This window comes from Erythrolamprus reginae, chromosome 3 (assembly GCF_031021105.1).
Source record: "Erythrolamprus reginae isolate rEryReg1 chromosome 3, rEryReg1.hap1, whole genome shotgun sequence".
Lineage (NCBI taxonomy): Eukaryota > Metazoa > Chordata > Lepidosauria > Squamata > Dipsadidae > Erythrolamprus > Erythrolamprus reginae.
This window is the reverse complement of record NC_091952.1, coordinates 193,423,529-193,495,617: the sequence shown is the minus strand read 5'-3', so window position 1 is coordinate 193,495,617 and position 72,089 is coordinate 193,423,529. Positions and strand designations below refer to the sequence as shown.

The 72,089-nt window shown below is 38.4% G+C and overlaps 2 long non-coding RNA genes across 2 annotated transcripts in view; both read right to left on the bottom strand.

Moving 5' to 3' along the window:
• Nucleotides 1-21,094: 21,094 nt before the first annotated feature.
• On the bottom strand, nt 21,095-52,228 carry LOC139165898 (uncharacterized). The gene is made up of 3 exons (XR_011558833.1): nt 52,145-52,228; nt 27,114-27,254; nt 21,095-21,172 (listed from the first exon to the last, which is right to left on the bottom strand). It is a non-coding gene; the product is annotated as an uncharacterized lncRNA (long non-coding RNA).
• Nucleotides 52,229-69,175: 16,947 nt separating this feature from the next.
• The window catches only part of LOC139165899 (uncharacterized), a 5,462-nt gene continuing 2,548 nt past the window's right edge, over nt 69,176-72,089 (bottom strand). The window contains exon 3 of the long non-coding RNA XR_011558834.1: nt 69,176-70,092. This is a non-coding gene — a long non-coding RNA (uncharacterized lncRNA). The remainder of the gene's footprint in view (nt 70,093-72,089) is intronic.

Here is a 72,089-nt window from a genome sequence, read left to right as displayed (position 1 = left end):
TACCTTCACCTGGTTCAGCAAGGAGTTACGCCCCATAGTTGCCAAGAAATGTTTGATATGTAAATTCTGCACCATTAGTTTGTTTGGCCTCTGCAGATCCTTTGGTTGCACTTATTATAACTTTTACATTTACATTATTTAAATGTATGTTAATTTAAATAAAGTGACCCAATTTAAATTCCAGCTCTTGTCTCCGCATCGTTATTCCACTTCCAGCGCAAATGACCATTGCTGTATCCCCATGGTCACATTATCAAAATTTGGATGCTTGGCAGCTGGTTTATATTTATGACAGTTGCAGTGTTCCAGGGGTCATGTGATCAACTTTTGTTACCTACTAATAAGCAAAGTCAATGGGGATGCCAGAGTCACTTAACAACTTGTTACTTACTTGTTACTAACTTCAGCCATTCACTTAACAACTATGGCAGGAACGTTGAACTAGAAATAACTTTAAGTAATGGTATTTTAATCTAAGTATAGTTTAACTCTAATCTTTATTTGTTCAACATGCAATCATCAAGTGCTGTCCTATTACTAAATCCCCAATGCAACCTGAGATTTAATTGTGAGCTCACGTGCACAGTTAAGGCTTCTATTAAAATTCTTGAGAACAGGAAGAAGTATAAGGTTAAATTAGAAACATAGAAACATAGAAGTCTGACAGCAGAAAAAGACCTCCTGGTCCATCTAGTCTGCCCTTATACTATTTTCTGTATTTTATCTTAGGATGGATATATGTTTATCCCAGGCATGTTTAAATTCAGTTACTGTGGATTTATCTACCACGTCTGCTGGAAGTTTGTTCCAAGGATCTACTACTCTTTCAGTAAAATAATATTTTCTCATGTTGCTTTTGATCTTTCCCCCAACTAACTTCAGATTGTGTCCCCTTGTTCTTGTGTTCACTTTCCTATTAAAAACACTTCCCTCCTGGACCTTATTTAACCCTTTAATATATTTAAATGTTTCGATCATGTCCCCCCTTTTCCTTCTGTCCTCCAGACTATACAGATTGAGTTCATTAAGTCTTTCCTGATACGTTTCATGCTTAAGACCTTCCACCATTCTTGTAGCCCATCTTTGGACCCGTTCAATTTTGTCAATATCTTTTTGTAGGTGAGGTCTCCAGAACTGAACACAGTATTCCAAATGTGGTCTCACCAGCATTCTATATAGCGGGATCATAATCTCCCTCTTCCTGCTTGTTATACCTCTAGCTATGCAGCCAAGCATCCTACTTGCTTTCCCTACCGCCTGACTGCACTGTTCACCCATTTTGAGACTGTCAGAAATCACTACCCCTAAATCCTTTTCTTCTGAAGTATTTGCTAACACAGAACTGCCAATACAATACTCAGATTGAGGATTCCTTTTCCCCAAGTGCATTATTTTACATTTGGAAACATTAAACTTCAGTTTCCATTGCTTTGACCATTTATCTATTAAAGCTAAATCATTTACCATATTACAGACTCCTCCAGGAATATCAACCCTATTGCACACTTTAGAGTCATCGGCAAATAGGCAAACCTTCCCTACCAAACCTTCCCCTATGTCACTCACAAACATATTAAAAAGAATAGGACCCAGAACAGACCCTTGTGGCACACCGCTTGTAACCTGACTCTGTTCAGAATACTCGCCGTTAACAATAACTCTCTGATGTCTACGCTTCAGCCAGTTGCAAATCCATTGAACTATCCAGGGATTAAGTCCAATCTTCACTAATTTATCTATCAGCTCTTTATGTGGAACCGTATCAAAGGCTTTGCTGAAGTCCAGGTAGGCAATATCCATGGCACCACCTTGATCCAACACCTTTGTGACATAGTCAAAGAAATCAATGAGATTAGTCTGACATGATTTGCCTTCAGTAAAGCCATGCTGATTTGGGTCCAATAAGTTATTGTTTTTTAGGTGCTGATTTATCCTCTTTTTGAGTAGAGTCTCCATCATTTTAACTACCACTGATGTCAAGCTAACTGGCCTGTAGTTACCAGCTTCTACTGCCCTTCTTGTGGATAGGCACAACACTGGCCATTCTCCAATCCTCAGGAACTTCTCCTGTTAACAAGGATTGGTTAAACAAATCAGTCAGGGGGGTAGCAATGACAGATCTGAGTTCTTTAAGAACTCTGTGATGGATGCCATCTGGACCCATTGCCTTATTTATCTTTAATCGTTCAAGTTCTTCTAAGACATCGGCTTCTAAGATCACTGGAGCCGAATCCGTACAGCTGGAAGCAATGCTATATCCCTCTATAGTATTATTTTGTAAGGTGTCTTTTGAGAAAACTGAACAGAAGTAGCTATTGAAATGGTCCCATTAATGCATGTATTATTCCCGGTACTAAGCTTCGTGATGCCGCAGTTTTTCTTCTTCTTTTCACTAATATGTCTGAAGAAGGTTTTATCCCCCTTCTTTACAGATTTGGCAATTTCTTCCTCTTTTGAGGCTTTAGCAGCATATATTATCTGTTTCGCCTCCTTCTGTCTCATTTTATACACCTCCCTATCAGCTATACTTCCAGACTCTTTATACCTCCTATAGGCAGCCTTTTTTTCATTGACTATAGCCCTTACATCATTGCTAAACCATAGCGGTTTCTTCTTCCTTTGACCTTTAGTTATTTGTCTTACATACAGTCCAGTGGCTTTTAAGATGGCCTTTTTTAATACAGTCCACTGGGTTCTCGCTCCTGCCATTTTATCCCTCCCCTTTAATTCATTATCTAAATATTCCCCCATTGCATTAAAATTTGTTTTTCTGAAATCCAATACTTTGGTTGCATTATAGGATTGCTCACAATGAGTTTTTACATCAAACCACAAACATAGATGGTCACTGCAGCCTAAATTTTCTCCCACCTTGACCTCTGAAACCCAATTCCCATTTGTAAAAACTAAATCTAGAATATTCTCCCCTCTAGTTGGTGCCTTAACCAGCTGTGCCAGAGCTGCTCCTGTAAAGGCCTCTACTATATTCTTACTTTTGCATGTAAGGGCACTGGGGATATTCCAGTCAACATCAGGCATGTTGAAATCACCCATAACCACAATATCTCCCTTTACTGCCATTTGGGTAATTTCATCCACCATCTTGTTGTCATATTCCTCAGATTGCCCTGGAGGCCTATAGATCACCCCAATTCTAATGACAGAACCTTCTTTATTTTGCATGCAAATCCAGAGAGTCTCCAGATCTTGACATGTATTTTGAATTAGTGTTGTTTTTAGACTTTTTTTAACATAAATGGCTACTCCACCTCCCCTTCTCTCTATTCTATCCTTCCTATACAGTGTATATCCTGGTATGGATATTTCCCATTCATTAGAATCCTTAAACCATGTCTCAGTTATGGCAACCAGATCCAAATTATCTCTAGATATTATGGCCATTAACTCACAGATCTTGTTGCTCAAGCTTCGAGCATTCGTGCACATTAACCGAAGAACATTATTTTCATTATTAGTTTGCCCCTTATCATCAACAACTACATCTATTTTATTTGCAGCTCCCTTTTCATAAGCTTCCAAAAACTGATTTATCCTCATTGGTCGGGGACAGAAATCACCCACATCAGTTACATCTCTATCCCCTTTACCTAGTTTAAATGCCTGTCCAAAAAAGTTCTGAATTCCTCACCGAGCACCTGGGTACCTCTGTATGATGGATGCAAACCATCCCTCTTAAACAACTCCATATTAGACCATCTACTGACATCATGACTTACATAGCCAAAACCTTCAGCTTTACACCACTGCATTAACCACACATTAAACTCTCTGATACACGTTGTTTTATCCTCTTGGCCACAAACCGGTAACACCTCTGAGAAAGTCACTGAATCAGTTATTTTACCCAGCTCCACACTTAGACATTGAAAATCTCTTTTTACTACATTAACATTTCTCTGGGACAAATCATTTGTGCCAAGATGCACCACCACATCAACGTTATTACCTTTACTCACAGCATTGACGATGTTTGTAATCCGCCTCCTGTCCCTGCTGGCAGTGGCCCCTGGGAGACACCTCATCTCCTTCACCACATCCTTACTCTGTCCCAAATCAACACCAAATTATGTTGAAACGTTTAATATTTCTGAAGCCTGCTGACCATTATAACATTTTTTTAGTTTTAAAATCCAGCTGCACATCTGTGGGAATTTTTAGCATAAATATTAAACAATGTCATCTTTATTATCCATGGAACTGCCTCTCCTACAAATTAATTTTAATTTTAAAACCTGAATGACAAATAAGGATTTTACAAAGCAAAGGATTATAATAGTTTAGATTAATAGAACAATTATTTTGAATGATTAGTAGAGGTCCTTATACTTGGCAACTTTAAGACTTGTGTACTTCAACTTCCAGAATTCCCATAGCTGCCTAGAGACTTCTGGGAGTTGAAATCCACAAGTCTTAAAGTTACCAGGTTTGAGGACCCCTGGATTAGTAGAACTCTTTTCTTTAGTATTGCATAATTTGTTTAATAGGAGATATCAGAAATAGGACTTCTGATCTTTTATTTAAAAAACAAAAGCATGCTGGCTAGCATTTACTGTAATTCTGATCTCCCTCTATATTAACCAAGGAAGAGGAAAATGTACTGTATGCTTGCACCCTCTAGAGCAAATTGGCTTCATGCATGTATACCTGTTAATAATAAAGGAATCTTAGATAGAAAAGGTTATTCTTTGATAACCTATAAAACAGCTGGTGGTGAAGATAAGTATGTATAAAGCTTGTTACTAGATATGGCAGATTATATCATTCCATATAACCTTTGAATGCTCTTAATAGCAGCTGGGGTAAGCAGCTTCATGCTATCAAAGGCTGCTATCAGTGATGTTATTACTTCTTATTATCTGTGAACTGCTGTCTGTGATATTATGAAATATGGCAAAACATTTTACATGGCCATCCACCTAAGAAATACAACATATACATTGTCCCAGAGCTGTTGTGGAAAAGAGACATCAAGATTCCCTCTTTTTCATTCTGAGGGCCAATTTTGAAACCTGATAAATGGGAAATATTTATGAGTGTGATAGTCGCTAATGATGAAACCCAGTTAACTGAAGATAGAAACACATGATCTACCTTTATGGTCCCAGTGTTATTTTGGCTTTATTGTACTATCAAAGAAAACAGAGTCATTTCCATTAGCTGGAATTCTCATTAGCTAGAATTCAATCTCTTCTCTGCATGCAGTATTGAATCCTCAAGGCACATATTGTATCACAGATCTTCTGATGTGAACTGTAACAATATTTTGTTTGTCTGAAGAGCTTATTGTTTTGTTTCTTTCATCTCTGTATTAATAATGCTTGATTGTAAATTTGGTAAAATTATTTGTACATTTCTTTCAACATAGCAAAATTTCTACATGCGAAAGAGAGAGTTAAAACATACCCTTGCAGATGAATAATTGAATCTTTAATAGATTTCTCTATACTTAACTGTTCATAAAAAATCCATTTAAAATATGTGATTACGTGATCAAGAATAAAATATTTAGTTTATTATCAGTCAGTATATTAAACTGCACATAGTCATAATAACCATATGAATGATTTAAAAAAAAAACACCTCTCTAAAATTGCTTTCAGTTGAAGGTTTGGTAAATGAAGTAATTTTTTTCTATAAACGAATCTGAAAAGTCAAACATTTACAGTACATATGACTTCAACTTGAACATTATTAAAGCACAATGGGAAGTTGTACCACTCTAAACTGATAGGTTATAGTGATATTTATACATCATGTTCCAAGAGGACCTTGACATCTAACAGGTTGTCTGCTGTCCATGACGTCTCCGCAGGTGGCTGGTAAGGTCTATACGGGCATGAAATGTTCTGCCACATATTTGGCAGAACATGTGTGGGCACCATTGTCACAGCATTTTCAGCTCTAGTTTTGTGGAGTGCTCTCTTCTGCTATAGTTGTTCTTCTGTCGTCAGATATCTGGCAGCCTTGGTGGATCAGTATGGACTGTGTTGATTGATCTTGTGCCAGGGTTTCCCAGGAGGTGGTGTTGATATCAAGGGACTTGAAGAAGGTTTTCAATATGTCTTTGTATCACTTCCTTTGTCCCCTGTGTGATCGCTTTCCTTTAGACAGCTCACCATAGAGGAACTGTTTTGGGATGCGATGGTCTGGCACCCTTGCAACATAACCTATCCAGCATGTCTGGGCTTTCATCAGTAGGGTGGGAATTGACGGCAGGCTTGCTCTATAGAGGACTTCTGTGTCTGGCACCTTATCCCGCCACCAAATTCTGCGGAGACAGGTCATGTGGAAGTGGTTCAATTGTCTACCATATTTCCTGTATACAGTCCAAGTCTCACTGGTATTCATCAGAGTAGCGCTAAACGAATTTGAAAAGTCAAACATTTACAAGACATCTGACTTCAACTTGAACATTATCAGAGCACAATGGGAGGTTGTATTTCTCTAAACTGATAAACTATACTACTGTAGAACACTACTATGTTAGAAAGAATTAGATAAAGTGCATAGGCCATTAAACTTATATATCTGACTCGATTAGAGAATAAAAATATAAATAATTGGCTATCTGACAGAAATAATACAATAGTTAATTTATAACTAACAGTGAATAATTAGAAGGGAGAATGTTTGAGAAATTGCAGGGTGCAATTCAGCTCAACCTACCAGTTTTCTAGAAGACCTCAGGACCAAACCCTCTGTTGATGTCATAGAAAAATATGTACACCTGCTTTTGGGTTTTTCTGATCTATTCCAAACTTCATTGCTTTATATTTTATTTTTAAAAAATTTAGCTGAAATTGCTGTTTTGCATGATTGAGTTGTTTTTTTCTTCATAATTTTATGAGGCATTTATGAGAATGGACTAATTTAACTTTTAGAGATGTCCTATTTCCATTCAAATCCTTCCATTGAAATATTTTAAAAAGGGGCTGAAATTAACTCTTAAAATGAGGGGTTGCAATAATTGAAAGACAGGAATAGTAAAGGATCAAAAATTGAATCATGTGCCTTTACATGTCTCCCATTGAAATCAACAGTTCACCCAGAATGCTAAACAAGAACAGATAGGTCAGTATCTATAGGAGAGCAATAGTGCTTTCTGAGCTTGGTTGTTTTCTTCCAGACATTTCATACCAAACTAAGTAACAGAGCACTGATGATGTTGCCTAGCTAGGCAAAGAAATCTCTTTAAGCAAACAACCATGCTCAGAGAGCACCCATGATCCCAAAATTCAACCTCGAATTAAAAATATTCTCTTCCATTGATGCAACAGAGATAATTCATCAGGATGAAGCCTATAGGTATTTGAACATTTTATAGTTGGATAACATCAAGCATGGACAAGTTATAATGTCATTAATAAAGAATACAACCAAAGAATGGATAAATTTCTAAAGACAAAATTGAACAAGGGAAACATGATCAAAGCCATCAATATCTGGACCATACTGTGATATTATAGATTATTGGCATTATTCATGGGGCACACAAGCCTGGTTAAACTTTCCAATTCAATCTGGAATGTTGGTTTAATTTAAAAATTCAATCAAATAGGCTTTGAACTGAATCTCTGCATCAAAAAAGTGATTCAATTCTACTACAGAATATGCTCCCATGTGAAAATACCAAGTTCAGTAGTGGCATTTCATCAAGGCTGGAGAAGATATAATGAAAATTTAGACAGCAATTTCAAATCAGTGTCTATTCAGTAGTAAACTAGAGGGATTGATGCTCTAATATAATAGATGACACTGGTATTATTCTTTTATTCTTAAATTGCCTTCTTACTATTATGTGCTTTAATAGAAATATTATTGATATAACCTTCTGTGGCAATATATTGGATTAGTATATTATTACTTCTATCAATGGTAGTATGCTTATAAACCTAATTCCAGTGGTAAATATATGAATATAATCTCTTATGAATAATTTTTAGAAGTATAATAGAACCAACTCCATTATAAACTACTAACGTAAGCCTTTGGCTCATTGCAGATGAATAGTTAATCCACTCTAAAATATTTTGCCTGAAAACCATCAAATTCCTTTTTATGGTAATATCAGCCTGATCAAGAAGTGTTTCAAGGCTGCTTGTTTTGTAAATGCTCAGCATAATAAAAAAAACACTTTTAAAAATAATAATAGCAAACTACAATTTTAAACTGCAATCATGGTACATGGAAAAAAATAGATTAGTTGTCAAAAGTCTACAGTGTGGGTGACATAAATAATCACTTATTTTTGGGTGACAGCACAAAAATTACATTGGGTAGTTTTGTTTATAAACCAAAGCTGCAGTCTTATAGATTCTTTGTATTTTTAAGCTGTTTCAGAACTCAGATGCTCATGAAAGAATTGAGATGGAAAAAATGTCCTCACGTTTTGGGATATCTCCTACTCATCCTGTCCATCCTTTGGCACCATAATGGAATACGTCTAATCTTGTTCTGCTCATATGCTTATGAATGCTGCAAACATTATGAGCCTTGACAAATTCATTTTTGAAAAATGTGGTGTTATAACACTTGAATAAAGCTCCTATTTATCTGAATCACACAGTGTTCAGCCACCATTCAGTAAGAACATAAGAACAATAGTTTTTTACTATACTTCTGCAGAAGCCATCAAAACTAGTCACCACTGTCAGTTCTTCCTTTCTATACTCTAGCTATGCATTATGTGACCTTACTGGATTGTAGTGTGGCAGTAAAGAACAAATCCAATTCAAATCCAATCCAACAATTCAAATAATGCCAAATAATGAATAATGCCAAATAAATAGTGAATAATGCCAAATATTCAAATCCAATCCAATCCAATTCAATTCATGTAATAGCTTTAGATGTAAAACTTCCATGTAAGTAGAATGGAGAATTGCAGTTCTTTCACAAGTAAACCCAAGACTCTGTGGCATAGAAGGTTTCTTCGTGATCTTAAGCTTAGCCTACCATGGTAATATTTCAGCTTGTATGAAAGCCTTTTCATACTAACTCTACAAAGTTCCCCAATGCAAGTAATTAAATTATATTTGTGAAAACCAGCTTTTCACTGTTGTTATCAGCACAACTGTACAGTAGGGAAAGACTCTTCACACCTTTTTGCGTGATAAATTTTAAATCAACGCTATCACTTCAACAGACTAAAAAAACAAGAGTTTCCAACTTTGGCAACTTTAAAAGTTGTGGACTTCCTCCAAGAATTCCCCAGCAAGCATGTCCGGCTGGGGAATTCAAGAAGCTGAAGTTCACAAGTCTTAATGTTGCCAAGTTTAGAAACCCTTTCTATAGAAGATCCATAATCTGATTTTCTGCCTCTTTAAATTTCTTCAAATGCAAGTCAAATAGATTGTGAAAATACTCAAATCAAGACCTGTTGGGGTGGGAATTAGCCCTTTTCCCATATGCTGTTTTCTTGATGGAAAATACTTCTGACCCATGCTGTAATGTCTCCCACTAGAGAAAACATAATGGGTAGTGCTTTCAGAGCTTCAATTCACACCATTATTCAATAACTGTGTAGGTCTTCAGAGACCAGCAAGCTGAAGTATTCTAATTGTGTTTAACACAAGCATTGGGGTAGATGAGCACTCGATATATAGCCTTTTATCCCACAGCTGGAATCTGAACCAGAGTTTTGCACTACTTCCTTTTTAATAAAGTTGCTTCTCAACTTTAACTAAAATGTTTAAGATAAGGGTTGGGGGAAGATTCTACCTACATTATTGAGAATTTAATTTAAGGTTGAAAGATGCAAAAGTGATATCAGAAAACATACCCTATAAAGGACCATCCTGGTTGTCACACAGAAGAATACTGCAGTTCTATGTATTTGAATGATATTTATTAACAAAAGACCAACAGCTCATTTATTAACAATTTAGTGGCAATCAAGTAGAAATGCAGAAAGACCATATGAGTGGTCTCCTGAGTCTCAGGAGAAAGCCGGCATAGAAATCAAATTAATAAATAACATAAATAAATAAATGTAACTTAAATCAGGGGTGAAATGCTCCAGTTTGGGCATGCCTGCCAGTCGTCGTAGAGCCAGTTGTGATAGCAACGTGAGACATTGTCTGCCCACCTACCCATTTGGGTTCTTTTACCCTCTGCATATGCGCAAAGTTTTCTGTGCAAGCACAGAGAGTAAAGACCCCAAATGGTGGAATCTGGGCAGGCAGATGATGCTTCGTGCTACCATCATGACCAGTTCTCCAATGATGAGCAGGCATGTCTGAACCGGGAGCATTTTACCCTGTATTGAATCCATCACCTCCCAAATTACCTCTGCTTTTGCTTGGCTGCAATTTGTTAGAAATTTATTTTATACTTCTCAGCTTGTATCATAGCTGATTAGACTCCATAAACACTGCAACTTTTGCATAGTTGCAATTAGCTATACCTTCAGGTTTACATGAACCATTAATGGACTATGTTTAAGTAAAAGCACGATTATTCATCACTTAGAAGGAGAAACCTGTTTCTATCTATGTGAAAAAAATATGCCATTTATCTTCTAATTAAAATATTTTAATTATACTTAAGAGTTTCTTCTGAATTACATAAAGGTTTGAGAAGGTCCACATAAACTGGCTTCCTCTCTCTGAAATTTGCCCAGCCAGGTTTCAGATATGGCATCAGCCTTGAACCAGGGAAGGGGGGGAGGAGTGGCTATTATAGCCAGCGAGAGCCTTTGCCTGCATAGACTCGTTGCTCCAGATATTGCGGGCTGTGAGTCCCTCCTAGTGACATTGGACTTAGGGGTTCAGGTGGGCTTGTTGCTCATGTACCTGCCTCCCAGCTGCATGTCAACAGCCCTGCCTGTGCTGCTCAAGGAGGTAGCCGGGCTGGCAGTAGGATTCCCCAGACTTATAGTTTTGGGGGACTTTAACCTGCCATCGCTCGGGGAAACCTCTGAGTTAGCACAGGAGTTCATGGCCACCATGAGAGCCATGGACCTGACTCAAGTAGTACAGGGTCCGATTCATGAGGGGGGGGGCATGCACCCGGCATGGTATTCCTCTATGGGCAATTGAGTAATCCGCCACCTGTTTACTAGATCCGTGTCCCTCCTGGCTGGTCTTGGCCAGCAGGGAGGTGACACGGAGCTGGGTCCAGGAGATTGTCAATGCTTTTTTGAGGAGGGGGTCCTTTCCGGATCCCTACAATGAGGCACTTGTGCGCCCCCTCCTCAAGAAGCCTTCCTTGGACCTAGCCATTTTTAACAACTATCGGCCAGTCTCCAACCTTCCCTTTATGGGGAAGGTTGTTGAGAAGGTGGTGACACTCCAACTCCAGCGGTCCTTGGAAGAAGCCGATTATCTAGGCCAGGGGTAGGGAACGTTGGCTCTTCTGTGACTTGTGGACTTCAACTCCCAGAATTCCTGAGCTAGCATGATTGGCTCAGGAATTCTGGGAGTTGAAGTCCACAAGTCATAGAAGAGCCAACGTTCCCTACCCCTGATCTAGGCCCTCAACAGTCAGGATTCAGGCCCGGCTACAGCACGGAAACTGCTTTGGTCACGTTGATGGATGATCTCTGGCAGGCCCGGGACAGGGGTTTATCCTCTGTCCTCATGCTTCTTGAACTCTCAGCGGCTTTCAATACCATTGACCATGGTATCCTTCTACGCTGGCTGGAGGGGTTGGGAGTGGGAGGCACTGTTCTTCAGTGGTTCTCCTCCTACCTCTCCAGTCGGTTGCAGTCAGTGTTAGTGGGGGGGCAGAGGTCAACTTCAAGGTTACTCCCTTGTGGGGTGCCTCAGGGGTCAGTCCTCTCCGCCCTGCTATTCAATATCTACATGAAACCGCTGGGTGAGATCATCCAGGGGCATGGGGTGAGTTATCATCAGTATGCTGATTATACCTAGCTGTACATCTCCACCCCATGTCCAGTCAATGAAGCAATGGAAGTGACGTGCCAGTGCCTGGAGGCTGTTGGGGTCTGGATGGGTGTCAACAGACTCAAACTCAACCCGGATAAGTGGCTGTAGGTTCTGCCTCCCAGGGACAATTCCATCCGTCCATCCATAACACTGGGGGGGAATTATTGACCCCTTCAGAGAGGGTCCACAACTTGGGCATCCTCCTCGATCCACAGCTCACATTAGACAACCATCTTTCAGCTGTGGCGAGGGGAACATTTGCCCAGGTTCACCTGGTACACCAGTTGCAGCCCTATCTGGACCAGGACTCACTGCTCACAGTCACTCATGCCCTCATCACCTCAAGGTTCAACTACTGTAATGCTCTCTACATTGGGCTACCTTTGAAAAGTGTTTGGAAACTTCAGATCGTGCAGAATGCAGCTGCGAGAGCAATCATGGGCTTCCCTAGGTATGCCCGTGTTACACCAACACTCCGCAGTCTGCATTGGTTGCCGATCAGTTTCCGGTCACAATTCAAAGTGGTGGCTATGAGCTATAAAGCTCTTCATGGCATTGGACCAGAATATCTCCGGGACTGCCTTCTGCCACACAAATCCCAGCGACCGGTTAGGTCCCACAGAGTTGGCCTTCTCTGGGTCCCATCGACTAAACAATGTCATTTGGCGGGACCCAGGGGAAGAGCCTTCTCTGTGGTGGCCCCGACCCTCTGGAACCAGCTCCCCCCTGGAGGTTAGAACTGCCCCCACCCTTCTTGCCTTTCGTAAACTTCTTAAAACCCTCCTCTGCCGTCAGGCATGGGAGAATTGAGACATCTCCCCCAGGCCTATACAGTTTATGCATGGTGTGTATGATTGATTTTAATAATGGGGTTTTTAGTGTTTTTTAAATGATTAGATTTGTTATACATTGTTTTATTGTTGCTGCGAGCCGCCCTGAGTCTACGGAGAGGGTTGGCATACAAATCTAATAAATAAATAAATAAATAAAAATTTTACTTTTATTAGTGATGAACATTCAAGCATAATTTTGTATTATACTATTTTTAACTCGGTTCTAGCAGATGAGAAGGCAATAGTTCTAAAACCTCTGTTTAAAAATCAGGTCATGCATCACAGTCACTTATTTTTGTACATCAGTGGGTATTTGGCCATTTATCATATATCCTTCCTCTTGGGGGATCACTAGATATCTAGGACAGCAAAAGTATTTCAATTTCTAAAAAGATAGTGAAGGGGTTTTTTTTCTATTTCAATTTTAAACTTTGGGCAAATCTAGCCATCGGCTGGACTAAAAAAAGGCTTTAAATGAGTTAACCCTAACGATCCTAATAGTTAAGATAACTGGAATAATATGATTTAAATTGAACTAGTCTAACAAAACTGAACTGGCAAATTTTGTTGTAATCTAAAGTGACCAGATTATTACCTCAGTAAATTGGGACACCATTGCCCGGGGGGGGGGGGGGGGAGAGACGGACGAAAGGCGGCATGAGCCCAAACTCCTGCTGGCCAATATTTTCACTTCCCTGTGATTGGTTCACTCCCAGGCCAGGCCAAGCCGGACCAGGCCAGGCCAGGCCTGGAAAAAGTAATTTGTTTAAAGCCTCATTGACAGATTCAAGTGTACCCATGGCAGTTACGATGCACCTTTCCACTTTGGATCCAAATATTGTTCACTAATAGGTACAGTTGCTTGCTATATTATTTTTTTAGGAAATACACACTATTCTCTACAACAAAATTAAGCTTATTCTGAAAGAGTGCACATTGCTATCTAAGGTTGTATCCATAAAAGACCATTAAGCCCAGATTTTAAAAGTAAATCTGCATGACTGAACAAAAATGAAATCTTTCTATAAATATCCAAGTTCAAGACTGCTTTTAAAAGTCTGAGCAATTATAAAAGTCTTATAAAGCCTACAGAAATCCTGAAACCTTGGATAGTTTTCAGGAAGAATAAAAAGAGAGCGAGAGAGGTTTTTTCCCTATATATTTATCAGGTTCAAAGGTCTTTTCAAATATCTATTTCAACTCTAATGTATTCTGTTTGTTCCTTCTGCTTCGCTGTTTTCTTTCTTTTCTCATTTCTTTCCCTAAAATATCATGTCAAGAAAATTAAAGGCCAGACTGAGTTACATTCTGAGGCCAATTTTCTGTGCAAAGCTTCTGCCTTCACTGATATATTGTGTTTTCATGTTGCCCCACAATTGTATGAGGCATTGAAACCTCAAGGAAAAATGATGAGATAAACATTACTGCAACAAGGAACAAAATATTACAAGGAAGGGATGTGGCCATACAACTGCAACTAAGTGTCAGCAACTGCCCTTGAGTTTTTCTGGATAACTTTTGTACGACTGACTGTTTCTTCAGAAAGAAATGGCTTGCAATTAAGTAGGTTCTATTTATGCGTCTGCATTTCATTTCATTCTTTCCCATGTTCTTTTATAGCCATGATGGTGAACCTATGGCATGCGTGCCCTGTCACTTGACAAGTGTGGCATCATGCGTTCCTATTATGGGTTAGGCGTGCATGCATGCACAAGGATCAGCTGGCCTTTGTGGGTATGGCAGTGTCAGAAACTGCCAGCTGGTCACTGTGAATGTGCACATCAGAAATCAGAAGTTCATTTTCCGGCCCGCACATGCTCCCTGGGCAGCTCCTCTTTGGAGTTGTGGCCCAGACGAGCGTGCATGCTCCCTTTTGGCACTTGGTGCCAAAAAGGTTCACCATCACTGTTCTATATTAGTGGGGCCATTCAAAATTCTGTGACATTTACCAAATATGGACATCATCTTCCTAATTGCCTGCTTTATCTCTGGGTGCCTCCAAGTAGCAGATAAATTTCCTTTCTTATTCTATTTTTACCAGACTTTTTGAATACAATAAAAGTCTTTCTTTTTCCCGCCTCTCTCTGAACGTTAGAAATGAAGAATACAGAGAATAAAAAGGGGAAAAAGAAAGAAAACATAGAATTATGACTCCTGCCCTTTTTCTTTTGACTAATTGTCATCTTATTCTTTCCCCATCCTCAATGACCATTTTTTAATTCCAAAATCCATACATTTATCAATTTTAGACTTTTCTTGTTTCAGTATAAAGTTCTTATAATGCTTCCAGGTTTATCATTTTGCCCTGACAAAATTGGTCAGCTTTGCCAGTTTCTATAAACTCTTGACAGTTTTATAATCTGAATTTCCCAATTCTCAGCAATTGTCACGCTGATGTGCACATTTCAAGTGTTAAAGTCCATCTCTCTGAAGAGCATTTTAGTTAGATAGTTAGGAAAGGTTGACATAAGGCCATGTATGTTCTCATTTATTTATCTATCTATCTATCTATCTATCTATCTATCTATCTATCTATCTATCTATCTATCTATCTATCTATCTATCTATATCTAGCTAGCTAGCTAGCTAGCTAGCTAGCTAGTTAGTTAGTTAGTTAGTTAGTTAGTTAGTTAGTTAGTTAGTTAGTTATTGTATTTGTATGCCGCCCCTCTCCGTGGACTCGGGGCGGCTCACTACAAACATAGAATACATAATAAAACAAGTATTAGATGAGGTCCCTCAAACTGCTCCCAAAATTACTGCCAGTTAGTATTTTTAATGTGACAGAAGAGGAATGTTATTAAATAGATGCAGGATTATTATATTAACTGAAATTATAATATTTAGGTTTTGTCCTATCCCTTAATTTAGCACTTCTGTTTTGGGAAATGAAAATCCTAATATACTATTCAAAGGACAAGTGAAGCCCTTTGACCCAAAATTGTTGTGCACTATTTTCTTATATACATATCTTTTTTAAAAAACAATGTCAAATTCCTCCATGCAGATCAATTACTCACCCAGAAAAATACTTACACATTTGAAAGAGTTCCATAATGGTTGGATAAATTTATTTCAGTCTCAACATGTTTCAGATTTGAAATACTTTGCGCAATAGCTCTCTTGTGTACACTTCTGCTAGCAAGCAGTCAAATGAACCAACAAAGGTCACCCAGCAAGCATTTAATTCAGAGAACATATATCTTCAATGGGATGCATAATGGCATGATAATGGTACTACCAACCTGGAATTGGACCAAATAGCGTATTTGCAAATAAGAACCAGAAATGAGTTATTATAAGGTCAACGTAGTTACACCTGTACAATCATTAAATCACATATTTGTAAATAGGATGACAGAGCTGCATAATTAGTTCCTTGATTGCCTGCTTATTGGAAGAGTTCATATATCATTCTGCATCAGAAGTCAGAAAATGTGCAAAATGTAATTATATTGTTAGATAATATTCCTTATTTGTAGCACCAGCCAGGGAATTTTTACATTTTACTAGACTGATGTTACCATAATAACCAGTAAGCACATCATTCTTGTTATGAATTCAGAAATGAGACTAGATTAAATAGAAGGATGTGTAAATCCTGCAGTGGAAGGAATTATGTACTAAGGGCTTGATGAAGGGGTAAACAAATATCTAAGATGCTTCCCATGTAGATTCAAATCAGAGGTGGAATTCATTTACTTTCCCTACTGGTTCACAAATGTGACCTTGTGCACGCATGCTGCCTTCCACACATGCGCTTTGCTCATATATGTGGCTTGCTCACATGTGCTCAAGTGGTCGGTTGCTTCTGGTTCAGACCGGTTCTTTAGAACTAGCTGTGGAAATTTAACACCACTCGCTGAACTGGCAGTGATGACCAGTGGCGCGTGCTCCCAAGCCGGTCCTCTGGTCGCTGCAGCTTACCAAAAAAATCCTCTACACATGTGCAGAGGGTCATTTCTGGGTGTTTTGTGGGATGTGACAGGTCGAACACTTCCATCAAGATGTGAACCGATAGGGAATGTAAGTGGAACCCACTCCTGATGGCTTCAATAAGTGCCTAAAAAGTGCCTAAACAGGGTGGGTGGGCAGGCCCATCTGCAGGTCGCCACTACCAGTTTGCCTGAACCAGCCCAAACTGGTTGAATTCCACTTCTGATTCAAATGTGCAGTGAGGATTGGGTAAAGAGACAAAATTGTTCTACGTAAGGGCAGGGCTTCAAGGATGGCTATTAATTCCTTGGCTTCCTGTTCTTTGGACATGTTAGATCAGACTATAGTGATGTTTGGTTTACTGCATTTCATTTAGAGATGTAACCAGGGGTGGGCTACTGCCAGGACAAGGGACAATGCAGTGGGGTAGCAAAAATGGAGCTCCACTTCAGAGCACCCAATTTGCACTGAGAGATGTTGAAAGAAAATGCAGGGCGTCCTGCATAAGCCACACCCACAGTATGGTGGTAAAAGTTTTGATAGCCCTTCACTGGATGTAACGCAATGTGGTCCTGTGTCTGGAGAGTTTTAGGAGACTGATAATGAAGTATAATGGGATGTGTGTGGGATGCTGCAACCAACCTTCATGACCAAGATTTGAGTTTGCCAGTACCATGTGGAGTGAAGTGGGATGACTGTTCCATTTATTAGATGTTAGGGGTACTTTAATCAGATGTGCAACATTTTGTAATCTGTACAGCCCTGCTGGACATGGCCACCAATAAATAGCATGTGATTTATTTCATAACAAAATTCATATTCTTGTCTATAGCTTGCATGAAACACTGCCCCCCCCTTTTTTACAGATCTGTTTTAGATAAACCTTTACATCAGTCCAGCCATTTTGACTGATACATTTGGTGGGGATTTTGGGGGAAATTATTGAATGGTCTGCATTACATACTGGAATCTCTGTGAGAACTTTGCTGTTAAGACGCCTAATTGGACTCGCCACCATGGCTCTGCAGGTACCGCTGTTTGAGCGGAATTATTCTTCTGCACCCATGCAGGTAGCAAAATTTTGCATGGAGATGCAGGTGCCCATGACCCTGTGAGGTTTTTTGCTTCCATGCATATGACTCCATGCACAATTTTGCTACCTGCATGGGTGCAGAAGCATAGTTCTGCTCAAACTCACGGTACCTCCAGAGCCATGGAGGCGAGCCCAATTAGGCATTCTGGCTAGCAGCCCACCCCTGCTTCTGGTGTACAGTTAAAATATTATTCAACTGTTACACTTATACATTTTGTTTAGTTTGTTTGCTACTTTGGACTAAAAGGTTGTAGCAATCAGCAGAATTTAGCTGATCTCAGAAAAAGTTAAGCAGGGTCAGATTGATTTAACACTAAGATGTGAGACTGTTGGGAGCTCCTACATGATAGATAACCCTGGAGAGTCAAAACATTTCCTGAAAAATGCAATGGACATTTTCTTGTAAATTGTTGCTCAGAAAACTATATGAATGTGTGGGTGAATGTAGGAGCTGAGATAACTTTTAGGGGCTCTTTACTGTTTTTGTATCTTAAATTATTGGGGTGTGGTGAAGGAAGGCAACATTGAATATTTTTTAATCTAGCCTTCTAGTGCATGTATATTACTAATATCAATAATTGTCTTATCTTCAGCATGCATGTTCTAGCAAAAATAAAAGATACGTTTGTAAACACTTAATATCATGATGACAACATATCTCTCTGTAACCTAGGTGGGATCTACTCCTGTCATTTCTTGCAATTGGATAAATGGATGTTTCACTGGTTAAATAAAGGTTCTACAGTACGCTCATATTTGCTCTTTGTTTAAGGAAAAAAGTCTCAGATTGGGTTCAGCAACTGGACCTTCAAAATTCATTTCTTTTCACAAAGAAAGGATCCTATCTCTATTTCTTGTGTCACATCACATCACTGTTAACCTTATATTATGTCCAATTGCATAGTCCAAAATGTACACAATGGTGGTCATGTGTTGCAATCCAACTATACCTGTTTTGTTCCTGTGGGTTTATTGCAGGGCTCAACAAGGGACAGGATTTGGATGGTAACACTGATATCTTGCAGATTTTGACAAACACAAAAACATGCACATAGAGCTATCAGTAAACCTGCAGATTTTGACTCCTCCTGTAGACACCTATGCATCACATCCTTTAGTATTATATATCCTACAAAGACTTTACAACTAAGGATAACATTTCTTTGATAGAAGAGGAAACTTGGAGTATAAAAGATACATCAGTGACTGTGAAACTTAATCTGGGAAATAAAGAGGAGGCAAGGGTTGTTTCTTGTGAGCTGAAGGCTGGACTAAACCTCTGAAAGATTTGCACTTCACTTCTTTAATGCATTACACCAATAGTGCTGTTTTCTTTAGCCAAGGCAAATAAAAAGGAGTGTTTTCTTTCCAATTAATTATGGATTTTTACTCTTTCACTGACAAATTGATCTTGGTTTTACACACAATTGGATTTTGTCCGAGCCACAAATGATTCAGATTACAAATAAAGAAAGGTGGCCTGAATAGACCTTTAATTAATCCTATTGAACTTTTACTTCAGCAGCAACGTACCTTGAAGAAAAAAAATAACTATTTTCAATAAAGTTTTTAAAGCTAATTATTTGTTTTAGGGGGAAAAAAGAATAGAAATATCTTTCTTTCTTTCTTTTTGTCTTCCTTCATTCTTTCCTTTCTTCCTTTTCTCTTCCTCCTACAGAAACTGTAGGAAGAACAGGTTTTTATTCATTCATTTGAACAAGATTCAACCAATATATTTGTGTGTATTACAGTCTTCTGTGCTTTTGAAAAACAGAATTTTTAATCAAAAGAATGTTTTTCCTGTTGAAATTATGAGCCTGCTTAGTCCATATAGAATTCTAGCTGGCTATTGGAAGAGAAGAATAAGTAAATAAAATAAAAAAGGGAATAAATTCTTCACCCCATAATATATATTTCATAAACCTCAATTGATATTTCAAGGTGTGTTGAAGCACATTTATTTTTAGACTAAAAGAAGGAGCATTTAACAATAATAACCTTGTGCCCTGTTCCTATTCTAATATATATTTATATTTCATTACAACAGCACTTTACAAATTGATGTACATTTTTTTTAAAAAAAAAAATTCCCAGTTTACAGAACTGGGAATAATTTTTTTAAAAAAATAATTGTACATCAGTTATTGTATAGAAGAAGCCAGAAACTCATAAGAGAAAAACAATAAAGATTGGCTTAAATACAATACATATGTTCTGTCTCAGTGCTGAGCCCCCAGTAACCAATGGAAATAACTAATCAAAGGATTTAATATTTACAAAAGTCTCAGTCTTTTAAGAGTCTTTCAAAAGCCTTTTCACGAGGAGAATCAAGATTAGCAAAGTCTTATCAGTTGGCCAGAGTCCCGGAAAGAAGATAAACACAGCAATAATTACCAGTAGAAGCAATATTTCAAAAGCATAGGTGTAAGAAGCTAGCTGGAAGACCAAAGCTCATTAGGAAAGGCAAGAATGTGCTCTTTTGAAACACAACCCAAATACTATTGTTGATACTAGATGTTTCGAAAATGAACTGCATTGTTTTCTTCAAAGAGACGTGGCGTGCCTCATACTTAAGTGTTTGAGGGGGTGACCCACTAGCCAGCAGTGCTACTCGTGCATAATCTCCTCCTAGCAAAGCACTCATGCCTCCAAGATGCCCTGCTGACTCTAGCATCCAGAAGAGGCTCCTCCACTTATCCTGAGTCCCTCCTCTCAGGAAGTGCAGAAGGCCCTGGTTATTGTTCAGCCTCTGACACCAGACAGAGGCTCAAGTGCCGGGAACACAGGAGCCTACACCATGCCTCCATTTTCTTTGCATCCTCTGAGTCCATGACTAATTTCACTATATGCGAGTGAACCACAACCTATGAAAGTTTCTAGAACATTTTACAAGTCAGCTGATGGACCAGTTTCATCACTAAGTCTGAAAAAAAAAAGCTCTCTTCTGGAATTGAAGGAAGAGGAATTTATAATTATGATACATTGAGAATGTCTGATGTTATTTTCCTTTCATACTTTATACTAAGAGTTGATCCATTGAAATCAACGAGAATTGACACAATTATTGGCATTTGCCTACAATTTAACTGTATTGTGGTATAAGCTGTTTTTCATCTTCTTTCATAAATTTGCAAAGTAAGCATGGGAAAAATGCATGTAACCTTTTGGTCTGTCTATGTAATTCAGTTTTCCGTCTTTCATTAGGCACAATGCAGTTGCTACAAAAGGGAAAGCAAATTAGCCAAAAATACACAAAAAATATAGAGGCGGTATCTCTAACTAGGAACTTTGCCATATAAGGGAGATGATATATCACTGCTTACTTTCACATTAATTGTATCTTCCTCTGAAGCCATCTTCATCTTCTAGAAATAGATAGTTTTGATTCCTTAATTCAGTTCCTGCAAATAGCAACCAAGCCCAAAATGTAAGGGAAATTAGATCTCCAATGATTACTCTACCTACAATATTCTTGCCAACAAAAGGAAAATGATTTAGTTGTCCTAATTACATCCAGAATTTATCTTAAATGTATATTAGTGTATGTATGAATTCTATTTTGTTCTTTTGATCTATTATTTCACTTTGTTATGGACCTGATATCTCTTCTAATAATTTGTCATTTAAGAGCCTACGTTGGAGTTGTTTCTTTTATTTCTTTCTAACACTATTATTTCTTTCTAAACTTCTTTCTTTCTTTCTTTCTTTCTTTCTTTCTTTCTTTCTTTCTTTCTTTCTTTATTCATTTATTTATTTATTTAGTCCATTGCACAATAAGAGTTATATTGGGTATACATATAGTAAATATATAATGAAGGTTATAGAAGATATACTCATAATAAAATATATCTAAGAAAGAATAGAAGAGAAGAAATAGGACTAAAATATATCAGTGAAAGAATAGAATAAATATAGCTTCTCTTAGCTTTTTCTGTTATAATAAAAAGCTTATACAGTATTTAAAAAAATGATATGCAAACAAACAAGAGGAAAAGAAATGTTTTTTTTTTTAAAAAAAGATTGCTGCCTGCCACAAATGGGCAGGAATAGCTATTTTATAATGTAAAAATGCCTATGTTCATACACATGAGATTTGAGATTTTCTTTGCAAATCAATTATTGTAGCTATGAGTATACAATGAACTTTCCTCCAATGTAAAAATCTCCACAAACCATTTATTAGAAGATTACGAGATAAGAGTCACTGCTTTGAATCTGCCTATCTTCTTGGATAGTGAAGAGATACTTTGCAAGATGCAAGTATATTTTAAATGACACTCTATACAAGTAGTTTTTCTAACCCATCTTTTTGATTTTGCAATACCTAAAAAAAAGTACTGATAGTCGTTTTACTTATATGAATTCAAGCCAAGGAAACTTTCCTCCGGTTTTTGCCTCAACAATTGTTTTTATTGTTGTTTCTTGGAAGAAGAAATACTCAGCTAAGTACAATTTTGAAACAATATTGCATAAAATAACAGATGCCCATAATGTGCATTGAATTCTACTACCTACTATTCTTGAAAAATTATATTCCCAAATTTTGTATGTGTGTGTGTGATTTATTATGCTTTTCATTCAATACCATCTTTTTCACATTTATCTCTCAATATTCCATTTCCTAAATTAATCTTTTCTTGGTAAGATTCATCAAGTCACACATCTTTGTTGCAGATATATTGATGGATGCAGCAGTATTCCAGAAAACCTGTTTGTTTTTATGTATGTATCATGCCGCCTTGATTGCATCAGTGGAATCTCGCCCGGCCGCTCTGTTTAGGGTGACCCACTTAATCAGGGGGGACTTGGGGAGCCCTTGCAGAGCAGGGCCGAGGATTTTAACACATTTTTTGCTGATAAAGTCACTCGGATCCGGACGGACCTCGACTCCAATTGGAGAACAGAGTCGACTGACAATGAGTCTGTACTTGTCCATCTGTCTGGGAAGAGTTTGATCTGGTGACACCTGATGAAGTGGACAAGGCCATTGGAGCTGTGAGTTCCACCACCTGCCTACTGGATCTGTGTCCCTTCTGGCTGGTTTTGGCCAGCAGGGAGGTGACACTAAGCTGGGTCCAGGAGATTGTCAATGCTTCTTTGGGGAGGGGGTCCTTCCTGGATCCCTACAAGAAGGCACTTGTGCACCCCCTCCTCAAGAAGCCTTCCCTGGACCCAGCCATTCTCAACAACTATCGTCCAGTCTCCAACCTTCCCTTTATGGGGAAGGTTGTTGAGAAGGTGGTGGTGCTCCAGCTCTAGCGGTCCTTGGAAGAAGCCAATTATCTAGGCCCTCAGCAGTCAGGATTCAGGCCTGGCTACGCAGAAGCAAAAAAGGTAAAAATCTCATTCTCACCCAAGACTCGGCTTCTGCGAATACACAAAAGCTGAATCTCATGCTGGGGGCACATGCACACATGCACATACGCTCCCAGCCCATTCCAGTAGTGCTGGGAAATGGTGGCCCATCGCTGCCCCCTCCACCTCTCCCAGCTAAATATATGTAGTTCAATCAACATAAACTTTCAATTAATCAGCACAATGTATAGCAGTTTCTGTTGCAAATTAATAAGCTGGTTTTTCTTTTTTTTCATTTCTAAAGTTCAGTGAATGCTTATAGATTATTATTATTATTTTCATATGCCTGTTCAACACAGATTTGGTGGGCTTGACAAAAGCTGCAAATAAACTACTAGGCAGTTACAAGTGAGGAAAAATATTTCATTGCTACCATTTCTACTGCTCAGAGGCTGATGAAATTAAGAAAATAACTTTTTCTGCCAAAACTGAGTTCCCTAAAAATAAATTTTCACTGTTTTGGCCTGATGAACTGATCTGAAAAGGAGCTTTGATTCATGAAAATTGTAAGGACCTTCTAAAGTGATAAACATAAGAATATCAAACAGTAAAATGGGATGTGGTGGAATTTTCAGACACAGTGTTACCAGTAAAGGGCTACCCAAAATTTTACTGACACACTGTGGGCGTGGCTTATTCTGGACGCCCTGCATTTTTTTCAACATCTTTCAGTGCAAATTGGGTGCTCGGGGTGGAGCTCCATTTTTGCTACCCCACTGTGTTCCCCCCTGTCCGGATAGCAGCCCACCCCTGAGTGTTACATGCTTCCAACTTTGAGTCATCATGAGATAATCCTGGATTCCTACAAAATGCAGGTGTCATTGCATCCTGTTTGAACCACTGTAGCATTATTGTATGAGATTCCTACAAAGGACATTCTCTGAAGGTAGTGCTACTTTTTAAAATTAGTTCTACAAGCTGAAAAGTCCAAATCTATAAAGCAATAAGTGTATGCTTATATACTGTAATACTCATGATGAGCAGTTAAGAAACATTAACTTGTTCAGTATTACATTCCTCTACATTGAAATGAAATTCAATGTAGAGAAAAGTAAAGTCCCATACTTAGGTAAGAAAAACCAAAAGTACATATATAAACTAAGTGAAACCAGGCTTAATAGCAGTGACTGTGAGAGGGATCTTGGATTCTTAGTGGACAACCAGCAGTGTTGGTGGACAATGAGCCAGCAGTGTGCAGTGGCAGTCAAAAAAGCCAATGCAATTCTAAGTTGCATCAACAGAGGGATACAATCAAGATCGAGTAAGGTACTAATATCATTCTATAAAGCCTTAGTTAGACCACACCTATAATACTGCATCCAGTTTTGGTCACCACACTATGAAAATATATATTGAGACTCTAGAAAAAGTGCAGAGGAGAGCAGCCAGGATGATTGGGGGCTGGAGACTAAAACATATGAAGAATGGTTACAGGAACTGGGCATGGCTAGTCTAGTGAAGAGAAGGATCAGAGAAGACATGATAGCAGTGTTTCAATATTTGAAGGGCTGCCAAAGAGAGGAGGAGGTTAAGCTATTTTCCAAAGCACCTGAAAGCCTGAGAAGGAATAATGGATGGAAACTGATCAAGGAGAGATTTAACCTAGAAATAAGGAGGAATTGTCTGATAGTGAGAACTATTAACCAATGGAACAATTTGCCTTCGGAATTTGTGGGAATTTTATCACTTGAGACTTTCAAGAATAGTTTGGATTGCCATTTGTCAGAAATGGTGTAGGTTCTCCAATTTGAGCACGGGATTAGACTAGATGACCTATAATAGTAATGGCGAACCTATGGCATGGGTGGCACAGATGGCATGCGGAGCTATATCTGCTGGCACACGAGCTGTTGCCCTAGCTCAGCTCCAACATGCATGTGTGCCAGCCAGGTGATTTTTGGCTTGTACAGAGGCTCTGGGAGGGAATTTTTTGGCTTCCAAAGAGACTCCTTGGGAATGGGGGAGGGTGTTTTTACCCTGCCCCAACTCCAGGGAAGCTTTGGATCCTGGGGAGGGCAAAACACAAGCCTATTGGGCCCACCAGAAGTTAGGAAACAGGCAATTTCTGGCCTCCAGAGGGCATCCGGGGGATGGGGAAAGCTGCTTTTGCCCTAAGCCACGCATTGAATTATGGTTGTGGGCACTCATGCATGCACATAAGCACCCACCCACCGTCTTTCGGCACCCGAGGAAAAAAAAGTTTGCCATCATTGACCTATAAGGTCCCTTCTGTAAACCATGGTACAATCCATGAGAGGGCATGACTATAATAGCCATGTCCTGCTTTTGTATTCCAGAAACAACTATTATATTGCCTTAATTTGAGTGATTGTGGAGGAGGGAGGTTATCTTCATCGAAGTTTAAAAGTTACTTCTGCAGTCTTTAATTTTCTGTGTATTCATAGCAATGCCCAAAATATACAAATCTGCCAGCTCTGTGTTAAATCTTTTGCTCCATTTGAAACGTCAAACATCTACCTACAGCTGCCTACTCAGCAGGAAATCCGTCAGTGCTGCTTTTATTAATGGCTTCAGCAAATGTGAGGAGATAAATACAGAGAAAGGGCATGAGCAAGCTTTTTTGAGCACTTCTGCCACACATTAGCTGTATTTTTTCTGTCATACCAGAAGAAAGAAAAAAAAGAGAGATGGAAAAATTGCCAGCCCTTTGACTGCCACATCACAGAAGAAGATAGGCCTTTTGTTTTGTAGCAGGTACTTTCAGAAGCTTTGGTGAAGGGCATTTTTTTTTACAGAAATGGTGGCAGCATTTCAGAACAATTTCATGACATAGAATGCAAAATAAATAAACTAACAATAGATTTGGTAACAACTGTTTTAAGGTTCAACAACACAGTGAAAGTGCTGCAAAGATGGAGATAATCACTTGAAAAAGATTATGGAGAGAGTATCAGTGGCTCTTTAATACCTGAACTGTCAGTTCCAGAAGTCCTACATTGATTTAATTTAATTTAATTTAATTTAATTTAATTTAATTTAATTTAATTTAATTTAATTTAATTTAATTTAATTTAATTTAATTTAATTTAATTTAATTTAATTTAATTTAATTTAATTTAATTTAATTTAATTTAATTTAATTTAATTTAATTTAATTTAATTTAATTTAATTTAATTTAATTTAATTTAATTTAATTTAATTTAATTTAATTTAATTTAATTTAATTTAATTTAATTTAATTTAATTTAATTTAATTTAATTTAATTTAATTTAATTAATTTAATTTAATTTAATTTAATTTAATTTAATTTAATAATTCAATTAACTTCTATATCGTCCAATCCCATAGGACTCAGGGAGGCTTTACATTACAGTAATACAATAATAAAAAGAAGTCAAATATTAATAATAGTTATAAAACCCCATTATAAACCCTAAACTAAAATAACTCCCTATAAAAATCTTAAATCCAATCTAACAACAACGTACATATTAGTTGGACATAATTTTGGGTGTGTCAGATATTAAGAATCACGCCCGCAGGCCTGTCGGCAAAGCCAGGTCTTAACAGCTTTTTGAAAGGCCAGTAGAGTGGGAGCAGTGCGAACATTGGGGGGAGTTGGTTCCATAAAGCTGGGGCAGTTACAGAAAAGGCCCTCCCCCATGGTCCCACCAACCTACATTGTTTAGTCGACGGGACCTGTAGAAGGCCGATTCTGTGCGATCTAATAGGTCTATATGAGGTATTTGGCAGGAGACAGTCCTGTAAATAGTCAGGCCCTAAGCCATCTAAGGCTTTATAGATGATAACCAACACCTTGAATTGTGACCAGAGACTAATTGGTAGCCTGTGCAGCACACAGAATGTTAGTGTTATATGGTCATATCGAGGTACACCCATAACAGCTTGCACAGCTGCATTCTGGGCTTTCTGCAGTCTCTGAACGCTCTTCAAGGGTAGTCCCATGTAGAGCACATTGCAATAATCAAGCCAGGAAATGATGAGGGTAATGGGTCTCACTTACCTTTTTTACTGGCGTGGAGATATATGTGTGCAGAGTGTCCATGATGACATCTGGTGGGGTGGGTGGAACCTCCCGCCACCACTGCTATCCTTATGCCTGAATCGGAGCGAACCGATAGAAAACCAGCACTGGTAACCAGTACTGAAAGGTAGTAAGAGAGCAGATTAAATCAGGAAAGAGAAACAGTTATTCCATCCAAATTATATAATAAAATGTTTACTGATTTGATAATTATGGGCAATCCAGTTGTGTTCATTTTTGTCACTGTATCTACTATGAATATGCACCTTTTTTATTATAGTACCTTATTCTAAGTGATGGACTAGTTATAGTATCATTGCTAAAAATTTGAACTGTAGGTCCTTGGAGTAGTAAACTGGAAGAAACTGTTTAGGTCATTGAGTTCAATTTCCTGTCAGTATAAGAGTAGAAATTAAAGCATGCCTGACAGATGCCTCTCTAGCTTCCACTGGAAAGTAGAGCACAGGTCTTGACCTTCTCTTGTTTGATGTCCTTCAAGGATTTGAAGACAGGTCTCACAATCTCCCCTTGATTTTCTCTTCTCAGGGAAAGAGAAAAAAATCTTAGCTCACTTCTTGGATTCCGGGGGCGGCACTAGAATAATGGAGGGAGAATGGAATCCAGGAATTGATCACCTTGGCGTCCTTAGCACCTGCTGGTATACGTGACGTCAAAGCTCCACCCCCGGAATCTCTTCGTGGGATTCCCCAGCTCATTTTGCTTGCGGCGCTGCTGCGGTGTCCTTTTCCATTAAAATAAAAAAAAAATTAAGTGGCGCCGCAAGCAAAGGGAGGTCCTTTCACATAAAAATATATTTTTTAATTTTTACGTGAAAGGACCTCCTTTTGCTTGCGGCGCCGCTGTGGCGTCTTTTTTCATAAAAATAAAAATAAATAAAAATAAAAAATCTGTAAAAATAAAAAACGATGGGATTCCAGGGGTGGAGCTTTGACATCACGTATACCGGCAGGTTGCTAAGCACAAATTATTCCAAAGCTCCGCCCCCAGAATCCCTTTGTGGGATTCCCCAGCTCCTTTTGTGCCTCCCTCCCAGCCTCCCAACCAGCCGACAGCTCCCCGGTGTTCGCCTTCCCCTGCCTCTACTGGTGCCCGGCTCCTCCTCCTCTTCTCAGCAGATGAGGAGGAGGCGGTGGCGCTTCACAGTGCTCGGCATGAACACCAAACCGGAGCATGAATTTTAAAAAATGGATTCGGGTTTGGTATACTGAACACCACAAAATTCAGTACGCAACCAAATTGTGCAGGTTCGGTTCGCCCAACACTACAGAAAAAGCCTTTTTCAGAGGGAGTAGGAATCAAAACATGCCTGCAAAGACTTAGGGCAGGAATAACTGTTTTCAGAAGGAGCAGGATTTTTTTTTAAAAAAAAAAAATACAGCAAGGCAGAATGATTGTTAGCACCGTATTAAGGCTGAAAAAGCCTTTTTCAAAGGGAGTAGGAATGAAAACAAGCCTGCAAAGACTGAGGGCTGGAAATAAATCTTCTTTGGAGGGAATAGGAAGCCTGGAAGATCATTAGCATACTTAGAGCTGGAAAAAATGTTTTTGAAAAAGCTACATTCGAAGTATAAGACACAGCCAAATTTTCATCCTCTTTTAGGGAAGAAAAATGTGCATTTTATACTCTGAAAACTATGGTAACCTGTTTTCCCCAAAATAAGACATCCCTTGATCATTGTTCGCTCTAAGCCGCACGCGTGCGTGTGTGCGTGCCCCAAAATACCCCCCATGCACCCTTTTCCAAGGGCATGCGCTCCCCATCCCCCTGCCAGCCCGCAGGGGGTGGGGGTGGGGAGGCGCCGGCAGTAGACATGGGTGGAAGGAAAGGGAGCCGCGGTCTCCCCTGCCTCCCCACGGTGCCTCTGGCCCCCTCGTGCCCCAGGCCTCTCGCCGCTGCCCCCGCCCACCCGATCTGCCCCCTCTCCGGCTTTCTCCTCCTCTGCCTCCCACCTTGGGGTGCGACTTCTCCTGCATCAGTGGCTGCAGCGACTGTAGCAGCTGCACCTTCTCCTTCTCCTCATCAGCGCTCCCAGGCAGGGGGCTGTGAGAGGGTTTTCTCCGTGCGCTTCAGGAATGCCTGCCCCTCCCCTCTCACAACCACTTTGCTGGGAGTGCTTTCGTCCCGGGCTTTCAGCAAGGGAGCTGCAGTAGAGGCAGGGCAGGCGTTCCTGATGCGCTCGGAGCAAGCGCTCGTGCAGCACCCTCGCTGACAGACAGAGAGAGAGAGAGCAACAGACAGAGCAAGAGAGAAAGAGAGAGGGAGAGAGAAAGTAAGTGAGAAAGAGAGAGAGAGAGAAATAAAGCGAGAGAGAGAGAAAGAGAAAGAAAACAAGAGAGAAAGAGTGAGAGAGAGAGAAAGAGAGAGAGAGAAAGAGAGAAAGAAACCAAGAGAGAGAGAGAACAACAGACAGAACGAGATAGAAAGAGAGGGAGAGAGAAAGTGAGAAGGAGAGAGAGAGAGCAAGAGGGGGAGAGAGAGAAAGAGAGAGAAATGACTCTTGATTTAAAGCATATGGTAAAAAGCACCCAAATAATAACAGAGAGAAAAAACCCAGCTGTATGTGTGTCTGTGTGTGCGTGTGTCTGTGTGTGCGTGTGTGTGTGTGTGTGTGTGAACTCTTGAACCATTTCCAATAGCCCTCACCTGTTATTGGAAATGGTTCAAGAGTTCACACACACACACACACACAAGGGGGGAGGACACAGGGATGGAAAAAGAGGAGAAGATACTAATAATAGTAATAGATTTTGGTTTTGTTTTATTAATAATTTTTTTAAATAAAAAAGAATGGATTTTTTTTCTTATTTATTTATTTGTTTGTTTGTTTGTTTGTTTGTTTGTTTGTTTATACTTCTATGCCACCCAGTCCCAAAGGGACTGCCGCTCAGACACTATACTTTTCCGCCCACACCAAAAAAAAATTAGAGGGAACATTGCCCCTGATAATAAGCCCAATCGGGCTTTTGAGTGCACAGCAATAAGGCCAAGGGCTTATTTCAGGATTCAAAAAAATATAAGACAGCGACTTATTTTCAGGGAAATATGGTAGTTAGAAATCAAGTTTCGGGTTTTTCTATTTTCTTTTCCCATCAAATGAAGATGATCTCTTTGGTTTCCTGGTTAGCATACTGCTGGGCTGTCTGAGTTAGGATTATGAGAATAACTATACTAGACTACATAGGAAATTTCTTACAGTTTCATACAAACTCAGTCATATCAATCTATGATGCAATAAAGTCTATGATGAAATGAAAGAGAAAACCAGTTTGACTGATATGTTACAATCGATGTACTGGATATCATGGAGGTTATGAATATGGATATATGTATATGAAAGAGGTTATGTGAATTAGCAATGATAATTTTGGGTCTTTTTATTCATTTTTTAAAGGGAAAAGAAGTATTAGAGGAGTGTTTCTGCATTAGTGAAATCATACAACATATATCTAGGAGGAAAAAAGGCTAAGCAGTGAAAGCATACCAGGTACATAATCACCAGAACTTCATCAAATAAAATAAGAAAACTAAAAATATGTACCAGTTTAATAATATATCTGGGAGACTAAACGACATGCTGTGTAGTTTCTGGCTCATAAACCTGTACAAAAGTTTTACAGTGTGCAAAAGGACCTCAAAACTCTGCAAGATAGTTTATGTTTTCTACCATCTATAATTTACAGACTTCTTTTGCATTCTTAGCTCCCAAAAACACATAACTGAGTGGGCACATAGAAACCAATCTTTTTTTTTTTTTTATAAAGTGATCTAAACATAAGTAATTGCAGTGGAGGTGTGTTTAAATGTTTTAAAGTAAACTAGCTGGCAAAAGAAATTTCTCAAACTTGTCACTTCTTAGTTCCATATATTTTTATTTTTGCCAAAGCTAATCAGTTAATGCACTTTTTTAGGACTCAAGAAATTCTTGTTTTAATTCCAAACTTTTAAATGAGTTCCAACTTCTTTTTCAATGGCTAAGAGAAAACTAGTTGTTTCAATTGAAGACTAGCACACAGACAAATTGGCTTAGAACTATCATAATAAATACAAATCTATCTATCTCTACCTATCTATCCATCATCCATCCATCCATCCATCCATCCATCCATCCATCTATCTCAAATCCCACACAATGCCACAAATTTGAAATTTAATTTGAAATTGCTCACATCATCAGAGTAATATTCTGTGATATTAATTTAATGGAAATCTATTTGAAACATTCATAATATGTTTAAAGTAACAATCATGAAAGGCCCCAACAAGTACATAAATGAACAGGATAAATAAAACAGGAGAATTAAAAGGATAGTAGAATACTTTCCCAAATAATTCCATTTTAACATTCCCTCCTCGCTCTTAAAAAAAAAAAGACTATTGCATTCTGGATCAATTGCAGTTTTAATGATCATCAAAGGTGAGATTGTATTACAGTAGTGTTGCATGGTAGCAAATAAGAACTTGACTTGACATAGACAGACCAGATAAATCTGCAACTGGTACACCATTTACAGCTGGACAAAGCCATTCCTTTCTGGCTTCTAACAAGAGCTATGCCATGGCCTCTATTTGCTGTTTAAAGGTTGAAGGACATCTATGCAAGAAACTTGCCTCTTCACAGAATATGCTTTTCTGTCCAATGATCATACTAGTATTAGCAGATAATGAATCCCATTCTACAAACAACAACTTCATATCTGACTTGTGTTAAATTTAAGGCTGTTTTCTCCCACCCATTCCCAAGCATTGTGATAAGATATTGGCAGCATTTTCCCTACAACTCAGAGAAGTTAGCATAGATAAGGAAGTGTCAGCATACCTACAACAGGGTGCCTCGGATTGTCACATGATCTCTTCCCATAGATGTTAAAGTATAGAAAAGAGAGCAACAATGTTTTCTGTTCTTTGACAACTATATAAATCTATATAGTCTATAGTCTTATTCCCTATAATCTATTGGGAATAGATAATGTGTGAAATAATCAGTCATGCAACAGCATGAAAATTCAGAAGCATTAATACTCTTTCTATCCTACTTCTCAAAGTCCATAAGGCAGCTAATGCCCATATTCATATACAAATAAAATCTCTGCCTGATTCTGGTGTGTGATGATGGAAAGAATTGGCTAAAGGACCATAATTGGCAGCTTTAACTAGGTCCCCATAATATTTTAGATTTAGGTCTTGGCAGGCTCAGCAGCAACAGCAGCAAGAATCACTGTCGTATTTCTCCCTCATAAAGATTTAAAGGTAGTAATGTTCCTTTTAAATCTAGCAAGATTTTCATATTTTAAAAGCTAGCCCTAAGGGAAATTTTAGTAGAAATACAACCGCCAGATCCTATTTTAATCAAAATCATGACACAGGTAGGAATAATTTATATAGATTAAACTAAAGGTATTTCCCAATGAAAAAAATATCTCATTTTGTTCTATTATTTTTAAGACTAAAGAAGCTTTATGTATTATGGAAGATTGCAGAGATGAAAGATATAACTAGAGGAGATTTATTAAGAATAATGTGAGGCTATGCATATTGATGAAAATATATATTTTGGTTAAAAATTGGGTAGATCAGACTTTTATAAGTGGATATATATTTTTTCACAAGGAATGGCAATGTTAATTAAAATCTTAACTTCTGCTAAATTTGGGAAGAACCTAATGAAAAACTAATGTTTCTTTGAAAGAAACATATTTTGGATGAAAAAGCTCCTGGTTTCAAGAATCTGATGATTGAAAATTCTCTGGAGTTAAAGAGGAATCCTCAAATAACCCACATGTGCTCCTCACAGCTGCATTTCTGTGACCAGGTGCTCAGAGCTGTGTTTTTGTGTCGGCTCACAAATAATAACACAATATAAAACAAATCTAATAATTAAAAGTCATTTAAAACCCTGCTGTTCTGTTCGGGTCTGTGAGACCCGAAATCAAGGTTTGAGACCCTGTAAAAAATTTTCCCTGCATATCTGAAACTTGAAATTTCATGACTTTTCATCATTTCAGGGGTTCTCTCTATGAGAATTTTTTTTGGGGGGGTGGGAGGTTTCTTTCTTGCTGAAAAAAAAAAACTCCCTAATGTTATGTTCCCGGGTCACCCTGACCCGGACCGAAAACTCTTCATTTGCAGTGCTTATGTTTGGTCTTTTTGAAAGCTTTTTTCACTTGGAAAGTAGTCTGAACATTTCTTCACACAATGGAATGAAAATTGAACTGAAAAAATTAATCCTTATTGGTTTATTTTGCCCATAAATGTGCCTCCCCCCCCCGTTTTTGTGAAAGTTTTTTCAATTTATGGATAGTTTTGCTTGCAAAATGCAGTCTATTTTACTGGAGTTGGTGTGGGAATGGTACCTTGAACATTTCTGAATATAAGAAAAATATAAAGGAACTGAAAAAAATGATTCTTACTGGTTTTTTAACATCAGAAATAAGGCCTCCCTCCCCCCGTCGGCTGCTTGCAACCATTTTCACTTTATATTTACGCAGGCTTCAAATCCAAAATATTTTTAATATCTTAGGCATTCATTTACTCAATTTAACAATGCTGATCATCAAAAAAATATTTGTGGGGGTGGGGAAAAAAATTTTTTCTGGGCAAAAAAAAAGTCACGTTTAGTCTGTTCGGGTCATATAGACCCGGACCAAAATGATTTTTTTTAGGTACTTGAATTTGGTATTTTTGAAAACTTTTTCAACTGGAAAACTAGTTTGAACATTTATGAACATAATGATATGAAAATTGAACTGGAAAAATTGAGACTTATATTTTTATTTTGATCAAAAAGCCTCTCCCCCCATCCTTTCTGAATTTCGTGTCAATTTCTATTTTTTAAGGCTACAAATCCCTAAGGAATTTTCCCCCAAAAGGTTTGATATACTAAATTGAACATTTCTGAATATAAGAAAAATATAAATGAACTGAAAAAAATGGTTCTTATTGGTTTATTTTTGCCACAAAAGGGACACCCCCCCCCCGGCCTTGCTGTGTGCCATTATTGTCACTGTTCATACATATTTGTCTAGAAATATTTGGAATATCCTTTTGAAAATCAACCACATTGTAGCCAGATAACTAATTTTATGAAAGAAATCCATTTTACTAAAAAAAAGTATGTAAATTTGAAATTAACAGCATAAATTTTATATAAATTGAAATAACTTTATATGCAAAATAAACCAATATGCATCACTTTTTCCACTTCAATTTTCATATCATTATGTTCAGAAATGTTCAAGCTACAAATCCCACACCAACTTTAGCAAAATTGAATGTATTCTGCTAGCAAAACTATCCATAAAGTGAAGACTATGTCACAGAAACGGGGGGGGGCACATTTATGTGCAAAATAAACCAATAAGGATTAATTTTCTCAGTTCAATTTTCATATCATTGTGTGCAGAAATGTTCAAGCTACCAATCCCACACCAACTTTAGTAAAATAGAATGGATTTTGCAAGCAAAACTATCCATAAATTGAAAAAACTTTCACAAAAACGGGGGGGAGGCACATTTATGTGCAAAATAAACCAATAAGGATTAATTTTTTCAGTTCAATTTTCATTCCATTGTGTGCAGAAATGTTCAAACATGTTTCCAGGTGAAAAAAGCTTTCAAAAAGACCAAACATAAGCACTGCAAATGAAGAGTTTTCGGTCCGGGTCAGGGTGACCCGGGAACATAACATTAGGAACTTTTTTCGAACAGAACAGCAGGGTTAAAAGATTTCTGCAAAAAGGGAAAAATAATATCAAATTAATCTACCGGTATTTGACCAACATTTAAATAATGGCCTAGTTACAGTGGTACCTCTACTTACGAATTTAATTTGTTCCGTGACCAGGTTCTTAAGTAGAAAAGTTTGTATGAAGAAGCAATTTTTCCCATAGGAATCAATGTAAAAGCAAATAATGCATACAAATGGGGAAACCACAGGGAGGGTGGAGGCCCTGTTTCCTCCCAGGAGATTCCTAGAGAGGCCCCTGCCTTTTCCGGATACAGTTTCGAAGGCTCGGGTTTATAAGTGGAAAATAATTCTTGAGAAGAGGCAAAAAAATCTTGAACACCTGGTTCTTATCTAGAAAAGTTCGTAAGTAGAGATGTTCTTAGGTAGAGGTACCACTGTATTTGGATGATAATGGTTTCCATATGTCTTGACTCTAGTTCTGCTATTGAAGTATGATGGAATCTGGCAAGAGAGAGTGAGGCTGACAATATGCAACTCTTCCTCAATTTAATCCAATTCACACACAAGCCTTGACATCCCCTCCAAGATGTCAAGGTCCTCTTCGAAAACGATGGACGAACATCATATAACTGGTAAAGCTCAAGTTTTACAAAAAATATATATCAACATCTTTTTTCTAATTTTTTTACAATATAATCTTTTCAGAGGTTTGTTTCTGTCAAGAGGTATAGGCTATTGTCTTACTACATATAAATGCATCCCAATATCCCATTTGTGTTTGTCTATATATATATTGTATAGAGCATATACAATTATTATATATTAAGTGTGTGCTTATTGAATTATTATTCCAAGTCTCTAAAAAATATGAACTCCTTTGGTAATAGTGTTCTGCTTATGAATACTTCATCAAATAACTTCATAATGAAATTAAGTAATATTGTTACCTAATAAAAGATAAGAGATAAAATGAGTTCAAGATGAAAAGTTGTTAATAAATTGAGAAGAGTTTATTTGGTCCTCAGCCATAAGATTACACAGCTGCAAGTGGTCATAATTTTGAACAATATTGCCAAGTACACCCAACAGAAGGAAATTGAAAAGCTGCTGTGAAGCAGTCATTTATACTGTGCATGTCTAAAACCTTACTAAATAAGGCAAGCAACATTCCTGAAACAGAAACTCCAGCTCTATTAAACAAGTATAAAACTGTCCAAAATGATAGAACACCACTTTCACGATCATCCAATAACACAACTGGAATCCTCTTTGAAAGAAAATGAAGACAAAAACTCCTGTACAAATAATGGGGAAAGATTGCAAACAAACAAAGCATTAAAACAAAATTGCCAGAAAAGAGAGCTGCAATGAAAATTTCTAACACCCTGAACAAACTTAAGGAGGCACTTAAGGAAGCAATAAGAACTAATGGTGACATTAACACGATAAAGGAATTCACATTTCAGGAATCCCTAGAGCAATTTACACCAAGTATGTATGACATCGGGGAAGTTGTATTTGGGGTGTGGGGAGAAACACTCCATTACAGTGGAATGGGAACATGGTGGGGGAGATTTATAAAAGAGCAAAACTTGAATAATTACGCTGGAAATGTTATGACAGAGGGAGAAAAAGAGAAACGGAGAGAGAGAAGTAAAAGAGGCAAACTGGATTTACGTAATAGGACAACTGTCTATGGAGATTCTCAGTTATCCAGGTCATGTTTTTCAAAAGTGTTTTTTCAAAAGGCAATTGGCCTTTCAGTTTTTTCTTTGAAGATGTTTCACTTCTTCAGCTCTGTGTGGATGGTGGGGAATGGAAGGATTTATGATCAGTGCAGACAGTTGGTCATTTGCATTCATTAGGGCCACTTGGTGGTTTATCTGGGTCATCAGAATAACCTAAGTAGTGTGCCTTCTCACCTGGTTGAGAAAAGCAAAATCTTCAAAGAAAAAACAGAAAATCCAGCTACCTCTTGAAAATGAAAATATAATGGGACAACCTTTCTATTCTAGAAAATATTCTAGAACCATATTTCTGGTTCCAGTTCTGGTGGTGGCGAGAGGAGGAGGTTTGTGACTGCCACTGGTTACAACAGTAATTTCCATCTGGAAACTGAGCTAAGATCTACACTGCCTTCAGCTAATACTGAGCCAGGGGTTTACTTTCATCTTACGGACCTGAGACTGGTGTTTAAATGACCTGCAGCAATGGAAACTGGTTTGAAACTTGTCAGAAAGGCTGGAGATTGGAGAAAGGCATGGAAGGTGGCGGCCATGTGGAGAATGGAGTGAAGGCTGTAAAGAAAGCAACTACATCTTTTAGAGCAATGGTAGAGTTGCCTAAGGAACAGCACCCTGGCAATGGGAGCCAGAGGATAAGATCTGAAGAATGGTAATACAATTACCATCCCACCTCCAACCTTCCCTTTTTAGGGAAGGTTGTTGAGAAGGTGGTGGCGCTCCAATTCCTGTGGTCCTTGGATGAAGCCAATTATCTAGACCCTTATCAGTCTGGTTTCATACCTGGTTACAGCACTAAAACTGCTTTGGTCGCACTGATGGATGATCTCTGGTGGGCCCAGGATAGAGGATTTTCCTCTATCCTGTTGTTGCTTCTTGACCTTTCAGCAGCTTTTGATACCATCGACCATGGTATCCTTCTGCACTGACTGGAGGGGTTGGGAGTGGGAGGCATCATTTTATGGTGGTTCTCTTCCTACCTCTCCAATTGGTCACAATCGGTGTTGGTCAGGGGACAGAGATTGACTCCTAGGCCCCACATGGATCGGTTCTGCAATGTGTTCTACTTATGGCTGCCCTTAAAGAACATTTGGAGACTCCAATTAGTCCAAAATGCAGCTGTGCGAGCCATTATCAGTGTACCTAGATACATCCATATGAGTTAATCACTCTGTGAGCTGCACTTGCTTTCGATTGGTCTCCAAATGCAATTTAAGGTGTCGATTATCACCTAGAAAGTCCTACATGGCTTAAGACCAGATCATTTATGGGACCATCTTCTGCTTCATATATCCCAGCAACTGATTAGATTGCAGAGTTGGCCTTCTTCAGGTCCCATTGGCCAAACAATGCCAATTGGCAGGACCATGGTTAAGGGCCTTCTTTGTTGCAGCTCTGGTCCTCTGGAACCAAGTCCCCCCAGAGATTCCACCCCCCACACCCTCTTATCCTTCTGAAAGGCTTTAAAAACACACTTTGCAGCAGGCCTGGAGCCTTTGAGCAATATCATTCTGCTCCAGCCAGTAGGATGAATGAGTGATTGTTGTATGCTTGCTTTATACTGGCTTTTAAATTTTGTATCTGTTTTTACTGTATGCACTTGGGATATTTTTTAAATTTTTGTATTCATTTTATTGTTGTACACTGCCCTGAGTCCATCAGGAGAGGGGCTGCTTATAAATTGGATAGATAGATAGATAGATAGATAGATAGATAGATAGATAGATAGATAGATAGATAGATAGATAGATAGATGATGGACGGACGGACGGACGGTAGGCAGGCAGGCAGGCAGGCAGGCAGGCAGGCAGGCAGGCACAATGTTGTGGATAGTGAAACCACATCAGCACAACAGTGTACATTTTGTAAATTGTAGATCTGCAACGGCTAGCCTGAACTGCTGCAAGCTCCTATCTTCTCCAAATATCTTTCCTTGCTCATTTGTAGATATGAGAGCACTAAATAAATTGACCCAACTGCATGATTGTAGCCCATCCAGTATCACCCCTATGTTTCCATTTCCAAAGTGGGAATGAAATTAACTTCTCTTAATTTTATCCTGAGAATAAATGAGAGGTTGGGCGGGAGAAGGTAATAAGCACTAGGCCATTGAACTCTGTTTTATCTTGTCCATTTGTAACCAATAATAACTGTAATAACTCTGATTATGTTGTGCTTGTAACGGAAGTAATTTGGCTCTTTCATATTTAATGTTGTGTACATGGGTTAAAGAAAAAGAAATTATTTTCAGAAGCATTTGGTACTTCGTGCAGATGAATGCAAAATAGCTATGGCTATGTATATTTTGATTGCATTTGTTCTTTCTCAAAGAAACCTATTTATGAAGGATATGAGTGTACACCCTTTTTTGTAATGTAATGGGATAGGATACTAAAAAGTCCAGTATTATGTTTTTCTCTGATTTCATTAAAGGAATTGAACAACACAGTAAAGTATTTACCAATGCAAGAAATATTGCTTCAGAGAAGAATCATCAATATTTCATCAACTTTCTCGCCACTCGGTTCTGAAATTATGGATTCTGAAAATATCTAATAATCACATAGAAGCTGAAAAATAGCTTTGAAATAATTTTGGAAAAAATATTCATCTCATGGAGCCTTTTGCCCCCTCTTAATGTTTTGTTATGTTTGCTTATATTCGCCTGTTAGACTTGTTTTTAGTTCCAGCTTCTAATTATATGTCTGTATAAATTTCTGTAAGCTCTTGGCTACAGAAAAGTTTTGTGAATCTTTTTATAGCATTTCTCATTAATATTTTGCAGGAAGAAACTGGCTATAGATAATTTAGTGAAATATCATGGTCTGTAACAATCAAGAAATATATTGTAACAAATATGCTAAATTATGTCAAAAAATAATAATCAAAAGTTCTTGAAAGGTGGAAGAATCTAAACCTATCTTGGTCAGACTCAATTGCAATTATTAAAATGAATGGATTCCCTACAATAAATTATTTGTTCCAAATTGTGCCAATTACAAACTCAGTGAGAACTTTACCAAAAAGGCAAGAAAATGTCAGCAAATTGATATTGAATGCAAAGAGACTCAGAGTTAAATTATTATTCTTTTTACAATATTCAAAAGACAGAGGTGTTCTTTTATTTGATTAAAAATGGAAGTACAATTGCTTTTATAAAAGAAGGAAATCTATATAGATTTTTTTTGGCTGAAAATGAATAAAAATGAACTGCTGATTTCAGGATATATTGATTAAAAAAGTTTGTTTTGTGTGAGAATGAAACTGTGATATATAATGGACTGAGAGGGAAGTGGAAATGATAATGTCTATCTTTGTAACTGTCCTGAAAATAAGTTCAGAAATTGTTTCTGTTGAAGTGGCTTCAGAACAATAGCTCTTTATTTGGCAACTACAGTATTTACAACCCAGAAAAAGGCTCTGTCTGACAGCCAGCCATTTTATAGGGAGCTGCCAGACAGTCTAGCCAATCAGCAGTCAGTATTTTCCTTCCAGAATGGAGGACTTGATTGAAGCCTATGTGCTTCAGTCTGAAAATGTAAGTTTCTGTAGGAATCATTCAGGCAGGGGCTGCTACTTGCCAATGTGCTTCCCGGCATGCACACATGCACGTCCAAGCAAGATTTTACTTCCGCGCATGTGCAGGAAGCAAAATCTTGTCAGGGGATGTGTGTGTGAGAGAGATTTCAGTTATTTTTTTAACAGGACGTATTATTAACCACATTTTAATAAAAATATGCAACTCTATAGGAAAATATAAGGCCAACATTTTCACAAAGAGCCTTTCCTTCAAATGCCTTCCATCTTGAAGATAATTTCAGTGAGAAAAATGTAATTACACATGCAGACATAGTCCACTCAGATTAAATGAACAGGTTAAAGAAATAACATGTATTATTCAGTAAAGCAGTGTTTCCCAACCTTGGCAACTTGAAGATATTTGGACTTCAACTCCCAGAATTCCCCAGCCAGTGAATGCTGGCTGGGGAATTCTGGGAGTTGAAGTTCAGATATCTTCAAGTTGCCAAGGTTGGGAAACACTGCAGTAAAGGACAAAGTATATAATTGCTGATGAATTTACATATTTTTGGAAAGATAAAATCTGATCTTAAGAAGAGCTGGACATTAAGGGACAAAGTCAGAGTTTGAAATGCTTTTCATATACAAAACCAATATACAATTTCACATATATAAACTCCAACTTAGAAAAGTTTGGAAATAAAATAAGAATTTGTCTGACTAAACATAATCCTAGAACCCATCAACTCAATGTCATGATTTACTGAGATACATGCTCATGGCACAAGAATAATTTTTGCCCAATTACTTAGAAAAAAATACAATTCTAACAATATCTGACTGAGAATTTGGAGAATACTGTATACAACAATGGCCAAATTAACAATATATTTCCACAACAGAAATTTAAACAAATTTAAGCAAGAAGGTTCCCACACATACAATATATTAGATAACACAGTAATTATAAACATTTCTAGATTAGCTTCTAATGGTGCCTAAATATTTATAAAATGCTGCAAAATTCTAAAATTTAGAAACCAAATTGCTTTTTTTCTAGTTTTTTTAAACTATTTTCTTTTTAATTGTTGTTATGTTGTTAATGTGTTGTTTAAAATTTAAACAATCTTATACTTATTAATATTCATATGTCATATCATAGTTAACATAGTTATAATCCTTTTTTCTTTCTTTTCTCTTGAAGTTTCTCTCTTGAAGTATCTCAACATCAGAGTATTAATAATATCCACTTAATGTTGTATAAATAATCTTGAATCAAAATATTATGTATGAATACATAATATTTTTCTCTCTCTCCCTCATACACACACACCTAGTTCTTCTCCTTTTAATTAAATTAGCTTTCTTTTGTATTTCTTACCCTATCATATAACAGTAATGATATTAGAAATAGCCATTAATTTGTGAAGAGTAGTGGGAACTTCCTGAGATGTTAATCAATAATTTAGTTATGGAGGTTCTGTTTTTAATTTTATCATTGTACTATTATTCGCCTTCCCATTTTTTTCTATCTTTAACTGAGGTAGTATTAGACATATTTTGACATGCCTGACACAGCTACTCAATGAACTTCAAGGCTCCTTATAGATTTCGGTGATTTTCACCATTTTTTTTGCTTCTGCGCATGCACGGAAGCAAAAATATCAGCAAAAATCTCACTTGTGTGAGTGTCTTCACATGAGATGTCACTTGCTGCGCATGCACAGAAGCAAAATCTTATGCCAGTGGGCGCATATGTGACCACTGGATGCATGCACACCTGCGATGGCCTCGAAGAGCGCAGCGGTAACGCCAAAGATGGCAGTCCTTCACTGGTGGGGGGGATGAGTGAACTGGTCCATTCCTTGATGGCACTTTGACAAAGGTGGCGGCTGTTAACAGTGAGTCTTTTTCCTTGCTTAAAAGCATATTTCTCCATTACTCAACCAGGGATATTCTGTATGATATTCTGTCTTTTTAATATGACCTAAAATATTTTATTCCTCTAGGAGGAGACAAGTGCTAACTTCCTAGACCAACTAGGCAACATCATCAGTAACTGAAAGCAACCAAGCTCAGAAAGCAGCAAGTAGCCACAGTTCTACCTTGAGTTACGAATATTCTTTTCCATTGGTATCTTGAGTTTCCTCAGATGTTTAGATTATGGATTGATTTGATTTATTCAACACCTGGATTACAAATTATTATCGAGTGCTTTCCCCTGGTGAAATATGCTTTGCAAATATAATTAGAAGTTTTGAAAATATTAGTGGAATTTTATGAAGAGGGCTAACAAAATATATTGATATTTACCTTTTATAAAGACAGAAGAAATTTGTAATACAAATCTTGAATTTAAATTCTATTTTCCAGAATTTGGAATCTGATGCTACTAGAATTCTCTAACAATGTAGACAAGTATAAGAATGAAAAGTTTAGAATTGTAAATTTTAAATCTTATCTCGGCAGAATAGTTTTCAAGAATCTTTCTCATTAGTAAAACTGAATTTATCTGTTCTTCTGCAGGAGGGGAATATCTAGGCAGATGGTTTAGAAATTATTTGAGCATTTGAGCTAAAATAATAGATTTAGGATTACTGCCAAATCTGATTTATATTTTGAGAATATATATACATTCCATTAAAGTACAAATACATTTCTTTAGCAATGTACCAACTTTCATGTTATAATTTACAGATACCTATAGATGAATTTAACTGTTTAAATTCTACCTTCAGTTATTGCCTTGGAAGCCGAATAACACATGGACACAAGACTGGATTTTAAAATAGGTCACTTTATTGTTATGTATAATCCAATTCTTAAAAGACCTGCAGAGGTAAAAAAACACACAAGGGGGTGGAATCCCTGTCGAAACCTTTCTAACAATTATGGGAGAAGCTCCCATAAAAGTTCCCCTTGACTTTTCCCCTTCTCTCCACCACATAATTTGGCATGTGGGAAGTCTCACCCCAGTTCCCCATTCAGAGGTCCTGACTTAGGTGAGCCCCAATGGCAACCCCTCTCCATATCTCAGGCCCAACATGCCCGGAGCTTCTGTTGAGGGGCAGCCAATCACCTTCCAAAAGGTGCCCCAAACTAGAACATGCAGCTGCTGCTAACACCTCTTTCCACCTCCGACCTGCCCCCTAGTGACCAGAGGGGTTTAATTTATTAAGAATTGAAGGCGAATTGTCAACTAAAACACCCCATACCTGTCCACTCCCTATCGGTGTGGAGTAGGCGAAAAAATGACTGCCATCAAAAGTGCACATGCCACAAAAAAAATCCTACCCGCCCCCCCCCCCCCCATAAAGGCAACCTTGATACACCAAAAAAAAGGGTGGGCGGGTATCTCCTGCGATGATTTGAAAAGTGGCCAGAGCACCGACAGGACGGCCTTTCATAGCCAAAGCCTCCCACCCACTTCACTAACTGAGCCTGTGCAATCTGCTGCGAGGCTCATGACCTTCCACATGATCAGATGGAGCCCGTGTTCATTGGCTCCATTCAGCAAATTCGGTAGCGGGGAGACCACTGCTTTCAATTTCTTGGGAATTTCAAAATTTAGTCTTTCTTTAGCTTTCATTTGAGAAATTACTGGATCCCTCTGAAATTCTGGTAGTTTTGACTTCTCTTCAAGGAACAGGACTTTTGTGCGAATTCAGATAATGGAATTGGGCACACTGCCTAGAGTTATTTGTGCCTTTATCTTATCTTGAATGAATTACTGCAGCATAATCTGAATGGGGCTGCCCTTGAAGAAGATCTGGAAGTTTTAGATGGTCCAGAATTCAAAGTTGTAGGTAGTTGTAGGTGCCCCATGATATGCCCATGTTGCACTTCGGATGTGCAAACTAAAGCTTCCCATATCACAGGGCTAGGTTATTTGTGGGAGCCTACTTCTCTGATTGTTTCAAGATGCCTGCTAGTTCCAAATGTAGTCCCAGGTGATTGAGAATGTCATTTATTGGCACCCAGGAAAAAAAGTTTTTCTATTGCAGATCACCTGACATTTGGCTGATTCCAACTCTCCTTGCAGTTTGGAAAGACTTAAAAATGTGTCTCTTTCCCAGCCTGCTGAGTCAAGAGATGAAGAGAGCCACTAAGAGGGTTGTTATGGTGCCATTTTCTTGGCTGCCATTATATATACTTTATATCATGGTTGCATTATTTCATTGTGTTTTAATCCATTTCATACCTAGAGTTTCTGTTTGCAACAAAGAGACAGGAAGATTGATTAATTGAGTGATTGATTGAGTGATTGATTATTGGATAGTTATTAGAATATGGATAAATTGGAGGTCCTGAGATCTTGCTTGTTAGTTTCAGCATTATTTTATTTATTTATTTATTTATTCATTCATTCATTCATTCATTCATTTAATTTGTATGCCACCCCTCTCTGCAGACTTGGGATGGCTCACAGCAATATTAATTCCAAGAGTAATCTTGGATCTGAATGATTTATGTTGGTATCCCTGTCACTATTACATTGTGATTCATTTGGTTTAATTGTGTACCTTGATAATAGAATCCATATGAGTTACTTTAATTTTCAAGATCTTTTGTACACTTACATAAAATATGAATTAAATCTGAAATTGCAGGGATTATTGATCATACACACAATGAAACTCAGAAAAATGTTATTTTGTTCTACTTCTATTAATATTTTTTCAGCAGTCGTTCCCCAATGTCTTTTTATTTGAGATAATAATAATAATAATAATAATAATAATAATAATAATAATAATAATAATTTATTGGATTTGTATGCCGCCCCTCTCCGCAGACTTGGGGCAGCTAACAACAATAATAAACACAACATGTACAATCCAAAAATAAAAAACAACTAAAATCCCCTATTATAAAACCAAACATACACACAAACATACCATGCATAACTTGTAATGGCCTAGGGGGAAGAGCTATCTCAACTCCCCCATGCCTGGCGGTATAAATGAGTCTGTGTTTTTATTTGTAGCAGGTCTTAGCAACTGCATATTTATTGTATTATAAAATATGCATGGTTATAAGTTTTGTTACATGCTTAATTAAAATATATGTTTGAGGAACATGTTCTCCTTAATATGAAGAGCAAGTAAAATAAATTGCCATATTTTATAATTCTGTTATAGACTAATTAAATTGTTTTCTTTTAGATTTTCATTTAAACTCAATTGTTTCTAGATAGAATTTTTACACATTTTATTACTTTTAAATCAAAGCTCAGAATGCAAGCATATGAATATACAGCACATTTCCAGATTTAGTTTGAGTTTGAATCAGGTAAATTCGAGAAGACTGTAGTTTTTATCTTTACCTGTAATTGCAGCAGATTTTGTTTGATTCTCATAATTACTTAGTACAATCCCAGGAGTAGCTTCACACATCGACTCTTTCTTTTTAAAAATACTATATATATCTTAGGCAAGATGTACCCTTAGTATTGTAATGTGAGAATGGATGTCAATGACTACAGATGGGATATATTCTACTTTTATTTAAACCTGGTCTGTGAATGTAATACATTATTAGAAAAATAACAAACCATATTAACATACAATGAGCATATTCAGAATTCTAGGCATACCCTTTGGTATAATCTTCCTTCTTTTCTTCCCTCCTTCCCTTCTTCCTTTGTTGTTGGCCCAGACTTTTCTATTGCTTGCCCTTCACATTATTAGCATTTGATAATCACTTTTATCTTTGAAGATGGATTAAGTTTACATATCAAATAAAATAAATAGGTAGAGTTATTTATCTTAGAAGTTGTTCTCATCCCTGTTTGCAAACCATAAAGGGGGCATTATTGGTTGCACCCATTTTAATTCAGCCCCATATTGGAGTAATCCCATTTTTTGTACCTGCATAAAATAATACCGTTCAGAATTTCTCAAACCACTGGTAGCAAGAGCTGAGAGTTGAAACTTACAGGGTGCGTTCCAAAAGTAATGCAATTTTTTAAAAAGGTAATTTATTGAACAGATTTGCACAAACACTTTAAATTCTTCAAAGTACTGTCCTTGGGCCGCTACACATTTTTTCCAGCAACTCTGCCATGACCAGTATGCCCTGGCAGGCATCTTCGTGGACCTCTCGGAAGGTCTTCATCACAGCTGATTGGATCTCTTTTATGGATGAAAAACGCACCTTGCCACAATGCACTATGATTCTTTGAGTCCTGGCTAAACACCAAATGCAAATGCTGCTCCACCCCCGCTATAATCCCGATGTCGCCCCAGCAGACTTCTTTTTGTTCCCAGCCCTGAAAGGAACCTGTTTTTCGTCCATAGAAGAGATCCAATCAGCTGTGACGAAGACTTTGCGAGAGGTCCCTGAAGATGCTTTTTAGGGTGCATACCGGTCATGGCAGAGTCTCTGGAAAAAATGTATAGAGGCCCAAGGATGGTACTTTGAAGAATTTTAAGTATTTGTGAAAATCTGTTCAATAAATTACTTAAAAAATAATAATTGCATTACTTTTGGAACGTACCATGTAGGACATCATTTCAAAATTACTCCAGTGAGCAGTCACATAGTATTTCCACTTTGCCTTTAAAACATGACTGATAAATTATGCAGTATAAATATTTATTTATTCAATAAGCATATTTTGTGAGTATTTCTTTTTTATTTCAAACAATGTTTTCACTTCACAGATAAGTAGCACAGGCAAAAAATGCTGCACCCACCTGCAAAAAATGCTGTGCCCCCACATGGCCCTGCGCACCGCCATGCAAGAATTTGCTTCTGCACATGTGCAGAAGTGAAGAAATCAGCAAAAACTGCTGAAATCTCACATGTGCAAATGTCCTCACATGAGATTTTGGCAATTTTTGATGATTTCTTTGCTTCCATGCCTGTGCGGAAGCAAATTTGCATGTGGAGGTACACGTACCTGCCGCTGCCCATGCATGCACCCACACCGGCCTCCAGGTTTCCTGCCTAAACAGGGGTTGGAAAAGAAGACCTCCAAGGTTCCTTCCGACCAATGAAGGGCAGCAATTTTTTTTACTGCCACACTATGGACATGGCTTATTTTGTGGGTGTGGCTTGCTGGGCATGTGATTGAGTAGGAGTGGTTTGATGGTTATGTGACTGAGCGGGCATTGCCAACTTGACATCAATTACGCATAATCAGTCACATGACCCTCATTTTCAACGGGGGTGAAAAAAATTGAAACTCTGATGGAGTAAGGGGTGGGGGAGAGGGTAAAAACTGCCAAAAATAGATCATCTGAGGATTTAGGCTGTTGAAAAGCCATACAGTTCCCCAAAGGAATCAAATTATTCAACTTCCGAGGTTGCTTTGGGAGGGAGAAATTGGGCAGTGTCTCTGCCCGCCTCCTTGGGGGATTGGCACCTCGGAGCAACTTCTGGCCCTTACAAAGTAAAGAAAAACCTGTGAGTGTGAGGCAATTAAGCTCTTGCACTGGTGTGCAGTTTTTGAAGAGTTGCTCCAAGGCAGTAGTCACTCAGGGAGGCTGCATTTGTACACTGGGCAAGCCAGAACTTTTCCTAGCAGCAATTCCACACCTGATCCCTCTTCTCTTTATCAGATCTGACTGGCAGTGCCACTCCACAGGGTGCACAACCCACCCCGCCTTCCTATCCCTGCTTGTTCTTTTTCTTTTAGGGGTAGCTTGCACTAAGAACATTCTGTGTTAAGCAAAACCACCGCAACAGAGGGAAGTTGCAAGGGTAAGGCTCCCAGCAGTTCTCGGGCAGCTCTTGGGCAAAAAGGCAGAAAGAAGAGGCAAAAGGGATGAGGAGAAGGGAGACACCAAGGCTCTGCAAAAGTATCAATTTGCTGATGCCCCAACCTCAAAGCATCTCTCTGGCACTGCAAGGACTGTGTAAATGGCAGCCTCCCATTTGCCCCACTGTGGGAAGAATGCATAGATTCAGGGGTTGAGACCTGAGAGGGGGTAGACATAGGGGGGAAGGGTTGTTTAATTTCAAAGCCTTATCTTAGCTGCTGTGGCAGGGAACTTTAAGAGCTATATAAAAGAGGTTTCTTCCTTTTTGCACACCCGGACGGGGCTTTTTGCACGCACGTTAGGCAGGCACACATATGCGCAATGGAGCATGTGGCAGTGGGCAGGCAGATTTATTTATTTATTTATTATTTGGATTTGTATGCCGCCCCTCTCCGAAAACTCGGGGCGGAAGGGGATGGGGAAGTGTGGCTTTCAGGATCCGGGTGGAAGAGAGGGTGACACTGACACCCCTTCCATGCACACACACACACACACACACACACACACACACACACACACACACACACACACACACATATATATATATATATATATATATATATATATATATATATATGTGTGTGTGTGTAGATTGTTCTGAGTTCGGGTTTTGCCCCGTGTAATATTTTGAGTGTCTATGCGACGTTTCAGTGAAATCACATTCACCATCATCAGGCTGAAGTTATAAGCTTCATGCTGCTATAAATATAGAATGTTTGCAACTGCCATTTGTTCCTTATATATAGTGTTGGGGGTGGAGATTTGGTTTGAATGTAGTAAATAGATTGGGTGACTATGTTTTAATGATTTGATTGGTTGGTGGAATCACATTTAGTTGAAGGATTGACATGGTGATCATTATGATATGTTTTTTTAAGGCTGGTTTCCAAATCTCTGGTAGGCGGGACGTGTCATCTCGTTTGTTCATGCTGAGGGGGTGCTTTTCTATCTCGATGGCTTCCATAATTATTCTTCTGTATACATTTTCTGTTTTGGAAAGTAATTTAGTTTTTTCAAAGTCAATTTCGTGCCCTGTTTTTTTAATGTGCTGGACAAGGGAGGAAGTTTTTTCTTCTTTTTTGACTGCATTCTTATGTTCTGCAATGCGTGCGTTTACTCTTCGATTAGTTTGTCCAATGTATGTGGCTGCACATGTTTTGCAAGGGATTTCATAGATTCCTTGGTTTTCGAGTTGGATTTTATCTTTAATATATATATATAACTCACATGTTTTTATTGAATTTTTAAAATTAGGAGAGACTAGGATAGCGCTATTTCGGCCTTGTTCTGGCCGATTTGATCCGGCAGCTTCTGCCTTGTAAGGCAGAGAATTAACCTCTAGGCCACCAGATCTGATCCCTTCAGCTTTGTACCAGGGAGGGGCTATATGTTTTTTTTGTTGGATTACCCTGGTGTATTGAAGGAACGTCACAGCTCCTTTTTGCCTCTAGGCCCAACCCAGGGCCATTTCAAGGCTCACCCCTGCTTCCAATTTAGTTATTCTGTTAATCTATAAGTGGCAAAATGTGATGTATTCTTTAAGAAAGCATGCTTGATGGTAGAGGTTTAGTTTTACTTTTCATTTTGACTTTTTAGCTTTACATGGGTTTTTTTTTTTTAGAATAATCTTAACTGTTTCTCTGCAGTTACTTTTTAGCTCTTGTTATCACTATGGGGAACATCAGCAGAATATTTTGGGTTGCATTCCAGCAGTGACTTGGTGCTAATAGAGACCACTCTGCTAATGGTTTTTTTTTTCATTTTTCAGCCTTTGACACTATCTCTGTATTGCTCAAGGACCTTTTTTTTCAAAAACACAATGGTTTCATCAGGAATCAGAAGAACTAGCTAAGCTACTAAAACAATAGCATCACTGGAAACTAGCCTGAGGGTTTAATTCTAAAATGTCCGCTTAACCCCCCCCCCCCCACTTCTTGTATTCAGGCACTTCCCTACCCCCATCCTATCCCCTCAGGCGACAGAGAAAAGCCACACTTGATAACTTTTAATAAAGTTAACTGTCTAATGTTGTTTGACATTTTTCAGGGGGAGGGGGATGCTTGATCTGCAGTGTGCACACACAATTATGTAAATTAATAGTTTAGGCTTTGAATCTTAGAAATATTTTTCCCTTGATGCATGTTGATTCCTATCAAAGTCACCTTAAAAAAGCAGCTGCTGTTTCCTGTGAGTTCAGGTGTGTAATATTTGTGTTCCTCTGATTGGAAAGAAGCTTCAGAGGAATACTAACTATTTTTTCTTGAGAAAAAAAAAGCCCTGCCAGAATAGCTTTCCATTAAAGCTTTAAAAATATACTTGAGGCAAGAGCTAAAAGAAGGTGTATGATATTCCACTAGGACTAGGGGGAATCATATACAAATCCCCATTGAATCCATGCGGCATGATTTGGGACCAGTACCTACCAGAGACGTTTGTTATGGTACAAAAAGGAAAGAACCATTTATATTATTTGAGCTGCTGGAGACAAGTTGAAATGATATGTGGGAACAACCTTGGGTTTTTATGATGTGAGTTCCACAAAGAGAAATAAGATCAGATACTTTACAATTGGCCCATTTGGAAGTTGAAAGCAGATGATGGATACTCTTGTAATGTGGTTCCAATGGTGGCTGTGGCCAATCACAAATCACCATATGCCAGAGAGTAGGAGGAGGGGGAGCACTTGGCTGGAGAAATTTACCACTTTATTTTCTAAGATACTTATTGTAAACTATGTGAGGTCCGAAGCATTGCTGGAAATGCAGATCACAGGTTTACTTGGGCTACATGCCATCTTTGCCCCATATTTTCCCCCCACTTCTGAAGAAAAAAATCTGGAAAAATCAAATTAGGGAGCATAGTGAAATAGAGGTAGGCAGATTGTCATTCTGAGTGCTACTCTGCAGATTTCAGCAAAGGTAAAAGATAAGAATTAAGCTTAACTTCAGATGGCTTCATGGGCATATCCAGGGATGGGCTACTGCCCGGATGGGAGGAACACAGCAAAAATGGAGCTCCACCCCAGAGCACCCAATTTGCACAGAAAGATGTTGAAAGAAAATGCATAAGCCATGCCCACAGTCTAGTAGTAAAAAATTTGGTAGCCCTTCACTGGGCATATCCATGCAGTTTTCTTGGTAACAATATGGAATATCTTCTAAGATATATTTATTTTCCTTACTACTTTACCCTACCACTCTGGAATATTTTATAGGGAGCTGCCATGCTTGTACTCTGTAGATGAGCTTGCTTTAACCATATTTTTATTTTACTAACTACTAATAAAAGAATTAAAAGTTGATTAATCTAGTGGGATCTGCAAACCGAGTCTGCGGAGAGGGGCGGCATACAAATCTAATAAATAAATGAATAAATGAATGAATGAATGAATGAATGAATGAATGAATAAATAAATAAATAAATCCGATAAATTAGAAAATCTATTAAATGGGCCTATGTGTGTTTGTGTGTGTGTGAAAGGAAAGTGTTCATTCAAACCAACAGACAGTTCATCTAGTAAAAAGGCCTATGCCCAGAAACAAGCCAATTTTTCAATTGCTTTCAACTATCTCTCAAATAATAGAAACATTTTAGTTTTGAAGAGATTGCCAAGTGGAAATCAAATTTTTGTGGAATTTTGCAATCTTATCCCTACATTAGAGTCAGCATTGAGTGAACCCTGGACATTTAGTCAGCTGCAGTTAAATTGCATTTGGTAGAACTCATAATGGAGAACTGATTCATATCAACTAAAAATCATCATTTTATGAGTTTTCTTACCGAGCAATTGTACCACTGATAATCTGATATTTTGTAGTCAATGCACTTTGTGAAACTTCTATGTCAGAATCCCTTTTTACATGAAAGGACCGCCCTTTGCTTGCAGCGCCGCTGCGATGTCATTTCACGTAAAAATAACAATTTTTATTTTTACATGAAGACCTCCCTTTGAAGAAGCTGGGGAATCCCTCCCATGAAGAGATTCTGGGGGCAGAGCCTTGACGTCACCGGCAGGTTGCTAAGGATACCAAGGTGATCACTTCCTGGATTCCATGGAATCCAGGAAGTGATCACCTTGGCGTCCTTAGCAACCTGCCGGTGACGTCAAAGCTCCGAATGCCAAATGTGACCCCGAACTTTGCCCGAAGTTTCAAAAAATTTCACGTTCGTGTTTGGCATACTGAACACCACAAAATTCGGTACAGACCTGAATTGTGCAGGTTCGGTTCGCCCCTCACTAGTCAGAAGGTACATGTTTCTGATAGTAACTAACATACCAGCAGATGGGCTGGGCTCTGTGTTGCTCCACATTCATTCAGTATGTTGTTATCCATTTACAGTCTCCATTTTGAGCATTTTGGTTTTACACTTAGGCACTCCAACCCTCAGACTGTTTAGGGTCCTCCAAGTAGCATAAGGGAGATTAGATCTAACTGAGAAAACCAAGGAATGAATTGTAAGAGTAAGTACAATATTGTAAATGCATCCCATACAAATATATTTCTTAAAAGATTCACTAAGCATAAAGCTGCTACACAGATACATGTAGAGAAATCTGGAGCCAGTGAAAACAGCTCATTTTTATATAAGACATCTGAATTATGTCGACAATCTAATAATGTGGTTATAATAATATAGCTAAAGAGTGGAATTGGCTGCAGGAGACAAAACATTTATGTTTTCTCAGCATTTTATAATATTAAAGAGATAAATGAGAGCAATGTAGTTTGAAAATGCTCATTTCCTTTGGTTTGAAAAAGACTTAGGTAGATAAGTGAATATTAGCTATGCACTATTGGGTTCCTACTGGTATGGGACATGCTCTAGCTCTGGTAGGGAAAATGGAGTTGCGCACAGTTCCATGTCCCTGGTGCCTGAGTGAGATATTGCTTCTGTGCATGCAAAGGAAGCAAAATCCTGCAAGGAAATAATAATAATAATAATAATAATAATAATAATAATAATAATAATAATAATAACGACAACGACAACGACAACGACAACGACCACAACCACAACCACAACCACAACCACAACCACAACAACAACAACAACAATAACAATAACAATAACAATAACAATAACAATTGTTTTTTTGACAGATGGAGATTTTGTCAATTCCAATAACCATTGGAATTGGCAAAATCTCCATCTGTCAATTGCAAAAGGCTGCTTTACTGGGATCGGCAAACATAATTTGCCGCTACATCATGCAGTGCTTGGGAAGCGCCCGACTGGTGATGAAATATGAAATCCAGCATAGTGGTCTCTTTTGCTGTGTTGTACTGACATAACGATAATGATAATGATAACGATAACGATAACGATAATGATACTGATAACGATACCGATACCGATACCGATACCGATACCGATACCGATACCGATAATGATAACGATAACGATAACGATAACGATAACGACAATGACAACAACAACAACAACAACAATAACAATAACAATATTATTAATTAGATTTATATGCCCTCTCTCCAAGAACTCGGAGCGGTTCACCCATGCATGAGATTTCAGCGATTGTTTGCGTCTGTGCATGCATGGAAGCAAAAAAATTGCCAAAATATTGCTCATGCATGTGTCCCCTCATGAAATTTTGCTTCCAGCACATGTGCAGAAGCAAAGTATTGCTCGGACATGCGCGGGCATGCACCGGAGTTGCAGAGCTTTACGGGAAGTGCACCGGCGGTGGCCATAAGTGGAATCCACTCCTGCATATATCCATAAAAGAGAACATTTGGTTTAACATAATTTTCCCCTACATAAAAAGTATTGAACTATGTCTTTTTTCAAATATCACTATCATGCAAAGCTCAACATATAATTAGAAGTAATGGGGAGGGGAAAAGCAATATTTTCTATTGCTATCTGATCACAGTTATTATTTTATACAAAGCCACAGAAATGACATTATGCAGCAAAAGTAATGGAATGTGGGTGGAAAACCAGCTGCGTTGACATGCAGAATTAGAGGCATTTCCTGGCAATGTGTGATTCAGTATGAAACATAATCAAAATATTGCTCTGTGCAGCATTTCAGAACACAAAAGATTTATTTCATCTTGCTTCGAACAACAATATTTATTAAACAGGGCTGATTATATTACAGGTTGAATGGCAGCAATTTTGCACTCTCTCCATCTTTGGCTTCATTTTTATAACACTTTTAAGAAAACATTGGTTCCCATCATTATCAACCCCTCCCTTCTATTCTACAGAACCATATCAAAATTCAGTTTCATACTAACTTGAATGATGATTGTCTTAATAATTTGAATGTAATGGTGATGGGCTTCCTTTAAAAACATTTCAGTTAATGCTTTTAGAAACAAAATGATTCTATAAATGTAAGAAAGTAAAAAAGAAACACAAACCTATGATTAATGAATAATATTGACCTGGCATGATGCATTTTGGGGGATTTGCTATAGTTGCTGATATTTTTATGGCATTCACATACATCAAATTAATCAGTTAAACATGATGGAAATATTGTAAGAAAAACATGGGCACAAAAATAGATCTATCAAGGTATAAAAATATAAGAGAGAAGGAAAAGGACTACTTAGAGCCCCATTTGATAAAGCAGTATTTCCCAACCTTGGCAACTTGAAGATATCTGGACTTCAACTCCCAGAATTCCCCAGCCATTGCTGACTGGGGAATTCTGGGAGTTGAAGTCCAAATATCTTCAAGTTGCCAAGGTTGGGAAACACTGTGATAGAGAGCCATTTATCCCAGCCCCCTTCCCATTCCACATTGAAAATGCTTCCTGGATATTTTCCACACTGGCCGGAGAATCCACCAATTGTTTTCCTAAGTTTATCCTGCATGAAAAGATAAGAATAGTCCTTCTCTCTGGTCTCATTAATGAAGCATAATAAGGCCTAGAAACGAAGAGGAAAATTGCACTGGCATGCTTTTCTACTGGGTCTGGGAAGAAGGCAATGCAAGCCATAACAAAACTGTGGGGTAGCTTTTAGAATGCTGTCAGAAAGTGACACAATAAAATGTCATGTGATGAAATATAATAACTTGCCTGACCAATCTAATCAGTGAATGTGAAGCATGACATTTTAAAAAAATGTATTTATTTATTATTTACTTACATACGTACGTATTTACGTATGTATGTACTGACTTTATTTGTTTATTTGTTTATTTATTTATTTATTTATTTATTTATTTATTTATTTATTCATTCATTCATTCATTCATTATTTATTTATTTATTTAGTTTGTTTGTTTGTTTGTTTGTTTGTTTGTTTGTATGCCGCCCCTCTCCATAGACTCGGGGCGGCTAACAACAATAATGAAACAACATGTAACAAATCTAATATTTAAAATAATTTTTAAAACCCTTATTTAAAAAACCAAACATACACACAAGCATACCATGCATAAACTGTATAGGCCTAGGGGGAAGGGAATATCTCAGTTCCCCCATGCCTGACGACAAAGGTGGGTTTTAAGGAGCTTACGAAAGGCGAGGAGGGTGGTGGCAATTCTGATCTCTGGGGTTTCCAGAAGGTTGGGGCCACCACAGAGAAGGCTCTTCCCCTAGGTCCCACCAAATGACATTGTTTAATCGACGGGACCCGGAGAAGGCCAACTCTGTGGGACCTAACTGGTTGCTGGGATTCGTGCGGCAGAAGGCGGTCCCGGAGATATTATGGTCCGGTGCCATGAAGGGCTTTATAGGTCATAACCAACACTTTGAATTGTGACTGGAAACTGATCAGCAACCAATGCAGACTGCTTTGTGTTGGTGTAACATGGGCATATTTAGGGAAGCCCATGATTGCTCTCGCAGCTGCATTCTGTACAATCTGAAGTTTCCAAATACTTTTCAGAGGTAGCCCCATATAGAAAGCATTGCAGTAGTCAAGCCTTGAGGTGATGAGGGCTTGAGTGACCGTGAGCAGTGATTCCTGGTCCAAATAGGGCTGCAACTGGTGCACCAGGTGAACCTGGGCAAACGCCCCCCTCGCCACAGCTGAAAGATGTTTATCTAATGTGAGCTGTAGATCAAGGAGGACGCCCAAGTTGCAGACCTTCTCTGAGGGGGTTAGTGATTCCCCCCCCCCCCCCCGTGTGATGGACGGACAGATGGAATTGTCCTTGGGAGGCAAAACCTATAGCCACTCTGTCTTATCAGGGCTGAGTTTGAGTCTGTTGACACCCATCCAGACCCCAACAGCCTCCAGGCACCGGCACATCACACATTTGCACTTTTGGCAAGCAATTTCTCTCTGGCAAAATCCATTTTTTAAAATTTATATTCCTTAATACACACATTTTCTTATGTTTTCTAACAGGCACATGTATATTTTTGGGGTTGTGAAATATGTCACAATATTCTGTCAAGCATGGATTTTTTCCTGCATGCATTTCAATATATTTAGAAATTCTAAAATCAGACCTTCCTTACCCCCCAAAACACTTAATTTTTCATTGATGCTAATTCCATTGAATAAAGCTTATCACCCCTAAGTGTTTCTTTTTCCTATAGTAACACACTAGGAAGATGATGATGTTATATGGTTAGATTTTAGGCATTAAATTGTACTCTAGGATATTAGATACTAATAGCTTTCACATAAAGTATCTTTATTGTTTTCCAAAAATAAAAAAGAAGAAAAGAAAAAAGAAAAAAAGTAAAAGAATAAGGAGTAAAAGCAGTATTTCTCACATGTTTTGTTCTAGTTTAACAGATCTTAATCCATTTCTATTACCTTTCTGATACATTTCTTTATATTTTGTATATTTACATATAATTATCATAAGTAAATTTTACTAATTAATATAGAAAGAGATACATTGAGAAGAAAAAGAGTAATAAAAGTCATACTTCCTAAGGTAATTATTATCCTTCTTTTGTATACTGATACTTTGTATTGTTACATTTTCAGAGACTAATAGCTTTCATAAGCAGCCCTTTGATCTTAAGAGTGGCGTAAGTAAGATTCTCCTAGGCTTCCCAACACTCCCAGACCAACTCTAGTAAGATTCTTCTTATTGCTTGGTAAAATTCTTGACTGCAAATAATGTCTTAAAAGTTGAAATGTATAGTTGTATATAGATAATTTGTACATGGTTATGAACATACATACAGTAATTTATGGAAATCAATTTCTGCCCATTATTCTGGACCTCATCTCAAAGGTGAAGCAATCAGTAATTATTCCATGACATTTACTTGAAGTTCTTTTCTTGACTTCTTGAGCAACCTGCTCTTTTGCTGTATTATGACTCAACATGTAGACTCCTCAATATCAGGTAATTGAGTAAGATAATATAAAGGCATGAATGTTTTGTCTGCTATTTTTATTTTACTTTTGTGCTCAAATGTGAAAAAGCATTTGGCTTAAATGTGCCAATCTATATAATTTACACATTTAAATGCCTCCTGCTGATAGCATTGATGCAAATATTGTTTGTTCCCCCACAGATGGAAAGCTTTGTCCCAAAAGACCGACTCCATTAGTGGAGAGTCTGTTAATATGATGTAAATTAAAATCAATCTCATAATGATTTAAACTGAGCAGAAGTTACCGGCATTTGGTTGTTTCTCTCTCTCTCTGACTTCTGGACTTCATTGAATAAAGATCAGGGCTAGTTAAACAGGATTCATACTTTTCACTCACTGAGATACAAGTAACACCATCAAATCTATTTCAAAATTATACACACCCACAGCCTCATTTCATAAAGAAATAATTTATGCCCAACTTTCATATGAGCCTAAGAAGATTACCCAGAACAATTCAGTTCACAGAACCAGTGAAATAGAATCTGAAGATAAACTGAATGAAATTTACAGGAAATAGTCTTGGCAACTAAAATTATGAAGCACATATTAATTGTAATTTAGTGGATAAGAGTTATTCCAGCAAATAGAAACATAGAAACATAGAAGACTGACGGCAGAAAAAGACCTCATGGTCCATCTAGTCTGCCCTTTTACTATTTCCTGTATTTTATCTTACAATGGATATATGTTTATCCCAGGCATGTTTAAATTCGGTTACTGTGGATTTACCAACCACGTCTGCTGGAAGTTTGTTCCAAGGATCTACTACTCTTTCAGTAAAATAATATTTTCTCATGTTGCCTTTGATCTTTCCCCCAACTAACTTCAGATTGTGTCCCCTTGTTCTTGTGTTCACTTTCCTGTTAAAAACACTTCCCTCCTGAACCCTATTTAACCCTTTAACATATTTAAATGTTTCGATCATGTCCCCCCTTTTCCTTCTGTCCTCCAGACTATACAGATTGAGTTCATTAAGTCTTTCCTGATACGTTTTATACTTAAGACCTTCCACCATTCTTGTAGCCCGTCTTTGGACCCGTTCAATTTTGTCAATATCTTTTTGTAGGTGAGGTCTCCAGAACTGAACACAGTACTCCAAATGTGGTCTCACCAGCGCTCTATATAAGGGGATCACAATCTCCCTCTTCCTGCTTGTTATACCTCTAGCTATGCAGCCAAGCATCCTACTTTCCTTTCCTACCGCCCGACCACACTGCTCACCCATTTTGAGACTGTCAGAAATCACTACCCCTAAATCCTTCTCTTCTGAAGTTTTTGCTAACACCGAACTGCCAATGCAATACTCAGATTTAGGATTCCTTTTCCCCAAGTGCATTAGTTTACATTTGGAAACATTAAACTGCAGTTTCCATTGCTTTGACCATTTATCTAGTAACGCTAAATCATTTACCATATCACAGACCCCTCCAGGAATATCAACACTATTGCACACTTTAGAGTCATCGGCAAATAGGCAAACCTTCCCTACCAAACCTTCCCCTATGTCACTCACAAACATATTAAAAAGAATAGGACCCAGAACAGACCCTTGTGGCACACCGCTTGCAACCTGTCTCTGCTCAGAATACTCGCCATTAACAATAACTCTCTGATGTCTATGCTTCAGCCAGCTTGAAATCCACTGAACTATCCAGGGATTAAGTCCAATCTTCACTAATTTATCTATCAGCTCTTTATGTGGAACCGTATCAAAGGCTTTGCTGAAGTCCAGATAGGCAATATCCACGGCACCATGTTGATCCAACACCTTTGTGACATAGTCAAAGAACTCAATGAGATTAGTCTGACACGATTTGCCTTCAGTAAAGCCATGCTGATTTGGGTCCAATAAGTTATTGTTTTTTAGATGCTGATTTATCCTCTTTTTGAGTAGAGTCTCCATCATTTTAACTACAACTGATGTCAAGCTAACTGGCCTGTAGTTACCAGCTTCTTCTCTACTGCCCTTCTTGTGGATAGGCACAACACTGGCCATTCTCCAATCCTCAGGAACATCTCCTGTTAACAGGGATTGGTTAAACAAATCAGTCAGGGGGGTAGCAATGACAGATCTGAGTTCTTTAAGAACTCTGGGGTGGATGCCATCTGGACCCATTGCCTTATTTATCTTTAATCTTTCAAGTTCTTCTAAGACATCGGCTTCTAAGATCACTGGAGCTGAATCCGTACAGCTGGAAGCAATGCTATATCCCTCTATAGTATTATTTTGTAAGGTGTCTTTTGAGAAAACTGAACAGAAGTAGCTATTGAAATGGTCAGCAATCTCCTTATTCCCATCAATGCATGTATTATTCCCGGTACTAAGCTTTGTGATGCTGCAGTTTTTCTTCTTCCTATCACTAATATATCTGAAGAAGGTTTTATCCCCCTTCTTTACAGATTTTGCTATTTCTTCCTCTTTTGAGGCTTTAGCAGCATATATTATCTGTTTCGCCTCCTTCTGTCTCATTTTATACACCTCTCTATCAGCTATACTTCCAGACTCTTTATACCTCCTATAGGCAGCCTTTTTTTCATTGACTATAGCCCTTACATCATTGCTAAACCATAGCGGTTTCTTCTTCCTTTTACCTTTACTTGCTTTACATAAAGTCTTGTGGCTTTTAAGATGGCCTTTTTTAATACAGTCCACTGGGTGCTTGCTCCTGCCATTTTATCTCTCCCCTTTAATTCATTATTTAAATATTCCCCCATTGCATTAAAATTTGTTTTTCTGAAATCCAATACTTTGGTTGCAGTATAGGATTGCTCACAATCAGTTTTTACATCAAACCACAAACATGGATGGTCACTACAACCTAAATTTTCTCCCACCTTGACCTCTGAAACCCGATTCCCATTTGCAAAAACTTAATCTAGAATATTCTCCCCTCTAGTTGGTGTCTTAACTAGCTGTGCCATAGCTGCTCCTGTAAAGGCCTCTACTATATTCTTACTTTTGCATGTAAGGGCACTGGGGATATTCCAGTCAACATCAGGCATGTTGAAATCACCCATAACCACAATATCTCCCTTTACTGCCATAAGGGTAATCTCATCCACCATCTTGTTGTCATGTTCCTCAGATTGCCCTGGAGGCCTATAGATCACCCCAATTCTAATGACAGAATCATCTTTATTTTGCATGCAAATCCAGAGGGTCTCCAGATCTTTACATGTAGTGTATTTTGAATAAGTATTGTTTTTAGACTTTCTTTAACATAAATGGCTACTCCACCTCCCCTTCTCTCTATTCTATCCTTCCTATACAGTGTATATCCTGGTATGGATATTTCCCATTCATTAGAATCCTTAAACCATGTCTCAGTTATGGCAACCAGATCCAAATTATCTCTAGATATTATGGCCATTAACTCACAGAGCTTGTTGCTCAAGCTTCGAGCATTCGTGTACATTACCTGAAGAACATTATTTTCATTATTAGTTTGCCCCTTTTCATCAACAACTACATCTATTTTATTTACAGCTCCCTTTTCATAAGCTTCCAGAAACTGATTTATCCTCATTGGTCGGGGACAGAAATCCTCCACATCTGGTACATCTCTGTCCCCTTTACCTAGTTTAAATACCTGTCCAAAAAAGTTCTGAATTCCTCACTGAGCACCTGGGTACCTCTGTATGATGATGATGGATGCAAACCATCCCTCTTAAACAACTCCCTATTAGACCACCTACTGACATCATGACTTACATAACCAAAACCTTCAGCTTTACATCACTGCCTTAACCACACATTAAACTCTCTGATACAACTTGTTTTACCCTCCTGGCCACAAACCGGTAACACCTCTGAGAAAGTCACTGAATCAGTTATTTTACCCATCTCCACACTTAGACATTGAAAATCTCTTTTTACTACATTAACATTTCTCTGGGACAAATCGTTTGTGCCAAGATGCACCACCACATCAACTTTATTACCTTTACTCACAGCCTTGACAATGTTTGTAATCCGCCTCCTGTCCCTGTGGGCAGTGATTATTGAGACCATGTTGGTTCCTAAATACTAGCAGTCTCAATCCATCCTGAGCTCTTCTGGCCATGATCAGGTTTACTTTCTTTCAGACGATTATCCTGGATGGAACTGTTTCTTGACTTGGCTAGTGTGGTTGAGAACCGATTTGGTCGAGAACCGAATTAATTTATCCCATAGGAAATAATGGAAATGGATTTAATTGGTTCCCAGCCCATTGACTTGCTGGGAACCAATTAAATCTACAGTATTTCCTCTATTTCCTATGGGATAAAGATCTGAGGGGACGGGGTGAGAGGGAAGGGGAGTCGGAATCCTGACACGCCCCTCCTGGCCACCCCCTTAACAGCCTCCAAGGTCTCTACCTTGTAACTGCTCCAAGCTGCAGGAAGGGTAGGGCTGGTTGCAATACCGGCAGCTTCGGGGGGCTACTTTCCTGAGCAGTTCAGTTGGTTGCCTCCAAGCAGCTGCACAAATTTTTTCTTTCCTGGTGGCTGGGAACGTCACGTGATGAAGGGAAGCCACCACCGCCAGGAAAGAAAAAGTTCGTGCAGCTGCTTGGAGGCAACCAACTGAACCGTGCAATGTTCCCGGCGCTGCTGCTGCTCCTCGAGCCGCCCAGTCTCTACCTTGTAACTGCTCCAAGCTGCAGGAAGGGTAGGGCTGGCTGCAATACCGGAAGCTTCGGGGGGCTCCTTTCCTCAGCAGTTGATTACCTCCAGGCAGCTGCCTCAACCTTTTCTTTCCCAGCGGCGGCTCCGGCGGCTTCCCTTCAACACGTGACATTCCTGACGCTGTTGCTGCTCCTCGAAGGGAAGTCGCCGGAGCCGCCGCCAGGAAAGAAAAGGTTGAGGCAGCTGCCTGGAGGTAATTAACTGAACCGCTGAGGAAAGGAGCCCCCTGAAGCTGCCAGTATTGCAGCCAGCCCTACCCTTCCTGCAGCTTGGAGCAGTTACAAGGTAGAGACTGGGAGGCTGTTAAGAGGGCGGCCAGGAGGGGCGTGTCGGGATTCCGGCACCCATTCCCTCTCACCTCGTCCCCTCTTACATTTCAGATAGTAAACAAAATTTTCTGTTCAGTATCCGAATTTTTATTCGGATACTGAAGCAAATTTTTGCAGAATTTTTTTTTCGGTATCCGAAATGTACGAAAACCAAAGCGTTCGAGAACCGATGTACCACTGTACTTGTATTTTTCTCTACTAAGGTTCATGAGAGTAGAATGAAGGAGACTTCTCCTTCAGAGAATCAGTGTTTACAAGTCCAGTAGAACCTATTGTTAACTGAGGGTCAATTGCTAGAACTTGGCATTATAGGGTCTATTGCCTCCTGGTCCTCTTCTGAAGAAGGCTATTCAAAGTAGAATATGGCATTGTGTGTGTTAACTATTAAGAAAGAACCTGGGAAAAACAAACATTGGTTAAGGTATTGGACTAGGACTTGAGAGATGCAAATTCAAGCCAACCTTCAACTATAGAAGCTCAGTGAATGAATTGGTTCAATAACTTGCAAGCCTGAAATTATTCCTCTCCTCCTTTCCTTTTATTCTCTGTAAAACTAGGGAGAGTCCTTCTTAAACCTTCCCATGCCCCCCTCCCCCATTTGCTGTGGATTTAGATAACTTTTGCCTGATAAGTCTACTCTGTGGCTCTTCTTCTTGTCTCCCACATATGATTCACACAACATGATTGCACCTTATGCTCCTGGAAAAGTAGTTCTAAAAAACAAATAAAACACATTGTATTTTAAACTATAAACTAATAAAAATGCAAAAAACCCAACAATAACAACAACCTCCACACACCCGCATCAAATAAAGCGTATTATGCATTTGATCAGATAATTTCATCTTATTTAACTTATTTATATCCCACCTTTATTATTTTTACAAATAACTCAAGGTGATTAACATAGGATGGCCTGAGAGGGAGAGAGAGCACAACTGGCCCAAAGTTACCTGGCTTCCACAACTAAGGTGGGACTTAAACTCATGTTCTCCTATCTTTTTGTCTGGTGCCTTAACTACTAGATCAGGGGTGTCAAACCTGTGTCATCACAGCAATATCACATGATGCATTGTGACTTTTCCCCCCTTCTTTAAACCAGCGTGGGCATGGCCACAGCTGCTGATGCATTAAATTTTCACTTAGCAACTGTTACAAAGCAGTGATGATTTGGATAAACAAGTGTAGGAAGTTAAAAATAGATGTTTCCAATAGAAGAGAATATAAGTAGCTCAGGCTCAAACTGTGAAGTTCATAGAAATAAATCATATTTGCACAACATTCACAAGAGACTAAGAAGTTATCAATGAAAAGCTAAGAAGGAAACAAAATGATATTCTCCCTGGCAGCCAACACCCAGATAAGCAGGGATTAACATAAGACAAACAATCAAGCAAAAAACAGTACTCAAATCAAAGAGGAAACCACACCTCCATCAACCAGTTGCAGCCCTATTTGGACAGGGAGTCTCTGCTCACAGTCGTTCATGCCCTCATCACCTCGAGGTTCGACTACTGCAATGCTCTCTATATGGGGCTATCTCTGAAGAGTGTTCAGAAACTTCATATCCTGCAGAATGTGGCCACGCGAGCAATCATGGGCCTTCCTAGATACGCCCATGTCTCGTCAACACTCCGCGGCCTGCACTGGCTGCCAATCAGTTTCAAGACACAATTCAAAGTGTTGGCAATGAACTATAAAGCCCTACATGGCATCGGACCAGAATACCTATGGGACCGCCTTCTGCCGCACGAATCCCAGCGGCTGATTAGGTCCCACAGAGTTAGCCTTCTCTGGGTCACATCGACTGGAATCAACTCCCCCTGGAGATTCGAATTGCCCCAACCCTCCTTGCCTTCCACAAGATGTTGAAGACCTATTTATGTCACCAAGCATGGGGAGATTAATGCCCCCCCTACTGGTTAGTAGGACTTGAGTGTGCTGTGATTGTGTAGCATTGATTGATTTTAATGATAGTGGGGGTTTTTAACTTAGTTTTTTCTTAACATTAGATTTGTACTGTGTTATTGCTATTGTGAGCTGCTCCGAGTCCTCAGAGAGGGGCGGCATACAAATCTAATATAATAATAATAATAATAATAATAATAATAATAATAATAATAATAATAACAACAACAACTATTATTATTGTTGTTATTGTTATTATTATTATTATTATAGATTTGTAATAATAATAATAACAATTATTATTATTATTATTATTATTATTATTATTATTATTATTATTATTATTATATTGGCAAGGTGAGCTACTTTATATAAACAATGCACAAACCCCAAACTCACTAATATGGATGATGTTATCTACCAGGGTAATGCAATATCTGCAACTAAAAAACCAAGCTCAGAGAGCGCTAGGTATTCCAATGTTTGTTGATGGTTGATTATGGACTTTTTAATTCTACTGAGCAATTATGCAGGGTCTACTTTGGATATTGGGGAGCATTTATCATTTGACAAACCTTTTCAAAATAACTTTAGAGCTAGGAATGAAACTACTAATCTGACACATTTTCTGCACCAGAACAATTATAAGTACAACTGATTGGTAAAGGCAAGAGGGAGGGGAAAACTATTTGACAGGTAATTCAACAGCATAATATGTTTTTATGTCTACCACTGTACTATATTCATAAATTTTAAGAGAACTATTTATCATGGCAAGGACCATTACCAAAAACTGTAGGCTTTCCACCATTGTAATAAGATGAATGATAGATCAGGTGCAACACAGGCCTTCTTAATAATTTATTGGGTCATGAGTTATGCTTTTATTCAATTGGAAATTATTAGAGGGGCTTGTCCTGAGGCACCATGCATGCTCTATGAAGAGAGGAAAATGTATTAAGCAAACACTCAAAGACCTTAATCATTTCAAATAAGGGCATTGGATAATGGCCCGAACAGATTTGCCATTAATTTCAGAGACATTTTTTTACCTATCATCATAGAATCGGAGTTGACAATGAAACCCAGGAAATGTGATGTTAATAATGAGTGGACAGAACTACCATTATTTTCACATGAATGATTTTTACTTTCTGTATGAGGAGAAACGACAGAAACAGGGCAACATTTCTTCTTGAAACGTTTACCTGGCAAGATATTTGAAGGCCATTTCCCATTGGAAGGAGAGATAATGACTGGCCCATTGTCCTCCAGCGTGGGTTCCTGTTTCTTGCCTTAACACCACTACATCACATGGGTTATCATGGACAACCTTAGATGTTAGTGAAGTCATACAGGAACTCTCCTTGCAGCCATTTTCTGGTTGCCCAGATATTTACAGTTCAGTTTTAGTGAGTCTTTAAGACAGAAGGAGATCAGCCCCCCACTCCAGAAAAAAGAGAGTTAAAAGGTAAGCTCGACATTGAATGGAAGTGGAAGGAAGACAAACTTTTAAAAAATTGTGACTTTATTTCAGATATATGGTTCTTCGAGTAAGTATTGATCAAGTAACTCTACAAAGATATCCCCTAAAGCAGGGAGGTCAAACTCACGAGGTCACAGTGTCATCTTATCAGGACTCCCCCCCTCATTAAACTGGATATGGGTGTGGGTGTACATGACTCATCTGGCCCATGTGCTGGGAGTTTGACAGTCCTGTCCTAAAGCGATGGCCTACACATGGACCTATAATACAAATCTCTGTTCTGTTTTTGCATGCGCTTGTATATACAGTGTTCCCTCGATTTTCGCAGGTTCGAACTTCGCAAAAAGTCTATACCACGGTTTTTCAAAAATATTAATTAAAAAATACTTTGCGGGTTTTTCCCTATACCACGGTTTTCCCCACCCGATGACGTCATATGTCATCGCCAAACTTTTGTCTGCTTTTAATAAATATTTCTTTTAATAAACTTTAATAAACAAACATGGTGAGTAATAATCTAAATGGTTGCTAAGGGAATGAAAAATTGCCATTTAGGGGTTTAAAGTGTTAAGGGAAGGTTTGTGATACTGTTCATAGCCAAAAATAGTGTATTTACTTGCGCATCTCTACTTCACGGAAATTCGACTTTCACGGGCAGTCTCGGAACGCATCCCCCGCGAAAAGCGAGGGAACACTGTATTGTAAAAAATCTATTAATATCTAAAAACCCTCCACCATGTTCTGATATTATAAGCTAGTTTATGTGAGCAGGATTCACATTTCAGTCAAAGCTATAATCAATTGTTACATTTAGAAAACACTTATTACTGGCCTGTCTTGAAAAATCCAGTACTAAATTAATTTTAAAAAGAAAAAAACAATTGAAACACTAAATGCAGTAAGAACAAGGCAATCAATCCAATTAGAAACATTTAAGTATCAAGTAAAAATTGATCAGAGAGATAAATGCCTTAGGATTTCCTTAAAGGCCACGAAATAATGCTTGTAGTTTTCTTATCATGGTGGAACGTATTGTATATCACAAAACTCAGTTTAGTGTTAGAAAAAACTAGAAAGGCCTTTGTTCTGCAGTAAGTCACCAGTCAGTAAATTAGCAAAGATGGACTGAAGTGAGTGCATCTTGAACCGTCGGTATCGAATATGACAGTTCAGTCTTTTGAGATTCAGAATTGCTCTCCATCTCCACCCTCCTGAAGCCTTGGGAACCAGAAAGAGGATGGAATAAAATCCAGATCCGGGTTCAGAATCCGGTACCTGGTGGATGGCTTTAATCTTAAGCAGATGAGCAATAGCCTCTTTCATGAGGCGTTTTTTGGCCAAATTGTTAGACACAGGGCATCGGATAAAGAATTGCAGAGGGGTAGAGAGGAATTCTAGGGAGAGGCCAAATTTTACCATCTCCCTGACCCAAGCGCCAGATGTGGTTTCCTCCCATTGGTCTGCGAAAAGAGACAGGCAACCACCAATGGGAGGGCTCAGATCATGCGGTGACTCACTTGGTGCGGCAGAAAGAATGACCTCCTCCACCTCGAAAAGGCCGCTTGGAACCCCTGCCATGAAGAGACTGGTTCTGGAAAGGCCGCTGGTGCCCCCCATAGAAATTGTGTTGTCCGTAGGAGTACGGTTGCCTGAAAGAAACAGAGGGTTGAGCGGGAGAACGAAAAGACCTCCTTCGGTTAAAGATAAATTTTGAATTACCTCTGCAGTTAGCATGAGGCAAAATTGTACGTTTGTCCTTGTCCTCGGTCAGCAGAGGGTCCAAGGCTGGTTCAAAGAGATGTTGTCCATCAAATGGGGATGTGGCGAGCTTCCATTTGTGTTTGGTGTCCGCTTGCTAGGAACGAAGCCAGAGCATCCTACGGCCCACAGTGGAAATTGCCATGGTGCGGGAGGCAAATCTGGCTGCTTGGAGTGAAAATTATAAAGTGCCCAAAGGCAAACATATAAACTATACATGTTTACTCAGCCATTCCCCTGTCCCAAGGCCTAGAAAGATATCTAGGAATTTAATAGCTTCAATGTCATTGAAGAGAGCCATTCAGATAACTGGGGGCATATTATTCCTAAAGACTAGTGCCACAGCAGAGAGAGGTCCCATTGGATATTGTTCAGTCAATGGTACCCAAAGTGCATATACTTTAGGTCCCAAACAAATGGTGGGTCAGTCTGATATATAAACTGTTTTCTGCCTCAAGTTGCTAGTCATTCTAAAGAGGAATTGTTTACTTAACTGAGTAGTCTTCTCCTAACTATGACAATTCGAAGAAAGAATTCCATTGCTAAGTGTCACATTGTAAACTGTGATATCATATATGTCAGTGCTGACTTATGATGGTAGTTGTGGGGATCCTAGCTGCTGCCATTAGGTAAATTCCATATGGTCACAGCATCTCAGGGTTACATGAGCAACATTTGTGACCTCCCGCTGGTTTCACTATTGAATTTGAATGTGTTAGAAGCCCGCATTGAAAATTGCAACTGACAGTCGTTGCAAGACAGATTCAATGTCGTAATTGTCAACTGGTTGCTAAGCACCTAAATTCCCACACAATTATGTGTGTCTTGTGATGACTGAGGATTTTTCACAAGTTCTCCTCATTCAACACTGTCATAACTTCAAATAGTCACTAAATGTTTGGTGATCTATAGCATTTGTCCAGAATTCCTGTCAGAAGCTTTTCCCTTTTAGAGATGAACTAGAATGGTGCAGAATGCATATTTGTAATGCTAGGCGACAAAATAATAAGATAATTTAGACCAAAAACATGTCCTATGCATGCAGAAAAATAACTAGTTGTACATGATGATGATGATGATGATGATGATGATATAATTAGTTGCTTCTAAAAGTTTCTAAGCTAATTCAACTGGAATTTTTGAAGCAATTACTCTACAATGGCTATGAAGAATTGCATGGATAGAGAGTAGAGTTGATGTTTCTCCGTAACATAAATTTTCTTGTATTAAAATATGGGACATAAATGTACGCTATTAGCTGTTCATAGAACTCCTTAGAGAGTTCACTTTTTTAAAGGATGTTGCTAGCATAAACTGAAAATACTGGACCAACTAGGTAGGTATTTTCAAATTAAGTGGACATGTTTTAATTGTATTCATGATCTCACATTGTAGGATCCTCTGCCAGAACCCAACAGTTACCTGATTCCCAGCTAGGTTTTTAGGCTGCATTATAAACCATTTTGCAATATAATGATAAAATAAGGTTTTTCGTGCATGGTTTTTTTTCATCAACCACATAACCATAAACTCATATCCAATTAAACTGCAAATTAAAGCAGATACAATGGATAAGTGACTAGGTGTTAAAAAAATAGCTCTATTTGCAAATACCTTCAGAAGTAGCACTGTGTAAATAAATCATGAAGATAATCACAAGTCATTGCTTATAAGAATATGTAAAATAAGTTTGCCATCTGTAAGCTGTAAGTAAGTACAATTATCCAGTTCTGTTTTTTGTTGCATTAATAGTTACAGTGACCTCAAGCCAATAACAAGCAATATTACATTTCAGTAAAATGAAAGCTTTCATAAGGATAATGGGTACAAATCATTGAAGCATTACATTTAACTCTGAACCGAGAAAAAAACAATTTCTTATAATGAAGATGATGAATCTTTGCTCCCCCTACATTTTGAATTAAAATTCTAATCAGTCCTGACCAATTTTGTTGTTATGGCCAATAGGAAATGAGCTCCAAATTATCTAAAAAGTTACATTATACTGTAATTAGAACATTAATATTGCTGCAACTCAAACAAGAAGACTTTTAGAAATCAATAGAATATTAGCATTGTATCGATTCCTCAATGAAGCAGTCAAGATGACAGGATAAGTAAACAGAGGCTACCATATAGGCAATACAAATTAGAATGGCAAATGGATGGTGGAAAAAAAAGTTTTGAGGGTGAAAGTTCAGTCTCCAAACTTGTGGGTTAGTTTCTGAAGATTTCATTACCAGGCTAGATATCATTTACAGCTGAGTTTAGGTCATGTCAGTCTCAAGCTTTGTGTTGGATCAGATTTGAGTCATCAGTGAGAGTCTTGTGATGGGTCTTTTGAAGGGGAGGTTACACCAGGCAGTGATCATTTGAAGATGAAGTGATGATTGGATGGGCTTGCATGGGTTGGTTGAGGGTCAGTACAGTCTCTGGTTAGCTGAATGGCTGATTTGTATTCTGAAGGGGTTGTAGGCTTGTTGTAGTCAATGTGTCTGTTGATGGAATTGCTTGTGGAGTGACAGGCCTTGATGAATTCTTGAGCATGGTGGGTGTTGTTGTGGTTAGCTCTGGCCCAGCTCCTTCCCCAAGGACTGTGGATGTGGGGGAGACATCCACATGCTGCAAGTCTGTTTTTCCCCTGGTGGAATCCGATGATGAAGGCTCCTCTGACCAAGAAGACACGAGTGACAGGAAGGAGGAGAGTGGGGCAGACAGCTCAGAAGGAGATCAATTATTTAGCTCCTCCTTGGATTCAGAACAAGAGTTAATGATACAGCCACGCATGCAGAGAGTGATGCATAGTCAACAACAACTGAGAGATTATTATCAAAGAAAATGAGGCCACCTGTGGTTGGGTGGGGCTGTGGTAATTAGTGAGGCTGCTATAAAGAGCAGCCTGTGGGTTTGGCCATTGTGGAGGATTATCTGATCGTGTTTCATGACTGCTTTACTGACTTTTTGTGTGCTGATTTTCCCCCGTTGTGAAACTAAACCAGAGCAAAGTAAGTTTCACTTTGTGAAAAAAGAAGGACTGAATTGCCTCACAGCTGCAAGCTAAGTATCACAGAACTGATACGGGACTTGTACAAATTACCAGTTTGTTTGGTACAGTGCTCTTTGCTATACCAAAAGAGGGCTCATTATAAAGAGCATTGTTTTGAATTTTCAAATGTGTGTGTGTCTGAAATTGTCTCTGTGCATTTGTGGGAGGATTCTATCAGAGCTCGACAGAACAGGTGTTAGCATACCTGATGATTTTTGTATTGCTCCTATCGAACTGGTGCTGTTTGGTATAAGTGTGTTTGGTATTAAGGATTTGGGATCATGGCATTTTACTGCTGGCTGATGTTCACGGATCCTGTTTTTTAATTGGCATGATGTTTGTTAACATCATGGGACAATCCACATGCATTGTCCAAGTCTTTCTATCTTGTCTTGTACTGCTAAGCATGTATCTTTCCATGCCTCTTTGCACCATTCATAGCTTTTGTATCGATCGTAAGGTTAATGTGTTTCTCTGGCATATGTTAGAACAAGTAGTATGCTGGTCAAAATCTTTCCAGGCAGAGGGAGAGGTTGTTCTTGAAAATTATGCTCAGCAGGCCGAATGCCTGTCAATAATAATAGTTTAGGAAATATGAATTCTAAAATTTCATAATTAGACTGGAGCAAAGCTTCCTCTCACCCTTGTATTAAAAGAAGGCCATGGATTTATCCTGGTTTCTATCTACAAAGTACAACAGTATTACCATTTCTAATTATAGTGCTGCAGGAAACTTGCTTTCTAAAGTTCACCTGTAATTTATATTTTAATGGTCTCTGTCCTTTATTAACAGTTAAAGTTATTTTTGCCCACCACTTAAATATGTTGCCCAATTTTCTTCCTGAAATTATAATTTCAAGGCAGTATAGTAATAGTGCTACCCTCAAGGTATTTTCATTAGCTTTGGCTAAATCCTGACTTAGTTACTTAAGCAATTTTAATACACATTATATTTCTAACCTAATCAGTTTGCAGATCATTTTTCACCAGCAGCCAAGCTTAGCAAACAAAAATCTGTTACTTTAAGCACTGTTAGGTTTTCTATTACATACCTCATTAAAATAAAATTAAAATAGACACCATCCTAGATTTATGTTAATATTTTCAAAATAGTTTGTTTTATGTTGTCGTTTGGTACACTTTCTGTACACCTAAAATTATTACTTGCTTAATCAGACCTTTGGTGTCATTTGCTGTCTAAAACCTCAGATGAGGTTGCTGTTTGACTGAACATAATTATAATGAGATTCCAGAAATAGATTCTTCTGCCAAGATTTGTGTTTGGTAATTAGAGTCCTCTTAACATTTGTTCCTATGCTGTCATTGAGTAATCACTCAAGGTGGACTACACTTCTGTGGTAGGGCAACATGGCTGCTTTATATACCTGAATAAAGTGTAGCAGATGGTCCATTATTTATTCCATCACAGGAGATGAGATTTTAAAGACATATCAATCTGCCTTACATCTGATAGGTTCATTGCTCCGCAATACTCAAAATTGTTCATACAATGATTGTCAGATACTATGTGGGATTTAATAAAGAGTTTTTACTCTTGAACCTTGCAATATCAAGAATTGAAAATGAAACTTTCCACATACAAAATATGTAACAATAGCATTTTCATTTATTTTACTGAGAAAATGTCACCTGGACATGGTAGGATGGTTTTTGGCAGTTGAATACTTAAATATTATTT